Raw genomic sequence first — 72,089 nt, 5'->3', positions numbered from 1 at the left:
CATTGCCAGTTCTTCACGCATCTTGCGGTTACGTGCGTTCTGATGGAACGCGCTGATGATGGCGGCAAGGTGAACATCAGGGATATTGTACTGTACCCGGCTGAACCTCTGTATATACTTGCGTAGACTCTCGCCTCCCTTCTGGGGAATGACATGCAGGTCGCTTGCTTGGCCATGGGCTTGGTGACCTCCAGTAAAGGCGCCCACAAACTCATGGCACAAATCCGACCAGGAGGAAATAGAGTCCACCGGCAAGTGCATCAACCACGACATGGCGTTGGGTTTAAGAGCCAATGGAAAGTAATTCGCAAGCACCTTATCGTCGCGGGCTCTGGCGGCCTGCATCGCGATGGTGTAGATGCTGAGGAACTCAGACGGGTGAGTCTTGCCGTTGTACTTTTCGCCAACGTCAGGTTTGAAGGTGCGGTGAGTGGGCCACTAGAACTGCCGCAGCTCACGGGTAAAAGCCGGACAACCTACATCGTAAGGTAGGCCTCCAGGGCTCTCCGGGGCTGGGTGGTTCACAGCAGGCCCTGCTCGCCTGTTAGACTGGTGGCGTGCTCCGCGCCGGCGCTCGATAGTGGTTCGAGTGTCTTCATGGGCTCGTTCCCGAAGAACTTGGCGCTGGTCACAGTGGGTCCGTGGGTCAGACGATGTTATGGAGATATCGTTGCCCGCGACGTCGCGACGAGCCGGTGTCCGTGGTACCGGATGGGGAAGAGGCGAATGCACCGTGGTCGCGGCGCCGCCGGCTTTTCCGCCACTAGTCCATGGGACTCCATCGGAGCGTCGACCCGGGGGCCTCACCGGACTTGGTTCGTCTTTGTTGGCCACCGCAACAAGGCTTCGGATAGTGGCTCTCCATTCGTCGAGTTTCCCCGTAGTGGGAGGAAAATCGAGGAGCAACTACGCGCGTGACAGGGCCTCTGCTGGCATCGGCAGCAGCGAAACCTGCACGGATCGCGACGCGCTTCGACTTCTGACCATGTCAGAAGGAGCTCTATCACGACCCCGCGGTCGCATGCCGCTTTCACCAGCGCCTCGGTGAGTGGGCAGGTCTTCTACGTCCCGGGAGTGGCGCTCGGGGCTCTTCCCGCGGCGACGCCCGGGATCTTCGGCGCGATTACACCGTTCGTCACGCGCTGCCTGGGAGGAGCGCGTTGTTGGAGCCGGCGTGGGAGTCATGGAGACCCTTGCGTCGCCTTCGGGCGGGGCGGTGATGACCTTGGAAGGCCCCGCTCCACCCGCGAAGGGCTTGGCTCTGCCTTTGGATTTGGTGACGTGTGGCCCGTTACCAGGCACACAAACATCGCCGCCTCCCAAACTCCGGCTGCTGGGATGGTGTTGGTGTTCGCGAGCAGCGCCCCGGGTCCTTTCTGCGACTGGTCCGCTGCTCGCCCGCGTCGGGACGGGCTGTCCGGCTTCCGACTGGCCAACCGCCACCGTCGTCTTCTTCTTGGGTGCCATGACGATGAAGAAGCGCCGAACTAACTGCTAAAGCCGATTATCACAAGTTCTTCCCCTACCTGGCGCGCCAGAGATGTCAGTGGGAACGACACCTATGGGATCACAAGATTCCCTACTACGGTTGGCGGGGCGCGGGGTCGTGAGAAGAGCAGATCTAACAGGTAGCACACGGTTCGTTTATCCAGGTTCGGGCCGCGAGGATGCGTAAAACCCTACTCCTGCTTTGGTGGATTGTATATTTGTGTTCTTGAGCTAGCTATGGGGCGTGAGGAGCTCCAAAAAGCCGAATCCTTCTCCTGGTCGCCTCGGGCCTCCTTTTATAGGAAAAAGGGGTTGCCACAGTGGCACACAGGAGGTGGAAAGGGTACAGTGATGCGAGGTTATCCCTCGCATTACATGACAAGGCGCCTTTAATGCGTCTTGCTTAGGTGTCCTTGCTTTATCGGGGACGGGGGAGAAACCTGTCTCGTCCGTCGCCGCTCCTTCTTGTGTCGACACGCGCCCTGGCCAGCGACGCCTGAGATGCCACGTAGGTAGGCAGGCAGCTGAGGTGGCGCAATGGTGGGTCTTCATGAAGATCTGCATGCGGCCACGCAGGTGCCTGCCCAGCTGGTTGGGTCGGCAGCTGCATGCGAACGGCGGTGGAGGTTTAGTCGGTGTGGGCCTGATGGTGGCCCTGCGGGTGTCCTCGGTAAGGGCCTTGCCGGGGCCCCGGCAAGGGTCTTGCCGAGGCGCCTGCTGTCATCCCCGGCAAGGCGCTTGCCGGGGGCCTTGTGGTCTTCCTCGGCTGGGATCCCGCCAAGGGTTGTCGTCTCCTTAGTGCGTATCTGATCTTGAATGTCTTCACGAAGATCTGCATGCCGTCACGGGGATATCTCCCGAATCCTTGCCCTTTGGGGGCAGTGGACTCAAGGGTGATTTGCTCCGTAGGCGCGGGACGAGTCGCCGTGGCAAGGGTCTTGCCGGGGCTGCTAGAACTGTCTCCCGGCAAGGATCTTGCCGAGGGAGTCCGCTTCGTCCCCTTTGCTCTTCATTGTCTTGGCATTGGCGTCGTAGTTCTCTTGAGCTTCGGTCTTACCCTGGCTCACCTCCCTTGCCTTGCTTGGTGTGGTGGTGCCCGTGGCTCAGACTGCTCGTGCACAGTTATAGGGGTACAAAAAGTGTACCCCTCTTTTTGTACACCGACATCACCATATCCAGAGATTCGTCGACACAGCTTGTTGCCAGATAATCTTCAGTGTGTGAAAGGCATCAAGCTTCCATGCGATGGATGGCTTTTGTAAAACCGACATGCGGTGATGTGGTTCATGCCAACAGCAAATATGCACAACTTGATTCATGCTGATATCTAGACTGAGCCATGTATTCTGCTGTTGTAGCACGACCCTCTTTTGTTGGATATTATGTATTGTTGTTAGTTTGAAGCACCCCTCTGGTTTGAAGGATAGATACCTTCCTGGGATCAAGTGCATCCTAACTCACCTGCGTAGGATGTACTGATAATGATGATGGAGATGCTGTGCAGAAGCCATATATATATATATATATATATATATCAGTTAGGCTTCAAGTGCGTACTTGTTAGTTAAACCTATGTATAAATCGTGACACTAAATACGACTAGTAAGTAGTACAGTAGCAGTACTAGTATACGTCGGTCAAATTATTCATCATGTCCACACATTAAATTGACGTGACAACACGCTGCGCGTGAGGTGACACAAGAATCTCGGCGGCATGTTCGGGTATTCTGGACTTCAGATTTGGAGTACCACTTATCTGTCGAAATCTTTCATCATTCACTTAAAACAGTCGATTGATCATACATTGAGTACCATATAACTGGAGTTACCGATGCAAGTCGAAGAAGGATTGGCCCGTGCTGCCAGCTGGCGTCAAGTTCGATCCCACGGATCAGGAGCTGATCGAGCACCTTCAGGCCAAAGTGAGTGCTGACAGCGCGAGATTTCAGTCTCTCATCGATTTGTTCATACCAACCATCGACAGCGAGCACGGCATATGTTACACCCAACCTGAGAAACTTCCAGGGAAGACACCGATCGGCCGTCTACTTGCACAAACATATTCCTTTGTTTATAGCTCTATTTTTCGTTTTAGACGCAGACTTGGTGAAGCAATTACAATTTGACAGTTAATAAAAAGTGAAACAAGTGACTGCAACATGCCAAAGATGTTATGAAAATGCCAACTAGGTACACTAAAACCTGTATTCCACAATACTGCAGGTATCACACTGAGTGGCCTAAGGAAGCATTTCTTCCAGCGCAATTCCAGGGTGTTCAAAAGGGGCGGGTGGACGCGTCACAAGATACAGTCGGAGTGCGGAATGCACGCGATGTAGCACAAGACCGGCAATACCTTGCTGGTGATGGTCAACGGCCGGCAGACGGGCAGCAAAAAAGGTTCTGGTGCTGCACACCAACAAGAACTTCGACCAGCAGAGGACCAACTGGGTGATGCACCAGTACCACCTCGGGGACTTGGAGCAAGAGAAGGAGAGGGAGCTGGTCCTCTGCAAGATTTTCTACCAGACGAACACTAGGGCCAGGAGTAAAAAGATTATAAGTTAGTTTGGTATTGGTAGTTGTACTACCTTGTCGTTCGCAAGTTGGTATTGTTGTTAACGATCTTTTTATTTGATGGGTAGCATAAGCACCCGCCGTTCGAATTCCCAGTTCTCCAATTTTTTCGAAACAAGTGCATGCACTTATTATCATGATAAAAAACAATATCCATGCTGCATCCCAGTTATCAGTCTGTACTTGCAGAATTCTCTCGTTTATTGAGCACGTATATTGTTTTTTCAGGTCGAGCAAGTTTCAACTGCGTTGTAGATTGCCCAGGGTTGTTTTGTTTTTAACAGGCCCAGCCCATGACGACAACGGGGCACAAAGATCCAGCAGGTATCTACTGGCCTCTGGCCCGCCAGCGTTAGTTATATTTTGTCTTACAACATCCGCAGGCAGTTTTTTTACTGAATCAAACACACAGCCCACTTCTATTTTCCTCTTGAAAAGCATGTCCTACATCCGTTTTCTAATCTCTACCTATAGTTTTACTAGATCATATGCACGTATCATTATATTCAAAACACATAAAATTCCCTTTTCATATTTACATCCTTATTTTTGTTGTTTTTTCCCACCCAGCGCTGATTTTTTACCACTGGTTTTCCCTTAAACCAACTAAATTGTCACACGTCTTATTTGCTTACAAAAACAAAATGATTTTTTTGGCAAATCAATAAAATCTTAAAAAATGTTTATCATTTCAGGATTACAACAGTTCGGACTCCACCGAAATATGCAAAATAAGGTTGGACTTTCTGACCGTGGTCCTGGGCAGAAAATGGGATGTAATAAATTACTTAAGAATTAGCAAATGGGCTGCAAATTATAAAAATTAGCAAATGGACTTTATGTTGTCTGCCACAGATTTGGAGGCTGACTTGTGGGCCTACTAAGTTCATGCATACACAAGGTTTCTCAAAAAAGAAACTTAGTCAACAATTGACTCTACCAGCGTCAGACCGTTAGATGTCAATCTAACGGCAATCGTGCTTCTTCAGTCTCTGATCTTCCTGCCCCAGCCGCCCAAGCCAGCGCCGTCGGAACCGCCTGCTCCCGCCTCCCATGGCTGGCAGTGCTGCCGGGAAGGCCTCACGGCCCCATCATACTCGCATCCCTGGCCTGTCTATCCCTCTACTCACCTACACCTCCTGTTATTCTCCGGCGACGGCAGCCGAACCAGTCAACCCTCGTACTCTCCACCGCGTGGGCAGCCACTGCCGTGTCTTCCCCGGCTCCGTGTCGTTCCCTTCGTAGGCCTCGCTGTCGTCCACTGCCCTCGTGCTCTCGGCGCGGCGTGGTCAACGATGTCCATCCAACGGCCGTAGTGCTTCTTCAACCTCGGGTCTTCTTGCCCCAGCCGCCCGAAGCAGCGCCGGTCGTGCCGCATGCTCCTGCCTCCCGTGGCCGGCCGTGCTGCCGTGGAGGCCTCACCGTCCCCATACTACTCCCACCGCTGGCCAGGCCATCCCTCCACTCACCCACTCCCCCTATTATTCTACGGTGACGGCAGCCTCACACCGCAGCCAAACCAGTGAACCCTCGTACTCCTCTCCGCGTGGGCATCCACTGTCGCGTCTTCCCCGGCTCCGTGTCGTCCCCTTCCTAGGCCTCGCCGTCGTCCACCGCCGTGGTGCTCTCGGCGCGGCGTGGTCAATGTGGTCAACGACCGACTTCCATCGGAAGAGTACTGTACATGGAGAGGCTGACAGCTGGGTCCATGGCAGCCGCAAGGAAGTGCCTCCTTATTAAGCGCAAAATAATTATTCCTCCACCTGACAGCAGGGACCCACCGGACGGGCCACCAGTATTTCACAGAAAAAACGTTTCCCCCCTGACTGCTGGGACCCACCGGACGGGCCACCGTATTTCGCAAAAAAAACGTTTGCCCCTGACTGCAGGGACCCACCGGACGGACCACCGTATTTCGTGAAAAAAACGTTCCCCCTCCCCCGCTGTCAGCTCGGACCCACCGGAAGTGCCTCCTTATTACGCACAGAAAAATGAATACTCCCCCTGCTAGCTGGGACCCAACCTGGTGGGAGGCTGACTTGTGGGCCTACTAAGTTGACGAGGATGGAGGGCTTTGTCAACTTAGTCAATATGAACGATTCTAGCTCCAGTGACAGTACGATGTCCATCCAACGGCTGTAGTGCTTCTTCAACCTCTGGTCTTCTTGCTCCAGCTGCCCAAAGCTACGCCGGTCGTGCCGCGTGCTCCTGCCTCTCGTGGCCGGCTGTGATGCCGCGGAGGCCTCACCGCCCCCTACTACTCCCACCGTTGGCCCATGCTATCCTCTACTCACCCACACCCCCTGTTATTCTGCGGCGACGGCAGCCTCACGCCGCAGCCGAACCAGTGAACCCGCGTACTCCTCTCCGCGTGGGCATCCACTGCCGCGTCTTCCCCGGCTCCGTGTCGTCCCCTTCCTAGGCCTCGCCGTCATCCACCGCCTTGGTGCTCTCGGCGCGGCGTGGTCAATGTGGTCAACAACCGACTTTCATCGGAAGAGTACTGTACGTGGAGAGGCTGATAGCTGGGTCCATGGCCACAACCCAGTTTTTTTGTGATTTGCCAAGTAAGTCGCTTTGTCAGGCCTGTTGGGCTGCAAATCTTTCAAGACGAGGAGAGCTTCATTCGGCTGGCCGAGAAAATGGCCCATCAGTAATGAGAAATGGGATGTACATTTTTAAAACACATCAAACCGGCAATTAGTTTAAAATATCTTTTTTTTCATTTCGAGATTTTAAATTACATTAATTTTTATGAGTGGAGAATTTGTTGGTTTTTATATTGATATACATTTATTTTTAAAATCAGTTTGAATGTGAGTCGAAATTTCGGGATTAAAAACAGTTCGGACCGCACCGAAATATGCAAAATTTTGTTAATTTTTTAACCATGGCCACAATATGGGCTGTAATCCTAACAAAAAGAATATGGGCTCCAAAAAAACCTTAAGAATTAGCAAATGCGCTGTAAATTATTAGAAATAATGGCATATGGGATGTATGCTGTTTTCCACAGATTTGAGGCTTTCCTAAAAGAAAGGTTGACGCATAAGCAGTGACTGTTGGATGTCCATCGAACGGCCGTCGTGCTTCTTCAATCTCTGCTCTTCCTGCTCCAGCCGCTCAAACAAGCGCCAGCGGGGCTGCCTGCTCCCTCCTCCCCACGGCCGGCTGTGCTACCGCGCAGGCCTCACCGCCCCACCGTACTCCCATCGCTGGCCTAGCCATCCCTCTACTCACCCACACCTGCTGTTATTCTCCGGTGACGGCAGACGAACCAGTAAACCCTCGTACAGTCGTACTCCCCTCTGCGTGGGAAACAACTGCCGAGTCTTCCCTGCCTACATGTCGTTCCCTTCCTAGGCCTCGCCGTCGTCCACCACCCTGGTGCTCTCGGCGCAGCCTGGTCAACGTGGTCAACGACCGACATGCATCTGAAGTGGACTGTACGTGGAGAGGCCGACAGCTGGGTCCACGACCGCACGCAAGGAAATGCCTCCTTATTACGCGCAAAATAATGATTCCTTCACCTGACACCAGGGACCCACCGAAAGGGCCTCTGTATTTCGTGAAAAAAACGTTACCACCGCTGACAGCTCGGACCCACCAGCTATATCTTCGCACGCAAGGAAGTGCCTCCTTATTACGCTCAAAAAATGAATACCCCCCTGCTAGCTGGGACCCACCTTGGTGGGAGGCTGACTTGTGGGCCTACTAAGTTGACGGGGACGGAGGGCTTTGTCTACTTAGTCAATATGCACGATTCTAGCTCCAGTGACTGTACGATGTCCATCCAACGGCCGTAGTGACCTCTGGTCTTCTTGCTCCAGCCACCCAAACCAGCGCCGGTCGTGCCTCGTGCTCCTGCCTCCCGTGACCGGCTGCGATGCGGGGGAGGCCTCACCACCCCCTACTACTCCCACCGCTGGCCAGGCCATCCCTCTACTCACCCACACCCCCTGTTATTCTACGGCGACGGCAGCCTCACACCGCAGCGAACCAGTGAACCCTCGTACTCCTCTACGCGTGGGCATCCACTATCGCGTCTTCCCCGGCTCCGCCTCGTCCCCTTCCTAGGCCTCGCCGTCGTCCACCGCCCTGGTGCTCTCGGCGCGGTGTGGTCAACGTGGTCAAGGAACGGCTTCCATCGGACGTGGACTGTATGTGGAGAGGCTGATAGCTGGGTCCACGGCCGTAGCAAGGAAGTGCCTCCTTATTACGTGCAAAATAAGTATTCCTCCACCTGATAGTGGGGACCCACCGGACGGGCCACCGTATTTCGCCCCCCTGACTATTGGGACCCACCAGCTACATCTTCGCACACAAGGAAGTGCCTGACAGTTGGGACCCACCTGGTCGAAGCGTACATAGCGTTGTCATTCTGGTCGCGAACATGTACGTACATATATATTGGTCGATGTAGAGGCACGCACGTGTCGTAGTAGAGGCACGCACGTAGCATGTACACGTACGTACAGCGGCCAGGGTGCAAGAAAGAAAATACGGCCACGTATGTGTACATACGGGCAGGGTCTCGAACACCTACTCGCGCATACGTACGGCCAGGGCTCGTGTACATGGCTGGGTCGGAACGGAGAAACAGCGTCGTCGTCGTCGTGTTCATGGGGAGGCAACGGAATGTGTCGTGTTCATGGGGAGGCAACGGAATGCGTCGTGTTCATCGAGAGGGCTTGGACGGAACAGGCGATGGAAACGAGGCCTGGCGTACCGCAGAACGGAGGAAACGGCCTTGTGTTCGACCGGTCATGTTCGAAACAGGATCCTGTTCATCGGGAGGGGTCTGGCGTACCGCAAAACGGAGGAAACGGACCTCCTACGGTCGAAACAGGGGTCCTGTTGATCGGGATGGGTGTGGCGTACCGCAAAATGGAGGAAATGGACTTGTGTTGGAGCGCTACGGTCGAAACGGGGGTCCTTTTCATCGGGAGGGGTGTGGCGTACCGCACAACGGGACTCCACGGGATACTGTTCATCTCCACCGTCGACCTCCTCCAGCCTCCACGGGCTCCTGTTCATCCAGCCTCCATGGGCTCCTGTTCAGCCAGCCTCCACCACGCGCTACTCCATCGGCTACTGTTTAACCACCCCTCCACCGTCCACTGTTCATCCAACCCTCCACACCACGGGGTCCTGTTCAACCACCCCTCCACGGGCCCCCCTCCACCGTCTACTGTTCATCCATCCCTCCACACCACGGGGTCCTGTTCAACCACCCCTCCACCGTCTACTGTTCATCCAACCCTCCACACCATGGGGTCCTATTCATCCACCCCTCCATGGGCACCCTTGCACCGTCTACTGTTCATCCAGCCCTCCACCACACCACGGGGTCCTATTCATCCAGAGGCAACGCCACCGCTCACTGTTCATCACCCCCCCCCCCCCCCCGCAACGCTTCACTGTTCATCCCATCGATCGGCTTCAGTTAGCAGCAGTAGCGAAGGAATCGCTCGATCGGGTTCAGTTAACAGCCATCGATCGATCGCTCGGGTTCAGTAACGCGTAGCCTGCAGTGCAATCGCTCGTGTTCAGTTAGAGCCCAACGCCTCGCTCGGGTTCAATTAGGACAACGCCTCGCACATACGCGCGTACGTGTACGAGAGAAACGCGCATCGCTCGGCCCCCGGCCTCCCACCGTAACCGGGAACTCCCCAAAATTTTCCTCCCCCTCGCTTCTACCATGGTTTTTTCCGTCATGGACAGCCCAAAGAATGTCATGCAGCTGCGTCTCCGGCCCGCCCAGGACGAAAAGCCCATTTTCTGTCATGATTTTTTGTCATAGAAGTAGGAGCCCACCACATCTATGATGATACCAGGTTTTGTCACAATTATCGTCATAGAAGTGTCATATGTATGACAGAAAAAAATTCCGTTCGGCCCAAAATGTCACGGATGTGTCTTTTTTTTGTAGTGTCTCTATCCCGCCAGCCAAGTGGTGCTAAGACTAGCCACAATGGGTAGTAACATAGAGTAGTAACATGCATATGTTACTAGTCTATGTTACTACCTCTATAGTGGATAGTAACATATGTGTGGTAACATGCAACACTTCATTTATTAGACTATAGACTCATCTTGCCTTGATATGTGTGAAGTTACTCATACTACTAGTACTATGTCACCACTTTCCTGTCTATCTTCATTTATTGCTTGCCACATCATCCATTTTATCTAGATATGTGTGATGTTACTACCTATGTTACTCCCACTGTGGGTAGTCTAATTGGAGCTAGTTATCATGGGGCCCACTGAAAAATCACTTTTCTCTCTCCATCAAGTGCATTTATTGTCAATCTAACCCTGTCATCCAAACACCTCTTTGGCTACAGTTAGTTCAAGGTTAGTCATGAGTTAGTCTAACCTCTAGCTAAGTTAGAGTATCCAAACAGGAGCAGTATAGGACATGCAAGTTTCTCAAAGCATACCGTCAAATTCGTACGTGAAAGGATCTTCTTTTTGAAACGGAACGTGAAAGGATCTTCGAATGATATATTTTTCAAATTATATAAAATCTTATCAATAGTCAAAGGAAACCTCGAAGAATACATTAGGCCCTATATAAAATCTTATCGATAGTCAAAACCAAGTGTTACTACTACACAAAACAAGTTCGAAACGAGAAGCTGGACCCACTCATGGCACGCCACGTCTGTCTCGTTTGGTCCGTCAGTCAAAGCGCTTCCTCTTCTTGGCATAACAATAGAGTACAGTAAATTTTTTAGAATGCTCTTGGCATGTCACTAACATGTGATGAGTTAAGCGACCTCAATACTCCAACCGTCTAGGTGTATAAGTCACTTTACGAAAACCAAATAATCCCAAAACACGTAGGCGCGGTGCATTAAATCCCACCTTGTTTCTTGTTTCTTGTTTCTTGACATATCAACCAATAAGAGATGTGGGCGTGCATGTTTTCAATGACTCGAGACTACCAAAAACGACATGCAGTGGTTAGTTCATTGCATGCAATGCTATTAATTATCAAATAAACATTAAGTTCTCTTGTTTTTCCCTCCTTCTTGGTCGCGGTGCACAACCAAAGATGACTTATTCACATGGACGGAGGGAGTAGACGGCAAAAACACCAGCCCGCCGCACTTTGAGAGAGACGAGGAGCGAGAAGCAATACGGGCTGGTGGATTACTAGAGCTAGGTGTCGCACGGAGGCCAAGAAATATGGTGATAGAGTGGGTTGGCCATGTATGATGTAACTACACTGGGCTACCGTGTTTCGTACTCTTCCGGTCTACTATGGAGATGATTGGTTGATTTTATATCACTGAATAATATAAAATATTATGAGTGCAGACGCTCCACCCCGAGGTTCCTTGCTCCTTCTCGGTCGTCGGGAATCTATGTTCTTCCACTCTTTTTTTGATGTGAGCTTTGTTCATCCTTTTGCCAACACGCGAGACATCTAGCATCAAGGTGCATGTGTCATGCAAGAAAATGGAGATAAGCAGTGCGTAAGTGAGTCATGCACTATGATGGAACCTAGTACTACGCAATATTTTTCCTCCTAGATGGCACGTGAATAGTGCATGTACTCAATGACGGAGCACGAGATAGTAGTCATGGACATGGTCGGCCCTTTTTGGAGAGAGTACTAACTACGTATTAACTTTGATGTGTCCCGTCAACTCGTAGAACGACGAGAAGCACACACTGAATGACGGAGCAGGGGATGGTAGCCATGGACATGGTCAACCCTTTTTGGAGACTAATGCACTACTTTTGATGCGTCCCATCAAATCGCAAACGAGGAGAAGCTTTGCTTACTACTAGTACGACCTCTCCCTCGCTCACGCGCGCGCGGTGGCTCGCAGGACGAGGAGAAGCTTTTGTTTTATGATAGTGCGCTTAATACAGGTGGTGGACGTGTAGCAGTTCATTCGGTGTCAGATTGCCAGAAGTGTCTATACTATAGTACCATCATCATTGTTCGACTTTCGGAAGAGGCGAAGAGCCAAGCGCACGGTCACCTACTCACTGTATAACCGGTCGTGTTTGCACGAATTTTTTTAATGTAGTACAATCTGAGTGGATTGCTCCAGTGGTCATCACACATGAGCTAATTGATTTGCACCCTTCCACGCTCCATTTTGTCTTGCGTTCCTTCCTCCGTCCAGCACGCTGACAAGTGGGCCCCATGCTCATGTATGCCAACGTGGTAGTCAATTATTTTGCCAGAGTCAGCTATCACACCCTTTCGATGCCACGTCAATATACCCACTAGAAACAAGTTACTACCTCCGTCTAGGTGTATAAGTCACTTTACGAAAACCAAATAATCCCAAAACACTTAGGCGTGGTGCATTAACTCCCACCTCGTTTCTTGTTTCTTGACATATCAACCAATAAGAGGTGTGGGCGTGCATGTTTTCAATGACTCAAGACTACCAAACACGACATGCAGTGGTTAGTTCATTGCATGAATGCTATTAATTAGCAAATAAACATTAAGTCATCTTGTTTTTCCCTCCTTCTTGGTCACGGTGCACAACCAAAGATGAATTATTCACCTAGATGGAGGGAGTAGTACTTGCTCTAAATGATGTGCCACTGCAAGAGCCGCCTATATTAATTAACCATGCTCTAAAAAGGTGGATCAGCTTTGGCTATAGTAGTATACTGTACCAGGTTAGTAGGTGACCTTGCACTTGGCTCTTTGCCTCTTCCCGATGTCGAACTATAATGATGTAACTACAGTAGTACTTCTGGCAATCTGACACCAAATGAATTGCTGCACGTCCACCGCTTGTAAGCAAAAGTTTCTCCTCGTGCTGCGAGCCACCGCGCATGTGTTGGCGAGGGAGAAGGCATAGTAAGCAAGCTTCTCGTCATTCTACGAGTTGATGGGACAAATCAAAGTTATTTAGTATGTACTCTCTCCAAAAAAGGGATGACCATGTCATGGCTACCATCCCGTGCTCTGTCGTTGAGTACGTGCACTATTCATGTGCCATTGAGGAGAAAAAATATTGCATAGTAGGTGCCATCGAAGTGCACGACTCACTTACGCACTGCTTATCTGATTATCTCCATTTTGTTGCATGACACGTGCACCTTGATGCTATATGTCTTGCATGTTGGCAAAAGGATGAACAAAGCTCACGTCAAAAAAGAGAGTGGAAGAACATAGATTCCCAATGACCGAGAAGGAGCAAGGAACCTCGCGGTGGAGCGTCTACAATGAACTCACGCATTTTCCCCTATTTTTTGCCGCCTGCCCACCTATAAAACCGCCTCGCACTGGCCAATTCCTCCCCAAACACCTAGGGAGGCGGTTGAACCGAACATGTCTACTCCCTCCATCCAGGTGAATAAGTCATATTTGGTTGTGCACCATGACCAAGAAGGAGGGAAGAAGAAGAGAACTTAATGTTTATTTGCTAATTAATAGCATTGCATGCAATGAACTAACCACTTCATGTCATGTTTGGTAGTCTCGAGTCATTGAAAACATGCACATTCCCGGCCCACATCTCTTATTGGTTGATATGTCAAGAAACAAGAAACGAGGTGGGAGTTAATGCACCGTGCCTAAGTGTTTTGGGATTATTTGGTTTTCGTAAAGTGACTTATACACCTAGACAGAGGGAGTACTCTCTTCGTAGGAACTTAAAACGCAGGAATAGGAAAATTATGAGGGGGTGTCTCCAACAGTGTTCCTCGGCTCGCACCTAGCATCACGGTGGTCGAACTTTAAGTCATTAATCTAGTACACTGGCATCTCAGATCTGGACACAAGGTGACGTACATCGTTAAGGTCCACGGTCAAGCGGGTCAGGGCGGACGCGACCTCTCACTGCATCTGCCATTTGAAGTGGCACGCCAGCCCAGAGCACTGCCCGCTGCACTCCCAGCTGTACCCGCCTCCTCGTCGCATTCAAAAACCTACATTTAAACCCGCGTGGAATGCGAAAAACCAACTCCGTCCACACACGTCCGTTCAGGAGCAGGATATCGGCCAAGCTCCCCCTTCCACCATTTTGTCCACTCTTTGAGCGACATCCGACGAGCAGGAAGAGTAGTTCTCTGACATAAAATCCATCTAGGTGGCCCGTCGAGCCCGACAATTACGAGCGAGGCAACTCGCTGCTCCACCTACCTCGCCTAGCCCGTCAGAGGCAGTTGCCGCACTAAGCCAGCGCATGGTTCCGCAGCTGGCCTCTCCAATACAACTCGAGGAAGAGTGCCGACTTGTTCCATGCTGGCTTGTCGGGGAGCACTGCGGCATGAGCATCGTCGTTGCCCTCGACGGCGCCGTGTCGTACAGCGCCTCCAGTGTCTGCGACTGCGCCATCCGCCGTCGATGCACGCGTAGCCGCGACATGCAGGCAGAGAAAGAAGCCGCTGTGGATGTCGACGAGGTGACGCCACTACGCGGATGTCAACGAGATGACGGCCAGCACGTCCCCACCCGCCGCCATCATCGAGGAGAAGTAGAACACCGGAGGCCGCCGCCGATTGTATCCCATGAAGGCCACCGCCGAGGTGACGCCAAAAAATACAGTCGGTGTCTTGCACGATTCTTATTTTTCCGGATGCTGGAGGAGGACAAAGAGATCGGACGACGACCATTTAGATTAGGTATATTAATTCTACCAGGCTGGTTGTAATGGGAGTATTATAAGTAGTATCATGCATGCCAACTAGTACGCAAATTTGATGAGGCGGCGTAGAATTAAATGAAGAAAGAGAGGGTTGAGGATCATATTATGATATTGTATGGAATTAAGTTACTCCCACTGTGATTAGTCTTAGGCCTTGTTCGGTTCAACCTCCTCTCAAGGGGTTTGAAGAGGAATGGTGGGGAATTTGTCTTGCACATGATTTATTCCCCCACAATCCTTGTTAATCTATGTATATTGTGGGCATGTTATTTGACCCCTCATTTTACCGCGCTACGACCAGTGTGAGTGTCTGCATGCAGTACACCATCCTCTAATTTGGTGGATTCCAAGCCAGCCCAGAAAGGAGCTATAAATTTTTTTCAAAGTTGAAAAATGTTACTGATGAGGATCCATAATTAAGATGGAGGCGTCTCTTATTTTCTTTCGAATGGTCAATAAGCTGGAGAGCTGGAGAGTGTCTCTAATGGGTTGCCTCTAGTGTTAAGGCCCTCCAGTACGAAACACAGGCAGCCGACTGAGCCGATACAAAAGCCTATCCATCTTAAAGCCATTTTGTTTTTGTTTTTTGCAAGGAGAAGCCCATATTTCTTGAAGAGGGGGTGATCCTAGAAAAACCTTCCTTCCTCCTCGCTTCCACTTATACTGTAGCTTGCTGGACTCTCCCGCTTCTATCGCCCCCCAATTCCCCCCGCCCACCTTCTTCCTCACTCGTACAGAAAACGCATGCTCCTCTTCTTCCACTCCTACAGAAAACCCTAGCCCTCCTTCTTCCACACTCGCACTGCCACTAGGCTCGTCTGTGGCTACTCTGCTCAAACCCGTGAGCTCGGCACGACGCCCGCAAGGAAAATGGAGTCGGCTGACCCCAGCACCAAGAAGATGAGGCTCCCGCCAGCGGCGACGCCAGTTGTAGATCCCACACCCGGCAGTGCGGGGAGAAGCGGCGACCCCCCCCCCCCACCCGGATCTGAGGAACCCGTAGAATCTCCGGTGGACCGCATCAACGATCTCCCGGACAACATCCTTTGGGAGATCATCTCGCTTCTCCCCACCAAGGATTGATGCCGCACACAATTCCTCTCAACTCGGTGGTGCCCGATATGGCGCACCGCGCCCCTCAATCTCGACTGTCATCAGATTCTGTCCTTCCTGAATTTTATCTCCTCGGAGCCATCGTCTCCTCTCACCAGCAGGGCCCCGTTCGATGCCTCTGCATCCCGATACGCCACCTGCTGTCCATACCCGGCAGGGTGGATGCTTGGCTGACATCCCCTAAATTCAAAAAACTCCAGCAGTTTGAGTTATACCATTACGATGAAAGTTTCATACCACGAACCAAACACCAAGAATTTGTGCCCACACCGCCGTTGTCCATCTCGTGGTTTTCCTCCTCTCTCCACACCGCCACCTTCACCTAGTGCCATCTACCAGACAATCTGGTACAAATGCTTCGACTCTCACTACTAAAAAAACTTTCGCTTGTGGAGGTTTATCTGTCGGAGGCCTCACTGCACAACATCATCCACTCGAGTTTCCCCGCCCTGGAGCACTTGCTGATTGTTTTGGGAGTAGAAATCTGTATCAGTTGTCTCCAAATAAAGTCGCCTCACCTTAAAAGCATTGTAATTTGTTTTCAAGGACAACAGCTCATCATCGAAGATGCCCCTTCACTTTAAAGGTTGCTCCTTCATTATTGTTATAAACCTTGGCAAATAGCTGTCGTCTTTGCGCCCAAACTGGAGACCTTGGGTGTAATTCATGATCCATTTAATGATCACAAGAAGTTGGTGTTTGGCTCCTCACCTTTTTAGGTACCGTATATTATCATCTACACATTTGTAATCGTAAGCTGCATTTTTCATTTGTGCGCATAAGTTTTATATCATCTTGGAGTACACTTTGGGTACTAATATTATGTTATATGCTCAATGAAGAGTTCGTCCATGGATAGCTTATCAATGCTGCTGGATTCTGTCAAGATCTTATATATTGGAATGTTTAGTTATGATTTGAACATAATTATTGGCTTAATGTGATGCTTTCGATCTCTGGGGAATTTATATATAAAGGTGATGATTTCATGCACATTGAAAGACTGTATATATTGTACTAGAATTAACCGTTCAGTTGTTGCTCTTTCAAGATACTCTTTTTTTAGACCTTAACTGTTTTCAATCTTCACGTCTACTTAGGCGGTAACACATGGAGAAAAATGTATAACCAATCGGTGGCGTAATAAGCACTAGGATTTTCTCAGTTCTCATGACATTCGTTTGAGGAAATAACGATGGAAGGATATGCATCCAACCAGGCAAACAGAAGCTTTGTCACATTCTTCCTATTGAATGCGAGGTTACTATTGTCCATGAGGCTTAAGTTTTTCAGCAACAGATTTCTCATGGACGGACATGTTGAACAGCAAAAAAAGAAGTTTCAGGTGGATAAATGGGCTTCTGAACATGCTCGACTTCTATTTACAACAACTTGTAGTCATCCTCCAATAATTTTTTTTGCAAAGGATGTTGATTTTATGGATCAGACCAATCCATTTGTTTGTGACTGCGAAAAAGAGTGGTTGGGTTAGATGTTATTGCCATATTCAATCTGGGTTTTGTCTAAATTTGATGAACAATTAATCCTTGGGCTTTTGTACTATTTGTAAGATTGAGTTACATGTTGTTGCCCTCGTATTCCCCTCCGCCTGCCACTACACTGGTGCACCTTCCATGGCTCTTGTTCGTTCCAGTCTGAGGCCTCGCCTTCGTTGTCCGCCTTGGTTCCCTCGTTGTGCCCACCGCTGTCTAGCATTGTCAACATGGTCAACAACCGAGAGGAATCAGGAGATGACTATACGCGGAGAGGCTGACAGTAGGGACCCATCAGGGTCATTGCATTACGCAAGCAGGTGCCTCGTTATTACAAGCAAAAAATACTTTCTCCTAATTGTTTTACAACTAGGTCCCACGTCATTGTCAATGTAGTCAATAAACGAGAAAATTACACAACGAGCAGATAACACCAGGGATGCAGCAGCTCGCCCAGTTGTTTTTTAGTTTTAGAGATGGAGCTCAACTACGCGCTATGCGGGGGCTGTGGCGCGTCTAGCCCACGCTTACGCTTTTATTTAAGCACATGACGAGCCTAGTTGATATTTTTTTCTTTCTGAAAATCGCTAGCCCAGTTCTTTTTTTTGAAGAATACCCAACCGAGGCCTACTTGCTTTTCTCATCCCTGTTGGGATGCAAATCTTTCAAGCCGAGGAGGGATATAAGTAGTAAGAAATGGGCTTCTCAAAAAATGGGCTATAAGTTGTAAGAAATGGGCTGTAAATTTTTAAACCAAAGCCAACCGGCAATACATTAAAATATCATTTTTCTGGATTTCTCTACTCTTATAAAAAGGAGAGTTGGTGATGATGGTGTGCCTACCATTCTACAATATAGGCCATCCGATCTATATCTATCGGATAGGAAGGAAACTATGACAATTTACCCGCACTTCTCTCCATATTTGCCGATACGGCCTTCCCTCGTTCATCCTTTTCTCCCACAAGATAAACTACTCATACAAATGCATCTTCATGTTCCGTCCAACGCATGGGCATCTTGCTAGTAAATATTTTAAATTTCATTCATTTTTCCCGAGAATTTTTTTGAATTTTATTTTGATATAATTTTTAAAAAAATATTTTTAACGTGACTCGAAATTTCGTGATTAAAAGAGTTTGGACCCCATCGAAATATGCAAAGTTTCATTTAATTTTTTAGCAGTGCCCAGAATATGTGGTCTGTAATACTAATAAAAAGAATATGGGCTTCAAAATATCCTTAAGAATTAGCAAATGGGTTGTAAATTATTGAAAATAATGGCTAATGGGTTGTATGATGTTTTCCATAGATTTGGAGGCTGACTCTGGGCCTACTAGGTTGATGATGACGCTGTCCTAAAACAATTGACGCGTACGCAAGGCTTTGTCAACTTAGTCAACATAGAGCAATGACTATTGGATGTCCATCCAACGGCCGTCGTGCTTCTTCAATCTTTGATCTTCCTACTCCAGCCGCCCAAACTAGCGCCGACGGGACTGCCTGCTCCCTCCTCCTGTAGTTGGTTGTGCCGCCGCCCGGCCATCCCTCTACCCACCCGCAGATCCTGTTATTTTCCGGCAATGTCAGCCTCACCCCGCAGCGGACCAGTCAGCGCTCGTACTCCCCTCAGCATGGGCATCCACTATCGTGTCTTCCCTGGCTTTGCGTAGTCCCCTTCCTAGGCCTCGCCGTCGTCCACCGCCCTGGTGCTCTCAGCGCAGCGTGATCAACGTGGTCAACGAACGACATCCATCGGAAGTGGATTGTATGTGGAGAGGCTGACAGTTGGGTCCACGGTCGCACACAAGGAAATGCCTCCTTATTATGCGCAAAATAATGATTCCTCCACTAACAGCTGGGACCCACCGGAAGGGCCTCTGTATTTCGCTAAAAACGTCCACCCCCCCCCCTGCTGACAGCTTGGACCCACCAGCTATATCTCCGCACGCAAGCAAATACCTCCTTATTACCCACAAAAAAGTGAATACTCCCCATGCTAGCTGGGACCCACCATAGTGGGAGGCTGACTTGTGGGCCTACTAAGTTGACGCGGATGGAGGGCTTTGTCAACTTAGTAAATATGAATGATTCTAGCTCTAGTGACCGTACTAGAGGCGCGCACGCAGCATGTACATGCACGTACAGCTAGGGTGCAAGAAAGTAAATACGGCCATGTACGTACATACAAACGGGGTCTCGAACGCCTACTCGCGCATATGTACGGTCAGGGCTCGTGTACATGGCTGGGTCGGAACGGAGAAATTGCATCATCGTGTTCATCGGGAGGCAACAGAACGCGTGTTATTCATTGGGAGCCAACCGGCTTGGACGGGACAGCCGATCGAAACGATGCCTGCGTACCGCAGAACGGAGGAAACGGCCTTGTGTTCGACCGCTTACGGTCGAAACGGGATCCTGTTCACCAGGAGGGGTGTGGCGTGCCGCAAAATGGAGGAAACAGACTTCTCTCCGACCTCCTATGGTTGAAACGGGATCCTGTTGACCGGGAGGGGTGTGGCGTACCACAAAACGGAGGAAACGGACTTGTGTTGGAGCGCCACGGTCGAAACGTGGGTCCTGTTCATCGGGAGGGGTGTGGCATACCACAAAACGGGACTCCGCAGGCTATTGTTCATCTCCACCGTCGACCTCCTCCAACCTCCACGGGCTACTGTTCATCTACCATTGACCTCCTCCAACCTCCACCTGCGACTGTTCATCCATGGGCTCCTGTTCATCCAGCCTCCACCGCTCCTCCACCGACTACTATTCAACCAGTCCTCTCCACGGGGTCCTGTTAAATGATGTCTACTACACAACCTTCTTCTTGTAGACGTTGTTGGGCCTCCAAGTGCAGAGGTTTGTAGGACAGTAGCAAATTTCCCTCAAGTGGATGACCTAAGGTTTATCAATCCGTAGGAGGTGTAGGATGAAGATGGTCTCTCTCAAGCAACCCTCCAACCAAATAACAAAGAGTCTCTTGTGTCCCCAACACACCCAATACAATGGTAAATTGTATAGGTGCACTAGTTCGGTGAAGAGATGGTGATACAAGTGGTATATGGATAGTAGACAAAGGTATTTGTAATCTGAAATTATAAAAACAGCAAGGTAACTAATGATAAAAGTGAGCGTAAATGGTATTGCAATGCTAGGAAACAAGGCCTAGGGTTCATACTTTCACTAGTGCAAGTCCTCTCAACAATAATAACATAATTGGATCATATAACTATCCCTCAACATGCAACAAAGAGTCACTCCAAAGTCACTAATAGCGGAGAACGAACGAAGAGATTATGGTAGGGTACGAAACCACCTCAAAGTTATTCTTTCCAATCAATCCGTTGGGCTATTCCTATAAGTGTCACAAACATCCCTAGAGTTCGTACTAGAATAACACCTTAAGACACAAATCAACCAAAACCCTAATGTCACCTAGATACTCCAATGTCACCTCAAGTATCCGTGGGTATGATTATATGGTATGCATCACACAATCTGAGATTCATCTATTCAACCAACACATAGGACCTCAAAGAGTGCCCCAAAGTTTCTACCGGAGAATCACGACAAAAACGTGTGCCAACCCCTATGCATAGGTTCATGGGCGGAACCCGCAAGTTGGTCACCAACCCATACATCAAGTGAATCATGTGATATCCCATTGTCACCACAGATATCCACGACAAGACATACATCAAGTGTTCTCAAATCTTTAAAGACTCAATCTGATAATATAACTTCAAAGGGGAAACTCAATTCATTACAAGAGAGTAGAGGGGGGAAGAAACATCATAGGATCCAAATATAATAGCAAAGATCACGATACATCAAGATCGTATCATCTCAAAAACACGAGAGAGAGAGAGAGAGAGAGAGAGAGAGAGAGAGAGACCAAACACATAGCTACTGGTACATACCCTCAGCCCCGAGGGAGAACTACTCCCTCCTCATCATGGAGAGCACCGGGATGATGAAGATGCCCACCGGAGAAGGATTCCCCCTCCAGCAGGGTGTCGGAACGGGTCTAGATTGGTTTTCGGTGGCTACGGAGGCTTTTGGCGGTGGAACTCCCGATCTATTGTGTTCCTCGGAAGGGTATATGGAGATATATAGGCGGAAGAAGTACGTCAGGGGGGCCACGAGGGGCCCATGAGGGTGGAGGGCGCGCCCAGGGGGTGGGCGCGCCCCCCTGCCTCGTGGCCTCCGCGTAGATCCCCTGACGTGCACTCCAAGTCTTCTGGGCTTCTTATGATCCAAAAATAAGTTCCCTGAGGTTTCAGGTCATTTGGACCCCGTTTGATTTTCCTTTTCTTCGAAACCCTAAAACAAGGTAAAAACAGAAACTGGCCCTGGGCTCTGGGTTAATAGGTTAGTCCCAAAAATAATATAAAAGTGTATAATAAAGCCCATAAACATCCAAAACAGTAGATAATATAGCGTGGAGCAATCAAAAATTATAGATACGTTGGAGACGTATCAGCATCCCCAAGCTTAATTCCTTCTCGTCCTCGAGTAGGTAAATGATAAAAACAGAATTTTTGATGCGAGTGCTACTTGGCATAATTTCAATGTAATTCTTCTTAATTGTGGCATGAATATTTAGATCCAAAATATTTAAGATAAAAGTTCATATTGACATAAAAATAATAATACTTCAAGCATACTAACTAAGCAATTATGTCTTCTCAAAATAACATGGCCAAAGGAAGTTCATCCCTACAAAATCATATAGTTTAGTCATGCTCCATTTTCGTCACACAAGAATGCTCTCATCATGCACAACCCCGATGACAAGCCAAGCAATTGTTTCATACTTTAGTAATCTCAAACTCATAAACCTTCACGCAATATATGAGCGCGAGCCATGGACATAGCACTATAGGTGGAATAGAATATAATGAGGGGGTTATGTGGAGAAGACAAAAAGGAGAAAGTCTCACATCAACGAGGCTAATCAATGAGCTATGGAGATGCCCATCGATCGATGTTAATGTAAGGAGTAGGGATTGCCATGCAACGGATGCACTAGAGCTATAAATGTATGAAAGCTCAACAAAAGAAACTAAGTGGGTGTGCATCCAACTTGCTTGCTCACAAAGACCTAGGGCACTTGAGGAGGCCCATTGTTGGAATATACAAGCCAAGTTCTATAATGAAAATTTCCCAGTAGTATATGAAAGTGACAAAACAAGAGACTCTCTATCATGAAGATCATGGTGCTATTTTGAAGCACAAGTGTGGCAAAGGATGGTAGCATTGTCCCTTCTCTCTTTTTCTCTCATTTTCATTTTTTGGGCCTTCTCTTTTTTATGGCCTTTTTCTTTTCTTTTTTTGGGGCCTTCTCTTTTTTATGGCCTTTCTTTTTTTATTCCTCGCTTGGGACAATGCTCTAGAAAATGATGATCATCACAGTTCTATTTATTTACAACTCAATGATTACAAATCGACACTAGAACAAAGTATGATTCTATATGAATGCCTCCGGCGGTGTACCAGGATATGAAATGGACCAAGAGTGACATGTATGAAAGAATTATGAATGGTGGCTTTGCCACAAATACTATGTCAACTACATGACCATGCTAAGGAATATGACAATGATGAATGTGTCATGATGAACGGAATGATGGAAAGTTGCATGGAAATATATCTCGGAATGGCTATGGAAATGCCATAATAGGTAGGTATGGTGGCTGTTTTGAGGAAGATATACGGAGGTTTATGTGTGACAGAGCGTATCATATCACGGGGTTTGGACGCACTGGCGAAGTTTGCACCAACTCTCAATGTGAGAAAGGGCAATGCACGGTACCGAAGAGGCTACCAAGGATGGAAGGGTGAGAGTGCATATAATCCATGGACTCAACATTAGTCATAAAGAACTCACATACTTATTGCAAAAATCTACAAGTCATCAAAAACCTCGGTACTACGTGCATGCTCCTAGGGGGATAGATTGGTAGGAAAAGACCATCGCTCGTCCCCGACCGCCACTCATAAGGAAGATAATCAAATAACACCTCATGTTTCAAATTTGTTACATAACGCTTACCATACATGCATGCTACGGGACATGCAAACTTCAACACAAGCATTTCTCAAATTCACAACTACTCAACTAGCACAACTTTGATATTATTACCTCCATATCTCAAAACAATCATCAAGCATCAAACTTCTCTTAGTATTCAAAACACTCATAAGAAAATTTTACTAATCTTGAATACCTAGCATATTAGGATTTTAAGAAAATTACCATGCTATTTAAGACTCTCAAAATAATCTAAGTGAAGCATGAGATTTCATCTATTTATTCAAAATAAAACTACCATCATGCTCTAAAAGATATAAGTGAAGCACTAGAGCAAATGACAAACTACTCTGAAAGATATAAGTGAAGATCAATGAGTAGTCGAATAATTATGCAACTATGTGAAGACTCTCTAACATTTAAGAATTTCAGATCTTGATACTTTATTCAAACATCAAGAAAAACTAAATAAAATGACGTCTAAGAATAGCAAACATCATGTGGAGAAGCAAAAACTTAGAATCAACCGATACTAACTGATAGTTGTTGAAGAAGAAAGGTGGGATGCCAACCGGGGCATCCCCAAGCTTAGACGCTTGACACTTCTTGAAATATTATCTTGGGGTGCCTTGGGCATCCCCAAGCTTGAGCTTTTGTGTCTCCTTAATTCCTCTCATATCACGGTCTCCCTAAATCTCAAAAGCTTCATCCACACAAAACTCAACAAGGACTCGTGAGATAAGTTAGTATAAATCATTGCAAAAACCTTATCATACTCTATTGTAGCAAATCACTAAAATTATTATTAAACATTGCATACTAAATGCCTCCGCATATTTAATAGTCCTATCCTCAAATAGAATCATTAAAGAAGCAAACATATGCAAACAATGGAAACATAACAGCAATCTGCTTAAACGGGACAGTCTGTAAAGAAAGCAGCAACATCCATACTTCCCTAGCTCCAAAAATTATGAAAGAAAATTCCCACTGTAGTAAATTTATCAGAGCTTAATATTCAAAAGGTTTCAACATTTTATCACATTCTTACTTTTCTAGGGAATTATTGCAACAGCGTTAAACTTTCTGTTTTCAAACAGCAACACGTGGACTTCTAAAATAGGCATAGTAAAGGCTATCAATGCCACTTTTATTGAAATACAAGATGCAAAACATTGTTCTAGATAACAAAAAGCAAATCCTAACAAAATAAATTGACGCTACAAGCAAAACACATATCATGTGGTGAATAAAAATATAGCTCCAAGTAAAGTTACCGATGAAAGAAGACGAAAGAGGGGATGCCTTCCGGGGCATCCCCAAGCTTAGGCTCTTGGCTATATTTGAATATTAACTTGGGGTTCCTGGGGAATCCTCAAGCTTAGGATCTTGCCACTCCTTATTTCATATTCCATCGAATCCTTACCCAAAACTTGAAAACTTCACAACACAAAACTTAACAGAAAACTCGTAAGCTCCGTTAGTATAAGAAAATAAATCACCACTTCAAGGTACTGTAATTAACTCATTCTTTATTTATATTGGTGTTAAACCTACTGTCTTCCAACTTCTCTATGGTTTATAAACTATTTTACTAGCCATAGATTCATCAAAATAAGTAAACAACACATGAAAAACAGAATCTGTCAAAAACATAATTGTCTGTATTAATCTGGATCAAACGTATACTTCTGGAACTCATAAAATTCTCAAATAAATTTATGGACCTGAGGAATTTATCTATTAATCATCTGAAAAAATAATTAACTAAATATCACTCTCCAAATAAAAATGGCAGCAATTCTCGTGAGCGCTAAAGTTTCTGTTTTTTACAGCATGATCACAAAGACTTCCCCCAAATCTTCCCAAAGGTTCTACTTGGCACAAAAACTAATTAAAAGCATAAAACCACATCTAAACAGAGGCTAGATGAATTATTTATTACTAAAAAGGAACAAGAAGCAAGGAACAAAAATAAAGTTGGGTTGTGTAACACCCCGGATATGATTTACCCAATATGTAATCCAACTCTTACCGTTTCCGGCGTTAAGTTATTTTATTTTCTCGGGTTTGAGTTTTTGTCTCCGTGTGTTGTTATCATTGTCATGCATCTCATATCATGTCATCATGTGCATTGCATTTGCATACGTGTTCGTCTCATGCATCCGAGCATTTTCCCTGTTGTCTGTTTTGCATTCCGGCGCTCCGTTCTCCTCCGGTGGTCATTTCTACCTTTCTTTCATGTGTGGGGATTAAACATTTCCGGATTTTACCGAGGCTTGCCAAGCAGCCTTGGTTTACCACCGATAGACCGCCTGTCAAGTTTCGTACCATTTGGACTTCGTTTGATGCTCCAACGGTTAACCGAGGGACCAAAAAGGCCTCGTGTGTGTTGCAGCCCAACACCCCTCCATTTTGGCCCAAAAACCCACCAAAACCCTCTCCATCATCTAGAGCGTTCGATCACGATCGCGTGGCCGAAAACCGCACCTCATTTGGACACTCCTAGCTCCCTCTACCTCTATATAAAGACCACCCTCCGAAATTCGCGGTTCCACTCTCCCCTAACCCTAGATCCATTCGTCTCCGCCGCCACCGGACACATCCGGACGGCGCCGGACGCGTCCGCCCGCCGCTGCCGTCCAACGAGCAGTTGCCATGTGGCGCCCCCGTGACCACATCGCCGCCTCCCGCGCCGCGGGCCCGCCAGGCCCGCTCGGGGCCCCCGAGGCCCACTTCGCCCCGCCGCCTCCACCTTGCGGCGCGCCGCCCCTTCCCCGAGGCCGGCCACCTCGCCGGCCGCTCCTCCGCCGCACCGCCCGTACCCCGGCGAGGCTCGGCGCCGCGCTCCGGCAGGGCTCCGCCGCCAAGCTCGCCGCCACCCGGCCGCCGAGCGCCGCCCCCAAGACTGGCAAGTCCGGCCGGCGTGCCTCCTTCGAGCTCTGGCGTCCTCCAAGTCCCCTCCGGCGAACCTCATTTGGCGTGCTCCGGCGAGATCCGATCCAGATCTGAAAAACCCTAGGGTTTGACCTTTTTTCACTAAGTTCCCATATTATTTTGCATACTTTGACCTGCTACATCTCCGCATCTGTAGCTTCGTTTTGGGCATATAGCATATCAAAATATTCGCCTCAGAGAGCACATCATTTCATCTCATTGCATAATTTTCATTTGAGTTCATCTTGATGCCCGAAATTCTGTTGGAAGAGTGCTATTTGAGATAATTGTCAGATCTGCTGCTCCATTTAGATATTTGTCATTTTTGCCATGATTATTGTGTGCATGATATGCCCCTGAGCTCTACATGAGTTTTGTTATATGTTTTGCCATCTATCCAGAGGTGCAATCCATGTAATTTTGTGATGTGTGTGGTGACTAGAACAAGCTTGCAAAGTGGTGCATTCGCTAATGCTAATTTCAGGGACTTAGCAATTCCACTAAGTTCTTGATCTGTTTATCTTAATATGCCATATGTTCATGTTGTTTCCTAGTGATCCGTGCCTCTTTTGAGGATGATTAGTAAGGATGTTTTGTTAATCTTGTAGTGCTCTATCCATACATGTCTTTGTTTGCAATTATGGAGCATCCTAGCTTGAGTCAATCGAGCTCTACTTTTGTCATTTCATGAATCTGAGCAGATTGTCTACTTGTTAGCGATTTTGCCGAGGATATTGTAGTTGATCCGTGCATGCTATGCTATTGTTCTTGCCATGTCTAGCTTGTATAATGTGTATTCTTGATGGGTGTATTCTTAGATTGTCATGACTTGCTCTGTAGTGAGTGCATCGAGCTCGTAAACATGCCTACTTGATATCTGATTTTGCATGCTCCAGTTTTTCACTAAGTCTGAGAACTGATTATGTTTTTGCCATGTTCACATGCTTGCAATTGTATTTTCTGGTCCCTTTTGACTCAAGGTCACTAAGGGACTTTTGTTAAGATCTTTGAGTAGCTCCATTCCATGCTTTACTTTGCCATGTTCAGGTCCTGTAGCATATATTTTTCATGCTCCAAAGTGTGCTACCTGATCTGAAATTCCAGGCAAGTGTTAATTTCACTAAGTCTGAAATCTGTTTACCAAATGCATTTTTGCCATGCTTGTTTGAACCTGTTAATGGATGATTTGGCCGTAGCTTAGTGTTCATCTTTTGTTAAGCTTCATGAATGGATCCCTGCCATGTATTTTGTTGCCATGTTTGAGTGCCGTAGCATGTTCATCTTGTTGCATTTAGATGGCTACTTGCTGTATATCGCAGACCAGTGCCATATTTGAATTGCTTGCCATTTCCAAACCGTGACTCCGATTCCGGAGTTCTTTATATCGTTTTCAAGTGATTTCATCTCACCTTTCTAGTGGCACACTTGGATTTCCAAGTTGAGGCCAGGTTCATTCATCCCTTGTCAAATCTTGCATATGCATCACATGTCGCATCCCGCATAGCATACCATGTTTGCATCATGTTGTTTGAGTTTGCACGTGGTCGATTGTGTCCTTGTTGCTTTTTTGTCTTGTTTGGGTAGAGCCGAGAAACGAGGAGCCCGTTGAGTTTGCTTTCAAGGATCCAGTCAACTCTGACAACTTTGCAGGCAAGATGATCATACCCTCGAAATCACTACTATCTTTGCTTTGCTAGATGCTCGCTCTTTTGCTATGCCTATGCTACGATGCCTACCACTTGCTTATCATGCCTCCCAAATTGCCATGTCAAGCCTCTAACCCACCATGTCCTAGCAAACCGTTGATTGGCTATGTTACCGCTCTGCTCAGCCCCTCTTATAGCGTTGCAGTTGCAGGTGAAGATTGGAGACCGTTCCTTGTTGGAACATTATTTACTTGTTGGGATATCATTATATTATCTTGTTATCTTAAGGAATCTATATACTTGGTAAAGGGTGGAAGGCTCGTCCTCTCGCCTAGTGTTTTGTTCCACTCTTGCCGCCCTAGTTTCCGTCATATCAGTGTTATGTTCCCGGATTTTGCGTTCCTTACGCGGTTGGGTGATAATGGGAACCCCTTGATAGTTCGCCTTGATTAAAGCTTTTCCAACAATGCCCAACCTTGGTTTTACCATTTGCCACCTAGCCTCTTTTTCCCTTGGGTTTCCGGAGCCCGAGGGTCATCTTATTTAAACCCCCCCGGGCCAGTGCTCCTCTGAGTGTTGGTCCAAACTAGAGTCCTGTGCAGCGCCCCCTCGGGGAAACTCGAGGTTTGGTTTTAGTTGTATGGAGCACTCATCTGAGTGTGCCCTGAGAACAAGATATGTGCAGCTCCTATCGGGATTTGTCGGCACATTCGGGTGGTGTTGCTGGATTTGTTTTAACTTGTCGAAGTGTCTTGTAGAACCAGGATACCGAGTCTGATCGGAATGTCTCGGGAGAAGGTCTATTCCTTCGTTGACCATGAGAGCTTGTCATGGGCTAAGTTGGGACTCCCCTGCAGGGATTTGAACTTTCGAAAGCCGTGCCCACGGTTATGGGCAGATGGGAATTTGTTAATGTCCGGTTGTAGATAACTTGAACCTTAACTTAATTAAAATGAATCACGGTGTGAGTTACCGTGATGGTCTCTTCTTGGCGGAGTCCGGGAAGTGAACACGGTGTTGGAGTAATGCTTGCCGCAGGTTGTTCTCTAGTTATTCGTTCGCGCTTTGCCTTCTCTTCTCGCTCTCTTTTGTGAACAGGTTAGCCACCATATATGCTAGTCGCTTGCTGCAGCTCCACATATTTACCTTGCCTTACCTATAAGCTTAAATAGTCTTGATCGCGAGGGTGTGAGATTGCTGAGTCCCTGTGGCTCACAGATTACTTCCAAACCAGATGCAGGGCCCGATGATTCCGTTCCAGATGACGCACTTGAGCTCAAGTGGGAGTTTGATGAGGACTCACGCCGTTACTATGTGTCTTTCCCTGATGATCAGTAGTGGTGCCCAGTTGGGACGATCGGGACCGTGTCGCATGTTGGGTTGATCTTTTATTTTGGCGCCGTAGTCGAGCCATGAGTGTTTGATTGATGTAATGCTATTTATGTACTCTGATTGACATGGCGAGTGTAAGCCAACTATGTATCTCCCCTTTTATTATATATATATATATATATTACATGGGATGTTGTAAAGATTGCCTAACTTGCGACATTGCTTTCAATGCGGTTATGCCTCTAAGTCGTGCCTCGAGGCGTGGGAGATATAGCCGCATCGGGGGCGTTACAGGTTGCCTCCCAACAAGCGCTATCGTTTAACGCCCCTAGCTAGGCATGATGATTTCAATGATGCTCACGTAAAAGATAAGAATTGAAACATAAAGAGAGCATCATGAAGAATATGACTAGCACATTTAATGTTGGGTTTCGTAGTAATTTCAAAAAAATTCCTACGCACACGCAAGATCATGGTGATGCATAGCAATGAGAGGGGAGAGTGTGATCTACGTACCCTTGTAGATCGACAACGGAAGCGTTAGGTTGATGTAGTCGTACGTCTCCACGGCCCGACCGATCAAGCACCGAAACTACGGCACCTCCGAGTTCTAGCACACGTTCAGCTCGATGACGATCCCCGGACTCCGATCCAGCAGAGTGTCGGGGAAGAGTTCCGTCAGCACGACGGCGTGGTGACGATCTTGATGTACTACCGTCGCAGGGCTTTGCCTAAGCACCGCTATAATATTATCGAGGACTATGGTGGAAGGGGGCACCGCACACGGCTAAGAATATGATCACGTGGATCAACTTGTGTCTCAAGGGGTGCCCTCTGCCTCCGTATATAAAGGATCAAAAGGGGGGGCGGCCATCATAGGGCGCGCCAGGAGGAGTCCTACTCCCTCCGAGAGTAGGATTCCCCCCTTTCCAAGTTGGAATAGGATTCGTTAAGTGGGAAAGAGGAGAGAGAGAAGGAAGGGGGGCGTCGGCCCCCTCTCTCCTTGTCCTATTCGGACTAGGGGGGAGGGGCGCGCGGCCCAGCCCTGGCCACCTCTCCTCTCTTACACTAAGGCCCATTAAGGCCCATATACCTCCCGGGGGGTTCCGGTAACCTCCCGGTAATCCGGTAAAATCCCGATTTCACCCGGAACACTTCCGATATCCAAATATAGGCTTCCAATATATCAATCTTTATGTCTCGACCATTTCGAGACTCCTCTTCATGTCCGTGATCACATCTGGGACTCCGAACAAACTTCAGTACATCAAAATGCATAAACTCATAATATAACTGTCATCGAAACCTTAAGCGTGCGGACCCTACGGGTTCGAGAACAATGTAGACATGACCGAGACACGTCTCCGGTCAATAACCAATAGCGGAACCTGGATGCTCATATTGGCTCCTACATATTCTACGAAGATCTTTTATCGGTCAGACCGCATAACAACATACGTTGTTCCCTTTGTCATCGGTGTGTTACTTGCCCGAGATTCGATCGTCGGTATCCAAAACCTAGTTCAATCTCGTTACCGGCAAGTCTCTTTACTCGTTCCGTAATCCATCATCCCGCAACTAACTCATTAGTCGCAATGCTTGCAAGGCTTTATGTGATGTGCATTACCGAGAGGGCCCAGAGATACCTCTCCGACAATCGAAGTGACAAATCCTAATCTCGAAATACGCCAACCCAACATGTACCTTTGGAGACACCTGTAGAGCACCTTTATAATCACCCAGTTATGTTGTGACGTTTGGTTGCAGACAAAGTGTTCCTCCGGTAAGCGGGAGTTGCATAATCTCATAGTCATAGGAACATGTATAAGTCATGAAGAAAGCAATAGCAACATACTAAACGATCGGGTGATAAGCTAATGGAATGGGTCATGTCAATCAGATCATTCACCTAATGATGTGATCTCGTTAATCAAATAACAACTCTTTGTCCATGGTTAGGAAACATAACCATCTTTGATTAACGAGCTAGTCTAGTAGAGGCATACTAGTGACACTCTGTTTGTCTATGTATTCACACATGTATTATGTTTCTGGTTAATACAATTCTAGCATGAATAATAAACATTTATCATGATATAAGGAAATAAATAATAACTTTATTATTGCCTCTAGGGCATATTTCCTTCAGTCTCCCACTTGCACTAGAGTCAATAATCTAGATTACACAGTAATGATTCTAACACCCATGGAGCCTTGGTGTTGATCATGTTTTGCTCGTGGAAGAGGCTTAGTCAATGGTCTGCAACATTCAGATCGTATCTTGCAAATCTCTATGTCTCCCACCTGGACTAGATCCTGGATGGAATTGAAGCGTCTTTTGATGTGCTTGGTTCTCTTGTGAAATCTGGATTCCTTCGCCAAGGCAATTGCACCAGTATTGTCACAAAAGATTTTCATTGGACCCGATGCACTAGGTATAACACCTAGATCGGATATGAACTCCTTCATCCAGACTCCTTCATTCGCTGATTCCGAAGCAGCTATGTATTCCGCTTCACACGTAGATCCCGCCACGACGCTCTTTTTAGAACTGCACCAACTGACAGCTCCACCGTTTAATGTAAACACGTATCCGGTTTGCGATTTAGAATCGTCCGGATCAGTGTCAAAGCTTGCATCAACGTAACCGTTTACGATGAGCTCTTTGTCACCTCCATATACGAGAAACATATCCTTAGTCCTTTTCAGGTACTTCAGGATGTTCTTGACCGCTGTCCAGTGATCCACTCCTGGATTACTTTGGTACCTCCCTGCTAGACTTATAGCAAGGCACACATCAGGTCTGGTACACAGCATTGCATACATGATAGAGCCTATGGCTGAAGCATAGGGAACATCTTTCATTTTCTCTCTATCTTCTGCAGTGGTCGGGCATTGAGTCTGACTCAACTTCACACCTTGTAACACAGGCAAGAACCCTTACTTTGCTTGATCCATTTTGAACTTCTTCAAAATCTTGTCAAGGTATGTGCTTTGTGAAAGTCCAATTAAGCGTCTTGATCTATCTCTATAGATCTTTATGCCTAATATGTAAGCAGCTTCACCGAGGTCTTTCATTGAAAAACTCTTATTCAACTATCCCTTTATGCTATCCAGAAATTCTATGTCATTTCCAATCAGTAATATGTCATCCACATATAATATCAGAAATGCTACAGAGCTCCCACTCACTTTCTTGTAAATACAGGCTTCTCCAAAAGTCTCTATAAAACCAAATGCTTTGATCACACTATCAAAGCGTTTATTCCAACTCCGAGAGGCTTGCACCAGTCCATAAATGGATCGCTGGAGCTTGCACACTTTGTTAGCTCCCTTTGGATCGACAAAACCTTCCGGTTGCATAATATACAACTCTTCTTCCAGAAATCCATTCAGGAATGAAGTTTTGACATCCATCTGCCAAATTTCATAATCATAAAATGCGGCAATTGCTAACATGATTCGGACAGACTTAAGCATCGCTACGGGTGAGAAGGTCTCATCGTAGTTAACCCCTTGAACTTGTCGAAAACCTTTTGCGACAAGTCGAGCTTTGTAGACAGTAATATTACCGTCAGCGTCAGTCTTCTTCTTGAAGATCCATTTATTCTCAATTGCTTGCCGATCATCGGGCAAGTCAACCAAAGTCCATACTTTGTTCTCATACATGGATCCCATCTCAGATTTCATGGCTTCAAGCCATTTTGCGGAATTTGGGCTCACCATCGCTTCTTCATAGTTCGTAGGTTCATCATGATCTAGTAGCATGACTTCCAGAACAGGATTACCGTACCACTCTGGCGCGGATCTTACTCTGGTTGATCTACGAGGTTCAGTAGTGTCTTGTTCTGAAGTTTCATGATCATTATCATTAGCTTCCTCACTAATTGGTGTAGGTGTCGCAGAAACAGGTTTCTGTGATGTACTACCTTCCAATAAGGGAGCAGGTACAGTTACCTCGTCAATTTCTACTTTCCTCCCACTCATATCTTTCGAGAGAAACTCCTCCAGAAAGTTTCCGAATTTAGCAACAAAAGTCTTGCCTTCGGATCTGTGATGGAAGGTGTATCCAATAGTTTCCTTTGGATATCCTATGAAGAAACATTTCTCCGATTTGGGTTTGAGCTTATCAGGTTGAAGCTTTTTCACATAAGCATCGCAGCCCCAAACTTTCAGAAATGACAACTTTGGTTTCTTGCCAAACCACAGTTCATAAGGCGTCGTCTCAACGGATTTTGATGGTGCCCTATTTAACGTGAATGCGGCCGTCTCTAAAGCATATCCCCAAAACGATAGCGGTAAATCAGTAAGACACATCATAGATCGTACCATATCTAGTAAAGTACGATTACGACGTTTGGACACACCATTACGCTGTGGTGTTCCGGGTGGCGTGAGTTGCGAAACTATTCCACATTGTTTCAAATGTACACCAAACTCGTAACTCAAATATTCTCCTCCACGATCAGATCGTAGGAATTTTATTTTCTTGTTATGATGATTTTCCACTTCACTCTGAAATTCTTTGAACTTTTCAAACGTTTCAGACTTGTGTTTCATTAAGTAGATATACCCATATCTGCTTAAGTCATCTGTGAAGGTGAGAAAATAACGATATCTGCCACGAGCCTCAATATTCATCGGACCACATACATCTGTATGTATGATTTCCAACAAATCTGTTGCTCTCTCCATAGTTCCGGAGAACGGCATTTTAGTCATCTTGCCCATGAGGCACGGTTCGCAAGTACCAAGTGATTCATATTCAAGTGGTTCCAAAAGTCCATCAGCATGGAGTTTCTTCATGCGCTTTATACCGATATGACCTAAAACGGCAGTGCCACAAATAAGTTGCACCATCATTATCAACTCTGCATCTTTTTGGTTTCAACATTATGAATATGTGTGTCACTACTATCGAGATTCAATAAGAATAGACCATTCTTCAAGGGTGCATGACCATAAAAGATATTACTCATATAAATAGAACAACCATTATTCTCTGATTTAAATGAATAACCGTCTCGCATCAAACAAGATCCAGATATAATGTTTATGCTTAACGCTGGCACCAAATAACAATTATTTAGGTCTAATATTAATCCCGAAGGTAGATGTAGAGGTAGCGTGCCGACCGCGATCACATCGACTTTGGAACCGTTTCCCACGGGCATCGTCACCTCGTCCTTAGCCAATCTTCGCTTAATCCATAGTCCCTGTTTCGAGTTGCAAATATTAGCAACAGAACCAGTATCAAATACCCAGGTGCTACTGCGAGCATCAGTAAGGTACACATCAATAACATGTATATCACATATACCTTTGTTCACCTTGCCATCCTTCTTATCCGCCAAATACTTGGGGCAGTTCCGCTTCCAGTGACGGGTCTGCTTGCAGTAGAAGCACTCAGTTTTAGGCTTAGGTCCAGACTTGGGTTTCTTTTCTCGAGCAGCAACTTGCTTGCTGTTCTTCTTGAAGTTCCCCTTCTTCTTCCCTTTGCCCTTTTTCTTGAAACTAGTGGTCTTATTGACCATCAACACTTGATGCTCCTTCTTGATTTCTACCTCCGTAGCCTTTAGCATTGCGAAGAGCTCGGGAATTGTCTTATCCATCCCTTGCATATTATAGTTCATCACGAAGCTATTGTAGCTTGGTGGAAGTGATTGGAGAATTCTGTCAATGACGCTATCATCCGGAAGATTAACTCCCAGTTGAATCAAGTGATTACAATACCCAGACATCTTGAGTATATGCTCACTGACAGAACTATTCTCCTCCATCTTGCAACTATAGAACTTATTGGAGACTTCATATCTCTCAATCCGGGCATATGCTTGAAATATTAACTTCAACTCCTGGAACATCTCATATGCCCCATGACGTTCAAAACGTCGTTGAAGTCTCGGTTCTAAGCCGTAAAGCATGGCACATTGAACTATCGAGTAGTCATCAGCTTTGCTCTGCCAAACGTTCATAACATCTGGTGTTGCTCCAGTAGTAGGCCTGGCACCCAGCGGTGCTTCCAGGACGTAATTCTTCTGTGCAGCAATGAGGATAATCCTCAAGTTACGGACCCAGTCCGTGTAATTGCTACCATCATCTTTCAACTTTGCTTTCTCAAGGAACGCATTAAAATTTAACGGAACAACAGCACGGGCCATTTATCTACAATCATACATAAACAAGCAAGATACTATCAGGTACTAAGTTCATGATAAATTTAGGTTCAATTAATCATATTACTTAAAGAACTCCCACTTAGATAGACATCCCTCTAATCCTCTAAGTGATTACGTGATCCAAATCAACTAAACCATGTCCGATCATCACGTGAGATGGAGTAGTTTCATTGGTGAACATCACTATGTTGATCATATCTACTATATGATTCACGCTCGACCTTTCGGTCTCCGTGTTCTGAGGCCATATCTGTATATGCTTGGCTCGTCAAGTATAACCTGAGTATTCCGCGTGTGCAACTGTTTTGCACCCGTTGTATTTGAACGTAGAGCCTATCACACCCGATCATCACGTGGTGTCTCAGCATGAAGAACTTTCGCAATGGTGCATACTCAGGGAGAACACTTCTTGATAATTAGTGAGAGATCATCTTATAATGCTACCGTCAATCAAAGCAAGATAAGATGCATAAAAGATAAACATCACATGCAATCAATATAAGTGATATGATATGGCCATCATCATCTTGTGCTTGTGATCTCCATCTCTGAAGCACCGTCATGATCACCATCGTCACCGGCGCGACACCTTGATCTCCATCGTAGCATCGTTGTCGTCTCGCTAATCTTATGCTTCCACGACTATCGCTACCGCTTAGTGATAAAGTAAAGCATTACAGCGCGATTGCATTGCATACAATAAAGCGACAACCATATGGCTCCTGCCAGTTGCCGATAACTCGGTTACAAAACATGATAATCTCATACAATAAAATTTAGCATCATGTCCTGACCATATCACATCACAACATGCCCTGCAAAAACAAGTTAGACGTCCTCTACTTTGTTGTTGCAAGTTTTACGTGGCTGCTACGGGCTTAAGCAAGAACCAATCTTACCTACGTATCAAAACCACAACGATAGTTTGTCAAGTTGGTGTTGTTTTAACCTTCACAAGGACCGGGCGTAGCCACACTCGGTTCAACTAAAGTTGGAGAAACTGTCACCCGCAAGCCACCTATGTGCAAAGCACGTCGGGAGAACCGGTCTCGCGTAAGCGTACGCGTAATGTCGGTCCGGGCCGCTTCGTCCAACAATACCGCCGAACCAAAGTATGACATGCTGGTAAGCAGTATGACTTATATCGCCCACAACTCACTTGTGTTCTACTCGTGCATATAACATCAACATATAAAACCTAGGCTCTGATACCACTGTTGGGTTTCGTAGTAATTTCAAAAAAATTCCTACGCACACGCAAGATCATGGTGATGCATAGCAACGAGAGGGGAGAGTGTGATCTACGTACCCTTGTAGATCGACAACAGAAGCGTTAGGTTGATGTAGTCGTACGTCTCCACGGCCCGACCGATCAAGCACCGAAACTACGGCACCTCCGAGTTCTAGCACACGTTCAGCTCGATGATGATCCCCGGACTACGATCCAGCAGAGTGTCGGGGAAGAGTTCCGTCAGCATGACGGCGTGGTGACGATCTTGATGTACTACCGTCGCAGGGCTTCGCCTAAGCACCGCTATAATATTATCGAGGACTATGGTGGAAGGGGGCACTGCACACGGCTAAGAATATGATCACGTGGATCAACTTGTGTCTCAAGGGGTGCCCTCTGCCTCCGTATATAAAGGATCAAAAGGGGAGGCGGCCATCATAGGGCGCGCCAGGAGGAGTCCTACTCCCTCCGGGAGTAGGATTCCCCCCCTTTCCTAGTTGGAATAGGATTCGTTAAGTGGGAAAGAGGAGAGAGAGAAGGAAGGGGGGCGCCGGCCCCCTCTCTCCTTGTCCTATTCGGACTAGGGGGGAGGGGCGCGCGGCCCAGCCCTGGCCACCTCTCCTCTCTTCCACTAAGGCCCATTAAGGCCCATATACCTCCCGGGGGGTTCCGGTAACCTCCCGGTAATCCGGTAAAATCCCGATTTCACCCGGAACACTTCCGATATCCAAATATAGGCTTCCAATATATCAATCTTTATGTCTCGACCATTCGAGACTCCTCGTCATGTCCGTGATCACATCCGAGACTCCGAACAAACTTCGGTACATCAAAATGCATAAACTCATAATATAACTGTCATCGAAACCTTAAGCGTGCGGACCCTACGGGTTCGAGAACAATGTAGACATGACCGAGACACGTCTCCGGTCAATAACCAATAGCGGAACCTGGATGCTCATATTGGCTCCTACATATTCTACGAAGATCTTTTATTGGTCAGACCGCATAACAACATACGTTGTTCCCTTTGTCATCGGTGTGTTACTTGCCCGAGATCCGATCGTTGGTATCCAATACCTAGTTCAATCTCGTTACCGGCAAGTCTCTTTACTCGTTCCGTAATCCATCATCCCGCAACTAACTCATTAGTCGCAATGCTTGCAAGGCTTTATGTGATGTGCATTACCGAGAGGGCCCAGAGATACCTCTCCGACAATCGGAGTGACAAATCCTAATCTCGAAATACGCCAACCCAACATGTACCTTTGGAGACACCTGTAGAGCACCTTTATAATCACCCAGTTACGTTGTGACGTTTGGTTGCACACAAAGTGTTCCTCCGGTAAACGGGAGTTGCATAATCTCATAGTCATAGGAACATGTATAAGTCATGAAGAAAGCAATAGCAACATACTAAACGATCGGGTGCTAAGCTAATGGAATGGGTCATGTCAATCAGATCATTCACCTAATGATGTGATCCCGTTAATCAAATAACAACTCTTTGTCCATGGTTAGGAAACATAACCATCTTTGATTAACGAGCTAGTCTAGTAGAGGCATACTAGTGACACTCTGTTTGTCTATGTATTCACACATGTATTATGTTTCCGGTTAATACAATTCTAGCATGAATAATAAACATTTATCATGATATAAGGAAATAAATAATAACTTTATTATTGCCTCTAGGGCATATTTCCTTCATTTAAGTCTAACCCAATTCCTATGCATAGGGATTTTGTGAGCAAACAACTTGTGGGAACAAGGATCAACTTGCATAGGAAGGTAAAACAAGCATAACTTCAAAACTTTAAGCACATAGAGAGGAAACTTGATATTATTGCAATTCCTACAAGCATATATTCCTCCCTCATAATAATTTTCAGTAGCATCATGAATGAATTCAACAATATAACCAGCACCTAAAGCTTTCTTTTCATGGTGCATAAGCATAGAAATTTTATTACTCTCCACATAAGCAAAATTCTTCTCATTCGGAATAGTGGGAGTATCATAAGAAACTCGAATACTATAAATTGTTTCCACATTAAAAGAGTAATGTTTAGAGAAGGGGTAATCATAATCATGACAAGTTTTATAAATATAATCACTACTTTTTATAGCATAAGTATCATCAAAATAATCATCATAGGTAGGAGGCATGCTATCAAAACTTGGGAGACTTGGGAGACTAAAAATATTATCTTCATTAAACGTAGCATCCCCAAGCTTGGGACAAACATTAATTGCAGCAAATATATTCTCAAAAACATCATCTTCATCAAACATAGCATCCCCAAGCTTGGGCCTTTTCATATCATAAGCATAATCACTCTCATCATTAACAGTATGGATAGCACCAATAGTATAGCAATTATAATATTCTTCCAAGCAAGTGCCAAAAAGATTTTCAAGATCATAAGAAGTATCATTATCTTCCACAATTATATTTTCATGAGGCACAATAGTAATAGGAGCAGCATTATTTGGGAGAGATATCTTTTTACCTCTATTCCTTTTTCTTTTCTTCTTCTTCACCACATCATGTGTGGGTTCAATCCTCTTTTTGGAGCTCCTTATTAATGAGATTGGTTGAATAAGAGGCTCCTCCTCGTTACCTGATTCATCATAAGAAATAATAGGAGGGTATTGGGAAGTCTCTTCCCTTTCATTAGTATTCTCTTTATCTTCTATTTCTTTTCTTTTCTTTATGTAGTTGGCAATATAAGGATTTTCAATACAATTCACCGCACAATACATATAAATTTCCTCTAGATCAAAGCCAAGAAGTTTGTAACGGGCAATTTCTGGAAGATGATTAGTTAAACATTTCATTTCTTCATAACCCATAAGAAAACTAAGTTCATTATAATGTGCAAGGGAAATCAAGTCATCACAATTTTTGGACACGATTAGATCATGGAACAATTTGCACCGCATAGCTAAGTGACCTTGTTCATTGCAAAGTCCACAAGTACGGCCAAGAAAATTTAAATTTTCAGCACAATCATCTAGTATTTCTTACAACAATTTAGTTTCTAAGTACTTATGCTTCTTGCAATATCTATCTTCCCTTTTTGGTGTCTACTTACAAACCCAATGCACTCCACAAAAATTGACATGTTTATAGGAGACATTTCATCATAACTAGTGCAATCATCATTAGTATCATGGATATTCAAAGAATTCGTACTAACAACATTGCAATCATGCTCATCATTCAAATATTTAGTGCCAAACATTTTATAGATTTTTTCTTCTAGCACCTGAGCACAATTATCCTTTCCATCATACTCATGAAAGATATTAAAAAGATGAAGCGTATGAGGCAAACTTAATTCCATTTTTTTGTAGTTTTCTTTTATAAACTAAACTAGTGACAAAACAAGAAACTAAAAGAATCGATTGCAAGATCTAAAAATTACCTTCAAGCGCTAACCTCCCCGGCAACGGCGCCAGAAAAGAGCTTGATGTCTACTACACAATCTTCTTCTTGTAGACGTTGTTGGGCCTCCAAGTGCAGAGGTTTGTAGGACAGTAGCAAATTTCCCTCAAGTGGATGACCTAAGGTTTATCAATCCGTAGGAGGCGTAGGATGAAGATGGTCTCTCTCAAGCAACACTCCAACCAAATAAAAAAGAGTCTCTTGTGTCCCCAACACACCCAATACAATGGTAAATTGTATAAGTGCACTAGTTCGGCAAAGAGATGGTGATACAAGTGGTATATGGATAGTAGATAAAGGTATTTGTAATCTGAAATTATAAAAACAGAAAGGTAACTAATGATAAAAGTGAGCGTAAACGGTATTGCAATGCTAGGAAACAAGGCCTAGGGTTCATACTTTCACTAGTGCAAGTCCTCTCAACAATAATAACATAATTGGATCATATAACTATCCCTCAACATGCAACAAAGAGTCACTCCAAAGTCACTAATAGCGGAGAACGAACAAAGAGATTATGGTAGGGTACGAAACCACCTCAAAGTTATTCTTTCCAATCAATCTGTTGGGCTATTCCTATAAGTGTCACAAACAGCCCTAGAGTTCGTACTAGAATAACACCTTAAGACACAAATCAACCAAAACCCTAATGTCACCTAGATACTCCAATGTCACCTCAAGTATCCGTGGGTATGATTATACGATATGCATCACACAATCTCAGATTCATCTATTCAACCAACACATATGACCTCAAAGAGTGCCCCAAAATTTCTACCGGAGAATCACGACAAAAACGTGTGCCAACCCCTATGCATAGGTTCATGGGCGGAACCCGCAAGTTGGTCACCAAAACATACATCAAGTGAATCACGTGATATCCCATTGTCACCACAGATATCCACGGCAAGACATACATCAAGTGTTCTCAAATCTTTAAAGACTCAATCCGATAAGATAACTTTAAAGGGGAAACTCAATTCATTACAAGAGAGTAGAGGGGGGAAGAAACATCATAGGATCCAAATATAATAGCAAAGCTCGCGATACATCAAGATCGTATCATCTCAAGAACACGAGAGAGAGATTAAACACATAGCTACTGGTACATACCCTCAGCCCCGGGGGAGAACTACTCCCTCCTCGTCATGGAGAGCACCAGGATGATGAAGATGGCCACCGGAGAAGGATTCCCCCTCCGGCGGGGTGCCGGAACGGGTCTAGATTGGTTTTCAGTGGCTACGGAGGCTTCTGGCGGCGGAACTCCCGATCTATTGTGTTCCTCGGAAGTTTTAGGGTATATGGAGATATATAGGCGGAAGAAGTACGTCAGGGGGGCCACGAGGGGCCCACGAGGGTGGAGGGCGCTCCCAGGGGGTGGGCTCGCCCCCCTGCCTCGTGGCCTCCTCGTAGACCCCCTGACGTGCACGCCAAGTCTTCTGGGCTTCTTCTGATCCAAAAATAAGTTCCGTGAGGTTTCAGGTCATTTGGAATCCGTTTGATTTTTCTTTTCTTTGAAACCCTAAAACAAGGTAAAAACAGAAGCTGGCACTGGGCTCTGGGTTAATAGGTTAGTCCCAAAAATAATATAAAAGTGTATAATAAAGCCCATAAACATCCAAAACAGTAGATAATATAGCATGGAGCAATCAAAAATTATAGATACGTTGGAGACGTATCATTAAACCACCCCTCCACGGGCTACTGTTCATCTAGCCCTCCACCAACTACTGTTCAACCAGTCCTCCACGGGGTCCTGTTCATCCAGCCCTCCACGGGATCCTGTTCATCCACCCCAACCGGCTCGATCGACCGGGGTCCTGTTCATCCAGCGGCAACGACCTCTACTACCACGGGGCCCTGTTCATCCAACCCCCACTGGGAACTATTCATCCGACCTCCCACAACGCTCACTGTTCATCAAGAGGCAGCAGGTTCGATCGGGTTCAGTTAGCAGCAGTAGCGAAGGAATCGCTCGATCGGGTTCAGTTAACAGCCAGATCGATCGATCGCTCGGGTTCAGTAACGTATAGCCTGCAGTGTAATCGCTCGGGTTCAGTAGGCGAACGACTCGCTCGAGTTTAGTTAGAGCCCAATGCCTCGCACCCGTATGCGTATGTGTACGAGAGAAACGTGCATCGCTCGGCCCCCGACCATCCACCATAACCGGGAACTCCCTGATATTTTCCTCGCCCTCGCTTCTACCACAGTTTTTTCCGTCATGGATAGCCCAAAGAATGTCATGCAACTGCGTCTCCGGTCCGCCCAGGACAAAGAGCCCATTTTCTGTCATGATTTTTTGTCATAGAATTAGGAGCCCACCACATCTATGATGATACCGGGTTTTGTCACAACTATCGTCATAGAAGTGTCATAAGCATGCCATTTTTTCGTTCGGCCCAGAATGTCACGGCTCGAAGAGAATGAGGGCCCATCGGCCCATCCGAGGACTACGGGCCGGATAGGTTAGTGCCACCATATCCAGGACACCATCACTGAAGCTCCAAGGCGGTGCATGGTTCAGCTCACCGAGCGGCAAGTTGCTCCAGGCCAGCTCGCAGACGCTAAAGCTCCAAGCCGGCGCGTGGTTCAACTCGCCGAGGAACGACAAGTTGCTCCAGGCCGACACTTGGGGAGGGGAGCACGGCGGCACATGCATCGTGGCTGCCGTGGTCGACGCCGTGTCATACCGCGTCTCCCGTGCCTGCAACCGCGCCATCCCCGTCAACGCGCGCGTAACCGTGCCCTGTCGGTAGAGAAAGAAGCCGGCTACATGGACATCGACGAGGCAGCAGCCAGCACGTCCACGCCCGCCGCAATCATCAAGAAGTAGAACACGGGAGGCCGCTGTCGGTTGGGTCCCATGAAGGCCACCACCGAGGCGACATCGGCATACACAGCCGGCGTTTTGTCTGGTCGCAGGCCACCGTCGACCCCTGCCCAAAAACCAACCCTGATCCGTGCAGCTTAGGGCACCCTTCCCCTTCGGCTGAAGCATTAGCCGACAGTTCCACTCCAATGAGTGGTGCGGAAGCGAGCCGCCTATGCGCTGAAGCATATACCTCTGCGTCTCGCAGTTGCCGGACATGGGGAAGACAATGGAGATCCCCGCGGCCGGCCGTAGACTAGTCAAAGGTATCCATGTCGTCGAAATGGATATCCACAGGCACCGGCCGTGGACTAATTTTATCTTAGTCCGGTATCATTTTTAGTTAAATAAATATTGAAAATGTAATGAATTTCGTTTGGTTTATATGAAATATGTCGTGTTTGTATGTATTTCGTCTGGTTAGTTCAAAAAGTATTGAAATGCATGTGAGCAACATTGAATAACAGCGTTCAACATCCATATCCGTGTATTGGTCCCTGTATACTGACGGATGCGAAAAACAAGCATTGAAGATGCCCTTTAAGCAATATATAGGCCGAATGCGAACAAAAACCATAGGTACATCCGTTCGCGAGCACCGCTAGTCAAACAAGCGAGCGAAAACGGATGTCCTCGGGTCAAACCAAATGTGCAGTCAAAGCAATATCTCAGTGCTCAACTGGTCAAAAAGCTAACGTACATCACGGTCTTGGCCATTTAAGGTGTTTGTTCCGAAGTCGCTTCAGTATTTACTTCTGGATTTGACAAAAGCGACCTCGCTCAACCATGATCTCACGGAAATCACTGCACATACGATACTTTCCTTTCGACGTTCGTACGACCTGGAATCCGACGGCGTGCTGCATTTTGCTGCCATCGTGTGGATGATGTTGAACATCGTCGGATGAAAGTTGTCGTATGTATAGCAACGTTGTCACCTAATCATGGCTAGAAACATGATTATGTTTCCAGATCATAGGCGGTAGTATGGTATGGAGAAACGGGAAAATGTCTCAGTCCAACGCCAATTAATGACCATGAGTGTAAAAGAAATCAGGGTGGATGTCGAAATTCTTATAGAACTGCTCCCTCCGTTTTAAATTATTTAGGTCGGAGTAGTTTTTTCTCCACTGGCAATTACTCCCTCCGTTTGGAAATATTTGTCCTTAAAATAGTTGTATCTAAACTTATTTTAGTTATAGATATATCAATTTTATCAATTTTGAAGACAAGTATTTCCGGACGGAGGAAGTACAAACATACTCCCTCCGTTTTAAATTATAAGATGTTTTAACATTTTTAAAAATTTGAATGTATATAGATGTCTATTAGTATGTTTGTTCATTCATTTTAGCCTATATATAGTTTATATTGAAATATCTAAACCATCATATAATTCGGAACGGAGTAGTATTTCTTTTGGCAAGCTACTTTGGTTTCCCATTTTGTCGGTAAACTGCCTGTGTTGAGTATATATAGCTTGCTTGTGTTCGGAGGACGTGAGCTAATGCATTCACTTGCTTGCGTACACATGGAGACGTCGGGTGGCGGCACAGCGCAGCACCACTTCGTGTGCCCCATCTCACTGCAGCCCATGCAGGACCCGGTCACGGCGCCCACCGGCATCTCCTACGACCGACGCGCCATCGAGCGGTGGCTCGCCAACGGCCACGCCACCTGCCCCGTCACCGGCCGGCAGCTCTCCCTCACCGACCTCACCCCAAACCACACCCTCCGCCGCCTCATACTCTCCTGGCATCCCGCGTCGAAGGTGGCACCTGACGTGGCGCCGACGTTGGAGCCCGATGATCCGGAGGTCGTTGTGCTCGTCGCGAAGGTGATGTCCCCGACTTCTTGCCCAACGGCCGATGTTCTCTGCGAAGCGGCGGCGTCTGCCGCTGTGAGCATCACGGCGCGGCGGTGCATGGTGCGCGCCGGCGTTCAGTGGCGCGTGCTCCGTCTGTTCTCGTCGTGCGGTAAGACGAGCTCGCGCGCTGTGATGCCCACCGTTCAAGCGTGCCTGGCTCTCCTTGACGCGCTCGACGTCTCCGCCGACGAGCTCCGGCCTCTCCTTTCCGGCAACCACGACCTCGTCGACGCGCTGACGCACGTGCTGGTGATGCTCGAGAATGGAACCTACTCCGGCGGCGGCGGGAACACGACCAGAGACAGCGCGGTGCGGCTCCTAGACTCCGTGATCGAGTCGGCTGACGTCGTGCTGCTCGAGCGGCTGCGTCCGGAGCTCTTCCGCGCCGTCACGGCGGTAGTGCGCGACCGTACCGTATCCCCTGGCGCGACGCGCGCGGCGCTGCGTGCCCTCCTCAACGCGTGCCCCAGCGGCGACGGCAAGAACCGCGTCCTCATCGCCGAGGCCGGGGCGGCGCACGAGGCCATCGAGCTGGAGCTGTCCTCCTGGCCCTCGTCGCCGAGCGCCGGCAAGAGCAGGCGCGTCACGGAACTTGTCATGGCGCTGCTGGCCCGGCTGTGCTCATGCGCGGAGGGGCGGGCGGCTGTGGTGGCGCACCCCGCGGGGATCGCACTGGTGGCAAAGCGCGCGCTGCGCGTGTCCGCGGCGACCGACACGTCCGCTGTGCGGGTGCTGGCGGCGGTCTGCGGCAGGGCGGCGTCGCCGGAGGTGGTGCGGGAGATGGCCCGCGTGGGCGCAGTAGGGAAGCTCTGCTGCGTGCTGCAGGCGGACTGCGACCGAGACGTGAAGGAGACGGCGAAGGCCGTGCTGAGGATGCACTCCGGCGTGTGGTGCGGGTCGCCCTGCGTCAGCGCCTACCTGCTCTCTAGGTACCTCTAGTTAGCTGCCATGTCACACTTGCATTGGTGCATGGTGGAACTGGAACATGCTCGTTGCGACATCCTGTTGGTTAATTGGATTTGTTGGTTCCTTGATCAATTCTTGCTGGTTTGTAAGATAAACTGAAGTTGAAATCCCGAATTTGACACTTGAGGTATCACTGACATGTGGGGCAGTGGGGGGCAAGAGATGTCATTTTCATGACTCGTGACTCGGGAGTTGTGAGATCTTTACAAACGCTAACCGCACATTACCATGGTTCATCAAATAGTTCAAATAAGGCGGACCAGGAGTCGACGGGTACATCACTGTGGAATAAATACAGTATGAACCATGCATGCATGCGTGCATGCACCACGTGTTGTAATGGGCAAGAGTCAGCAGACTTGGAGCTCCTTGACTGAGACACAACACACATACTACCCCACATCCGTTTCATATCAAATCTTGTTTTGGTTACGCTTACGCAGCTTTCAATCATCGTGTCGGCATATTGATGTAGTGTTCAAATCAAACTTTGTAAAATTTGATCAAATTTATATTTAAAAAATAGCACTCATCATGATATCAAATCGATATCCTCAAATCGGTCATGGAATATATTTTATATTATATTTCATTTTGTATTTAGATGCTATTTTTAAAAATAAATTTGATTAAACTTCACAAAGTTTGACCGAAGCAAAACTAATGTGCCAAGTAATATGAAAGGTAAATCATCGTATTCAACATATGCTACCGTCGGTCATGTCCCTACATGTTAGTTGCATGAAAGTAAAAATGAGACATCGATATCCATCACACATGTGGCATAAAAGGCATCCGCTTATATACTATGTGTGGCATGAGCAGGGGGACAGCCCACACGAGCTGTGTGTGGACGAACAATAAAATTGCCCACACATGTAGACGCAGCTACTTCGTGCCACACATCCAACAAGTACTACTCATCCTCACTCGGCGCGTGTGGCACGAAGCAAATATGCTCACACGTCCTGGCACAGCTACACTAGGTACCTGCGGAATGACGATTTAGTTGTCATCCTGAATGGCGGATGTAGTTATCCGGGGTGACAAATATGGTTGTAAAAGTATGGCAACTCTCTCTATTTTGGTTAACTATAGTTGCCATGTCTAATTTATGATAGTTGTCGCGTGCAAACAAACCATAGTTGTCGTGTGTGATTAACTACTTGCCACATGTATAATAGTTGACATGTGTGTTTACCTAGTTGCCACGTGTGGTTAATCACAGTTCCCATGTATGTTTATCTGATTGCCATGTACGCGCAACTGCAGTTGCCGTCTAGCAAACGATTCATAGTTGCCACGTGTGTTTGCCTAGTTGCCATATACGCGCAATTGCAGTTGAACATACGACTGTCATATGAGCGAAAAGCAGTTCGTCCACACGCGCGTGGACTAGGTGATGGTTGTGTGGGCAGAAACTAGTTCGTCCACACAGCGTAGCTGGCAACCGCGTGCCGTGGGGCGTGTTAGCGACCTGTCCAACGCCCACACACCGGCCTTGTCCTACGTGATACGCAAAAACTGCCTTGGTATATCAAGATTCGTGCAAATTTAACTAGACGATAATCCAGACGTGCAGGCAAGTTGCAATGTTGTCATACGTATGAACGTTAATGTTTCGTAAAAATAAGGGACGTCGGCCTCTATACTGGTCATTCAAGTCGCCAATTACATGCACTAGCTAAATACACCCGTGTTACTACAGGGCGAAATGACAGGATATCCAATTCCGCTTTTGGGAGCATATACTTTTGCCCATCAAAAATGTATTTTTAATATAATTTTCTTTTTTAAAAATAGATGTGATTATTGTCACACTAAAATGCTACCTGCCAATTTTTAGAAGGAAAGCTTGAGTATTTTGATATGTGCAAAATAAATAAATAGTAAGTCGAGCCACAAATGTTACCTCCAAATGTTACACTTATTTTGGTTTTTCACCGACGAAACATTGTCATCCCGTTTCACACTAACAAAAACATCTATGTAAAAATTCAGAATTTTTAAATTTTATTTACTATTTATTTTGAATTTACTATTCATTATGAAGCATATACACCCAAGAGCCAAAATGGCCCTCTCGTGAAATAATATCTAAAGAATTGTGGCATGTGAACGATTGTACTCGGGCGTGGTGGTGTCGACTGCGTTGTGATTGATTGCATGCAAAATTAACTAGTACCTAGCTACTCCCTCGGTCCACCAAAGAGCGTGCGTCTGGCTCCTGAATTTTTCCCAAAATAAGTATACGTCTGGCTTTGCTGTTGGTAATTTTGCATTCACCCCCTGGTCTATGCCTCGACGTCACCACAACGAACGATGACCTGCCAAATTGAAGCCAATCTTCTTCCTCTCCCCCAAACTCTCTCCCTCCCGATCCAATTCCAGATTGTTGAGAGTCAATCATCCAATCCAAGGCCATCGCCGGTCATGCAAAGATTAATGGCGGCCGGTCCATATAAGTTGCCGGTAGGGTGTGCATCACACTGGATCCATGGAAGGCGACAGAGGAGCGGTAGGCAGTGGAGCGGGCGAAGGAGCAGAAGTCGGCGATGGCCAGCGAGGCAAGGTCGTCGCCACGGCCGGTGGCGTGTGACGCCCCGAGACCGACACGCCAGGTGTCTTCCAGTTATTCGCCGACGTTGCCATGTCATTTGCTTGCGTGTTGCATCTTATCATGTCATCATGGGCATTGCATCATCATGTTTTAAAACTTACATCTGTCCCGGTCTCCCAGTTCCTTTCGTTGTCCGTTCTGAATCCAGACACACTTGCACGCGCCCGCGACACGTCCGAAATAGTATTTTTATAAGTGGCCGGAAAATGTTCTCGGAATGGATTGAAAGTTGGCATGCGGTGTTGTTATGTTGTAGGTAGGCCGCCTGCCAAGTTCCATCGCATTCGGAGTTCGTTTGATAGCCCAACCGTTAAAATATAGCGGCAATAGTAGCCGGTCTATCGTCGGACGTTTTCGGTCTCCGGAACCTGTTGCCGGGCTTTCCCTCTCTTTTCTCCCTAGACCATCTACACTGCCCACTACCAACCGCGAGGCCCCAAAACCCCCTCCTTGCACAGTGCATCGGCCCCTCGCGCGCGTCCGAAAGTTGTCCCGAACCTGACCCGGGCAGTCGTCACTGTTGGGTCCGGATCATCCCCAAACGTCTATAAAACATCACCATTTCCTTGTTTGGTCTTTCTAACCTATAAATTCTCAACCGTCTCATTCTAATCGGATGATCCAACTTCCCTCTTTTCCCGTATATATAGTCTACCCCTAGTCTATTTTGGACCTAACCCTATTTCCTAGGGATCCTCCCCAGCCGCCGGCACCACACTCCATCCCATCACCCAGATCCGTCGCCATCCACCTCCTCTGTTTCTGTGCCTGACCAACCCTCGCGCCTCCTCTCGATCTCCATGAATGTTGCTTCCCCTGCCTGAGCACCTCGCCACACCAGCACCCGCGGGACCTCAAGCCCGTGCTCGACGCCCAACCATCGAGCTACTGCACCGGCGCCTCAATCCCGTCGCCTCTCCCTCAACCGGACGCCGCCGCCGGCGACCAGCACCCCCAGGCCGGCCTCGCCTCCCTTCTCCTCATGTCCCCTTCCTCCCTGTTTCCTCTTCTCGTTCTCACGCAAGTATCTCCCGCCCTCTCTATTCTTCGCAGGAGAACGCCATGGAATTGCAGGAGCTCAAGCCTGTCGTTGTCCGCCCGCGACCCCCGCCTCCCGTCAGACTCCACTGTGCCGACAAGCTCCAGCAGGTCCCCAGCGCCGCTCCACCTTGTCTCCAACTCCAGTCACGGCCTCGCCCCGCTTGCTGCTTCTCCTTCCCGTCTGCTTCCTCTACATCAGGCCAGCGCCTCGACGAGAACCCCGCCCTTGCCTCGTCTTGGCCGGTGGATCCGAACGCCCAAGACCGTGCCGCCCCGGATCTCCTCCGTCCTCACCCATCCTGTGCTGTCGTCGCCGTCAGCAAGCTCGAAGACGAAGTCATTGACTCCCCGCGTTCGAAGCCCTGCCGCACCGCGGTTGGACCAGCCTCGCCAGGAGCCGTTCACTCGTTGTCTCGCTGCTCGCGTCGACCCGTCCCCTGCTTCGGTCGTGCGAGCACACGAGGACGAGGCCAACGCCAAGTCTCGCTCCTTTCCCTGCCTCGCTCGATCTCCTCGAACGAGACGACGAACGCCGCGCTGTGCGTTGACCTCTCCAGCGAGGCCCAGCAGTGTCCTCCGTCCCCTGGGCTGGCCCTTCTACTCCCTCTCCACCGCCTTGGGCCAAAGCCCATGGGTGAGAAGCTCCCAGCGCCTCCTGTTTTTTTCATTTCCCTGCTGTCGGGCCAGCAGATTCGGCCATGTAAGTTTTTTTGCATCTGCGATTTTTGCTAAATTTTCCAGAGACAGCGGTTTTACAGAAAAACCCCTAGTCTTCATGCATATAATAACTTATGAATAATGCATCATATGTAAAGACTTTATATGTGAAATATGACTAGAATTTCATCTAGTTTCATAATATCCAACTTTCATGCATGTCTAAAATGTTTAAACTTGTTGTTTGCTTTATTTGCTTAATTGCCATGCTAAAATGATTTATTTCATAACTTAATAACCGTAGCTCCATTTTAAATAAACTTGATATGTAAATGGGGTAGAAAAATGCCTAGTTTAACACGGTGTACTTGTTTTGCATGTTTAACAACTCTAAAATATGGTTTAGTTCAGAACAGTACCAAATCCATAAATATGCATATGGGGATTTTCTGGAATTGTTGTTTGTTGTTTCCGGCCTCATTTAAACTTGACTAGATAGTTAGTTTACTTATGCTTCACCCTCTTGCCATGTTTAGCAACATTTAATATTGTTGGGTACATAACCGAGAGAGAACTAAATAAGTCATGTGGTGTTCCGTCAATATGCAACTCGTTGCATATTGAGCTCCACTTAATTTGTAGGATTGTCTGTGCATTTTGCCATGCCATGCCTCATTAAACCGGACATGCATCATAGTTGGTTGTGCATGATGCCATGTTTATGTGATGGTTGTTTACCATGTTGTTTGCTTCTTTCCGGTGTTGCTTCTTCGGGTTGGTTCCGATAACGTCGCGTTTGTGAGGATTCGTTCGACTACGTCCGTGTGTCTTATTCATGGACTCGTTCTTCTTCCTTGCGCGATCGCAGGCAAGATGACCATACCCTCGAAATCACTTCTATCTTTGCTTGCTAGTTGCTCGCTCTATTGCTATGCCAAAATACCTACCACTTGCTTTATCATGCCTCCCATATTTGCCATGTCAAGCCTCTAACCCACCTTCCTAGCAAACCGTTGTTTGGCTATGTTACCGCTCTGCTCAGCCCCTCTTATAGCGTTGCTAGTTGCAGGTGAAGATGAAGTTTGTTCCATGTTGGAACATGGATTTATTGGGATATCACAATATCTCTTATTTTAATTAATGCATCTATATACTTGGTAAAGGGTGGAAGGATCGTCCTTATGGCTGGTGTTTTGTTTCACTCTTGCCGCCCTAGTTTCCGTCATACCGGTATTATGTTCCTTGATTTTGCGTTCCTTACATGGTTGGGTGTTATGGGGACCCCTTGACAGTTCGCCTTGAATAAAACTCCTCCAGCAAGGCCCAACCTTGGTTTTACCATTTGCCTCACCACCACCTACTTTTCCCTTGGGAGTCGCTCTCTCGAGGGTCATCTTTATTTAACCCCCCCGGGCCAGTGCTTCTCTAAGTGTTGGTCCGGAACAGAGCCACTTGCAGCGCCACCTCGGGGAAACTTGAGGGTTGGTTTTAGTTGTACGTAGTGTTCATCCGGTGTTGCCCTGAGAACGAGATATGTGCAGCTCCTATCGGGATGTCGGCGCACCGGGCGGTCTTGCTGGTCTTGTTTTACCATTGTCGAAATGTCTTGTAACTGGGATTCCGAGTCTGATCGGGTCTTCTCAGGAGAAGGAATATCCTTCGTTGACCGTGAGAGCTTGTGATGGGCTAAGTTAGGACACTCCTGCAGGGTTTGAACTTTCGAAAGCCGTGCCCGTGGTTATGGGCAGATGGGAATTTGTTAATGTCCGATTGTAGAAAACTTGAAACTTAACTTAATTAAGATGCGTCAACCGCGTGTGTAGCCGTGATGGTCTCTTTCCGGCGGAGTCCGGGAAGTGAACACGGTTCTTGTGTTATGCTTGGACGTAAGTAGCTTCAGGATCACTTCTAGTTCACGACCATTGCTTTGCTTCTCTTCTCGATCTTATTTGCGCATGTTAGCCACCGCATATGCTAGTGCTTCCTGCAGCTCCACCTCATTACCCCTTTCTTACCCATAAGCTTAAATAGTCTTGATCGCGAGGGTGTGAGATTGCCGAGTCCCCGTGACTCAAAGATTACTTCGAAAACTAGATGCAGGTGCCGATGATGCCAGTGCAGGGGACACGACCGAACTCAAGTGGGAGTTCGACGAGGATTCAGGACGTTATTATGTTTCCTTTCCGGTCGATCAGTAGTGGAACCCAGTTGGGGCGACCGGGGATCTTTTGCATTAGGGGTTGTCTTTCTCTATTTGGTTCCGTAGTCGGACCTTGATTGTATTCTGGATGATGTAATGTTATTTTTATGTATTGTGTGAAGTGGCGATTGTAAGCCAACTCTTTATCTCTTTCTTATTCAGTACATGGGATGTGTAAAGATTACCCCTCTTGCGACATGCCTACTATGCGTTTATGCCTCTAAGTCGTGCTCCAACACGTGGGAGATATAGCCGCATCGTGGGTGTTACAAGTTGGTAATCAGAGCCATCCCCGACTTAGGAGCCCCCTGCTTGATCGAATCGCTGACGTTGTTGAGTCTAGAAGAAAAATGTTTTGAGTCTTAGGATTATATATATCGGTGAGTAGGATTCGTTTTACTCCTCAGTCCCTTCGTCGCTCTGGTGAGGCCTTCTGATGTAGAAGTTTTGACTCTTCTCTCCTAAAATTTCATGAATTTTTTTAGGATCACGCGGGTATCTTGGAATCGTTCCGATAGTCTTGTGACGAGAACATTGTTCTTGGTGCCTCCTAACATTTAGGGGTTGTGGCAGTGTCCCGGGGAGTTGAGCTCCGAGGTGTTGTCGTCACAATTTTATCTTTGCAGTTCTGGAATACCTGAGTTCACCGACATCGAAAATCTCTTTTATGCAGTTGTTGGTGAGATAACCTCGACGCCACCCAGTACTGGGGCGGGAGTTCGGGGGTATTGCCATAACTCGTATAACGGATGCTTTTCGAAAGTTGAGGTAAATGATTTCTGAAGGTTTCTTGGTTATGTGTTGAAGGATGGATACAGCTAGATGTAGGATTTGTTAGTTTTGGGTGAGATATTATGCTTCCCCTGTATCCCCAACACCTGATTGCATAACCAGAAAGTTTCGGGAGTTTATAAGTGGGAATTCAAGTAGCTCCTAGGATATCTTTCCGATAGATGTATGATATGAAATTGGGGTTCGACGTCTAGTGGTCCGCCTATCCACAGTTGGTTTTACAGTGGCCTCGTTGTGTCTTAAAGAGTCCTTGGCTATGCTGACTCGGGGACGCTTCGTATGTCATGTGCACTGCCTTGTACATGATGGTGTTGGACGATCGAGCCCGTGTGGGCCCCACCACGAAAACTTCGGACGAAATCTCTATCATATGTTTGTTCCAATCCTTTGTTTTGTTTTGAGCTGTGGTATTCGAGTTGCTTCGAATCCATAGTTTTTCCTAAATGGTGTTCTCATATTTCTATGGGAATGCTAATCCTTTTCGATCATCGAGATGGTCATGCCAATTCTTTTTCAACCGGCGTTTTCCTCTTCAAGTGGATCCGATCATTTCAACACCCGCAAGATCACCTCTCGGTTTTCCCAACGTTGTTCATTTCATTCGTCCCCAAGTTGCCTTTGTTTTTCCACCCTCCCATCCTTTTTCTTTAAGGCCTCAGGTTCCTTAATCAAGTATCCATCTTATTGATGGGAAGCCTCTCCATTATTTTCCGTCAATGTTCTTATCCGATGATTCTCAGGAAGATTCTAACGGAGCTTCAAGTTCATCATTCTTCGTTCTATTTCTTCTCCGGTGGATTCAATTCAAGCTTTGTTGATCATATCTTTTTCCTCGTTTCAAATGTTTTCTCATGCCGGTGCACCCCTGAATCATCCACTTCTCGCTATTCAATTGTTCCGGAGTGCTCAAGATATCTCGAAGATTCGTGTTTCCACTCTGCTTTCATTCAAGCTCTTTCGAGGATGTTACCTCATACAAGCTATTTAATTCAACCGGTGCAATCTATCTTTTAAATCATTCCTACGGTGTTTCTTTTGAGTGGGCCCTAACCCACAGATCTTTTCCCAGGATCTTACCTGACTCTTCTAATTTATCCGGAGTGATTCCCAAGTTCTTTTCAGAAGTATGACGTAAGTGTGAATTGTCATCAGTCATATGTCTTTCTTTAAGATCTCTCAAATTTTTTCCATCGTTGGCTCAACCTATTCGCTTTTGATTCTCCCAGAGTGTCTAAACAATTCATGGTGGGGTTTCTCATCATCATTCTCAACATTTGAAGACCGAAGAAGAGTTTTCCTCCAAATTTTACCCGTTCTTTCAAAGATTCATGGTTCTAGCATTATGCCATCCTCTCATAATTGTTTTCGATTGTGAGAATTATTTTCACCTATCCGGAGCAATTCAGGAGCCTTTTTAGTTCGATTCTCCGGAGCCCATCATCTCAGAATTATTCATTCCAGCTTTCAGCTCTCGTTCTCCAAATCATACTGGTGCATCATTCAAGTATTATCTAATCAGCTCGTGATCTGTTCATTCTCTTGTGTCTAAATTTCCCCAAGTATCTTTGCTCGTTTTCAAATTCTTACCGATGATTCATCCCTTTACTTCATTCGTTTTTCAATTCTTACGGTGGTTCGTTCAAGAGTTCTCTTCCTTGGTTATCATATCAATTCATTCGTTCTTTCCAATCCTACCGGCGGTTCGTAGAAGACCTCCCCAAGTTTGCGCTATCTCTCTCTTAATCCTTTCTACAAGAATAAGTAGTATGCAAAATCCATTGTGGATCATCAATTTAATTGGTGAAGGATAAGCATAATGTAATTCTTATTCTTGTTTCATCGAGTAAATTCAATTACTTATTCCAGAGGTTCATCAAAATTCTTGGTTTCAATTGCTCATCTTTTGTCCCGGAGTTCCAAGATCTCGCAATTATATCACCACGGAGATCCATCTAAATCATTACAAGGCTTCACCTTGTGTTTTCAACTTCTCTTTATTTTTATCATCATTTTGTTATCGGAGTTCTTCATGGAGGCTCTACATGGTGGTTCGTCAAGGATTCCTTTCATTCTTCAATTGTCCTCAAGATTTCTCTCGAAGTTAAGATCCGCCAAGCTATACTCTCAAATAAACATGGTGTTCAACACATGTCTTGTTTTGAGGAGTTCAAGCATTCTTCTTCTTGCATTCCGAAGTGCAATTCTTTCTACCTTATCTTTTGAGGTGGTGTTATGTCATTCTTGACAATTTCTTTCGTGTCTCATGATTCAACAGTTGTCAAGAATGAGGTAGTTAAACCCATCTATTTCTTCGAGCATGAGCTTTTCTCAATCCATCAATCTCTTCATTCGAGTTATGTTGGTATAGATTTCACCTAAAGCCTTCCATTGGGAATGTTGCTATTGTGGTGCTTATCAATGTTCCAAGTTATCTTTTTTATCATCTTGGTGGAAAAAAATTCATCTCTTTGGTGCTCTCAATCAAATCAATTGTTTAAGTTAGTGGCAGAATTTCACCTCAAGTTTTGAGATGTTTTCCATAAGCCCACATCAAGTTTATTCTTTTCGTTGTTGATTCTTCCAACAACTCTGTTCAATCCATCTTTGTAAGGATGCTCTTTCTAATTCAATTATGGGAGAAGTTGTCATTTTCTTCTCCGTTCATTTTCTTTCATTGATCTATATTCCATTCTTTCATCGGAGGCTTTGTCACATTGCTCTCTTCGAACCGTCATTTTGTCATATCATGATCATATTCTTTTCCTTTCTGGTCCTTTTAACCGGAGTGTCGTGCCCTCTTTTCAAGTTCTTCCCATTCTATCAAGTCTTGCATCTCTTCTCAACCGGAGTGCTGTATGAAATCTTTCTTACCCTTGTGCCATTATTTCAATCATTCCGGAGGCAGTGTGTTGTTGATTTCATCAAGTATCTTCTCATCTTGTAAAGCTCATCTTCAATTCCTTCCATTTACGGTCGGGGTGCTGTCCAAATCATATCATTCTTATTCCTTCTCTATCTTGTTTAACCGGAGTGTTGTGTCTATCATTCCTCTTCTAACCGGACTCTCATCCAAGTGCTTTCATTTTGCCAAGCTCATATTCTTTACCTTCCATTTCCAACCGGAGTGTTGTCGTAATTGACCTTTAATGTTCCTTGTTCCTCTTTCCTAACAGAGTGTTTTCAACTTCATTCATCTTAGTTGTATTCTTTATTTCAATTTGTTCAACCTCGCATGGTTCTTTGGTTTCACTCATTTGTCAAAGAAGAAACTTAGTTTTACCTTTTATCTTCCTCTTCCGTTTTTTCTCCGGTGCCATCCTAGATCTCGGGACAAGATCCTCTCGTAGTGGTGGAGTGTTTTGACGCCCCGAGACCGACGCGCCAGGTGTCTTCCAGTTATTCGTCGACGTTGCCATGTCATTTGCTTGCGTGTTGCATCTTATCATGTCATCATGGGCATTGCATCATCATGTTTTAAAACTTGCATCTGTCCCGGTCTCCCAATTCCTTTCGTTGTCTGTTCTAAGCCCAGACACACTTGCACGCGCCCGCGGCACGTCCGAAATAGTATTTTTATAAGTGGCTAGAAAATGTTCTCGGAATGGGTTGAAAGTTGGCATGCGGTGTTGTTATGTTGTAGGTAGGCCGCGTGCCAAGTTTCATCGCATTCGGAGTTCGTTTGATAGCCCAACCGTTAAACTATAGCCGCAATAGTAGTCGGTCTATCATCGGACGTTTTCAATCTCCGGAACCTGTTGCCGGGCTTTCCCTCTCTTTCCTCCCTAGACCATCTACACGGCCCACTACCAACCGCCAGGCCCCGAAACCCCCTCCTTGCGCAGTGCATCGGCCCCTCGCGCACGTCTAAAAGTTGTCCCGAACCCGACCCGGGCAGTCGTCACCGTTGGGTCCGGATCATCCCCAAACGTCTATAAAACATCACTGTTTCCTTGTTTGGTCTTTCTAACCTATAGATTCTGAACCGCCCTATTCTAATCGAATGATCCAACTTCCCTCTTTTCCCGTATATATAGTCTACCCCTAGTCTATTTTGGACCTAACCCTATTTCCTTGGGATCCTCCCAGCCGCCGCCACCACACTCCATCCCATCACCCAGATCCATCGCCACCCACCTCCTAAGTTTCTGTGCCTGACCAACCCCCGCGCCTCCTCCCGATCCCCATGGATGTTGCTTCTCCTGCCTGAGCACCTCACCGCACCAGCACCCGCGGGACCTCAAGCCCGTGCTCAACACCCAACCATCGAGCTACTGCGCCCGCGCCTCAATCCCGTCGCCTCTCTCTCAACCGGACGTCGCCGCCGGCGACCAGCACCGCCAGGCCGGCCTCGCCTCCCTTCTCCTCATGTCCCCTTCCTCCCTGTATCCTCTTTTCGTTCTCACTCAAGTATCTCCCGCCCTCTCTGTTCTTCGTAGGAGAACGCCATGGAATTGCAGGAGCTCAAGCCTGTCGTCGTCCGCCCGAGACCTCCGCCTCCCGCTAGACTCCATTGTGCCGACAAGCTCCAGCAGGTCCCCAGCGCCGCTCCACCTTGTCTCCAACTCCAGTCACGGCCTCGCCCTGCTTGCAGCTTCTCCTTCCCGTCTGCTTCCTGTACATCAGGCCAGCGCCTCGACGAGAACCCCGCCCTTGCCTCGTCTTGGCCGGTGGATCCGAACGCCCAAGACCGTGCCGCCCCGGATCTCCTCCGTCCTCACACATCCTGTGCTGTCATCGCCGTCAGCGAGCTCGAAGATGACGCCGTTGGCTCCCCGCGTTCAAAGCCCTGCCGAACTGCGGTTGGACCAGCATCGCCAGGAGCCGTTCACTCGTTGTCTCACTGCTCGCGTCGACCCGTCCCCTGCTTCGGTCGTGCGAGCACACGAGGACGAGGCCATCGCCAAGTCTCGCTCCTTTCCCTGCCTTGCTCGATCTCCTGGAACGAGACGATGAACGCTGCGCTGTGCATTGACCTCTCCAGTGAGGCCCAACAGCGTTCTCCGTCCCCTGGGCTGGCCCTTCTACTCCCTCTCCACCGCCTTGGGCCAAAGCCCATGGGTGAGAAGCTCCCAGCGCCTCCTATTTTTTTCTTTTCCCTGCTGTCGGGCCAGCAGATTCATCCCATGTAAGTTTTTTTTGCATATGCGATTTTTGCTAAATTTTCCAGAGACATCGGTTTTACAGAAAACCCCCTAGTCTTCATGCATATAATAACTTATGAATAATGCATCATATGTAAAGACTTTATATATGAAATATGACTAAAATTTCATCTAGTTTCATAATATCCAACTTTCATGCATGTCTAAAATGTTTAAACTTATTGTTTGCTTTATTTGCTTAATTGCCATGCTAAAATGATTTATTTCATAACTTAATAACCGTAGCTCCATTTTAAATAAACTTGATATGTAAATGGGGTAGAAAAATGCCTAGTTTAACATGGTGTACTTGTTTTGCATGTTTAACAACTCTAAAATATGGTTTAGTTCAGAACAGTACAAAATCCATAAATATGCGTATGGGGATTTTCCGGAATTGTTGTTTGTTGTTTCTGGCCTCATTTAAACTTGACTAGATAGTTAGTTTACTTATGCTTCACCCTCTTGCCATGTTTAACAACATTTAATATTGTTTGGTACATAACTAAGAGAGAACTAAATAAGTCATGTGGTGTTCCGTCAATATGCAACTCGTTCTTCATGGACTCGTTTAGGATTCGTTTAGGATTCGTTTAGGATTCGTTTGACTACGTCCGTGTGTCTTATTCATGGACTCGTTCTTCTTCCTTGCGCCATGTTTAGGATTCGTTTGACTACGTCCGTGTGTCTTATTCATGGACTCGTTCTTCTTCCTTGCGCGATCCCAGGCAAGATGACCATACCCTCGAAATCACTTCTATCTTTGCTTGCTAGTTGCTCGCTCTATTGCTATGCCAAAATACCTACCACTTGCTTTATCATGCCTCCCATATTGCCATGTCAAGCCTCTAACCCACCTTTCCTAGCAAACCGTTGTTTGGCTATGTTACCGCTTTGCTCAGCCCCTCTTATAGCGTTGCTAGTTGCAGGTGAAGATGAAGTTTGTTCCATGTTGGAACATGGATTTGTTGGGATATCACGATATCTCTTATTTTAATTAATGCATCTATATACTTGGTAAAGGGTGGAAGGATCGGCCTTATGCCTGGTGTTTTGTTCCACTCATGTCGCCCTAGTTTCCGTCATACCGGTATTATGTTCCTTGATTTTGCGTTCCTTACATGGTTGGGTGTTATGGGGACCCCTTGACAGTTCGCCTTGAATAAAACTCCTCCAGCAAGGCCCAACCTTGGTTTTACCATTTGCCTCACCACCACCTACTTTTCCCTTGGGAGTCGCTCTCTCGAGGGTCATCTTTATTTAACCCCCCCAGGCCAGTGCTTCTCTAAGTGTTGGTCCGAAACAGAGCCACTTGCAGCGCCACCTCGGGGAAACTTGAGGGTTGGTTTTAGTTGTACGTAGTGTTCATCTGGTGTTGCCCTGAGAACGAGATATGTGCAGCTCCTATCGGGATGTTGACGCATCAGGCGGTCTTGCTGGTCTTGTTTTACCATTGTCGAAGTGTCTTGTAACCGGGATTCTGAGTCTGATCGGGTCTTCTCGGGAGAAGGAATATCCTTCGTTGACCGTGAGAGCTTGTGATGGGCTAAGTTGGGACACTCCTACAGGGTTTGAACTTTCAAAAGCCGTGCCCGCGGTTATGGGAAGATGGGAATTTGTTAATGTCCGGTTGTAGAAAACTTGAAACTTAACTTAATTAAAATGCATCAACCGCATGTGTAGCCGTGATGGTCTCTTTCCGGCGGAGTCCGGGAAGTGAACACGGTTCTTGTGTTATGCTTGGACGTAAGTAGCTTCAGGATCACTTCTTGATCACTTCTAGTTCACGACCGTTGCTTTGCTTCTCTTCTCGCTCTTATTTGTGTATGTTAGCCACCGTATATGCTAGTGCTTACTGCAGCTCCACCTCATTACCCCTTTCCTACCCATAAGCTTAAATAGTTTTGATCGTGAGGGTGTGAGATTGTTGAGTCCCCATGACTCAAAGATTACTTCCAAAACTAGATGCAGGTGCCGACAATGCTAGTGCAGGGGACGCGACCGAACTCAAGTGGGAGTTCGACGAGGATTTAGGACGTTATTATGTTTTCTTTCCGGCCGATCAGTAGTGGAGCCCAATTGGGGCGATCGGGGATCTTTTGCATTAGGGGTTGTCTTTCTCTATTTGGTTCCGTAGTCGGACCTCGATTGTATTCTGGATGATGTAATGTTATTTTTATGTATTGTGTGAAGTGGCGATTGTAAGCCAACTCTTTATCTCTTTCTTATTCAGTACATGGGATGTGTAAAGATTACCCCTCTTGCGACATGCCTACTATGCGGTTATGCCTCTAAGTCGTGCTCCGACACATGGGAGATATAGCCGCATCGTGGGTGTTACATGGCGCAACACGCGACCAAGACAGATCTTGTTCTGGAGTCCCTCACCGTGCTCAGGCAACCAGGTTCTGCCCTCGTCCTCCCTCGTACGTCCTTCGGTGTCGGCGGAGCGGTGTCGAAGCCAAAATTTCCAGGTTCCTTGAGCTGGACAAGGGAGCAGGGGATGGCGGTGAAGCCGGTGTTGGGCACATAGCCGCTGTACCTACGGTGGAACGGCTGGGCAGGACGGCGTGGCGGCAAGTGCTGGGCAAAACGGAGTGACGGTAGGTGCTGTGCAAGCTGGTCTTGGGGCCGACCAGGACACCATGGAGAAGACTAGCAAGTCTACTACTCCGTGAGTACGAGTAGCTCTCTAAATTTGGCGATGCAAGCTGTACCGTGAATGAACAATTGGATAAATAATTTTAACCCAAAGTCCAGCATTGCACCACATCTAATATTACAACTTCTAGTCGGCTAAGGCATGCATGACACTCTCATATAGTTCGTGATCAGAGTCTAAAACATTAGGAAGATTTCCTGCTCGTTCTAGGCCATCCTTGTACATGTGAGGGATCTTGTAGTCACTGTCTCCACCTCTCTTCATGACCTCAATTAAGAAACTTTGTAGTGTTAGGAAAATTTTGTTTATCTTATCGGCATCATATGCATCATATTCATGTTGCACACTGTTCATTAGCTCATCTAAACTGTTAGACACCAGCATATCAAACATGGAATGTAGTGAAGGGAATAGGCCAAGGTCTAGGATATTCATATCTAGTGAGTTCGAGGGTTGTTGCATGAGGCGAATATCAAGCCCAATTTGGGCAACAACATTAAGGAAACCTAGGTCATTACCTGGGACATGTGTAGGCACATTGTCTTGCTGGATCCATATGGTCTCACCTGCGAGCTCTTGAGGCCAAACTGCTTGAATAGCTGGTAGTAACTTTTGAATCAAAAACTCCCTCGACGTTTCTCTCTTAACAGAGATTGTTTTTGTGATTAGTGTCCCTCTTGGACGGTAATCACTTTTCCGAGGGACACTAATCAGTTTTCCTTGGCACTGAGACTCAAGTTAGATTAAGTACTGATGTGCATAATAAATAAAATAAGTAAAGGTTGAAATTCACCTTCTTGATAAAGGGCCAAATGCCTATCTTATGCAAATACCTTCTGCATTGTATCTAGGCCTGGCTATAGCAACCAAAAATATGATTTTTCCAATGAAGTTCTACTTTTGCATAGTCCTATGTGGGTCTTCGTCTGATGGTAGCTTGTAGAATTTCATGGTCTTCTGAGTGGTGTTAAACCACTTTTCATCTATATGGATTATGTTCTGCATATCCCTGAACATGGACCTATTTTGCAAGCTTTGCAGGTCAAATATAGAGAGACAAAACTACAACCTATCCTTTTTGTTTTCCTCCTTCAACTATGGTTTGAGTGTGCTTGATTGTAGTGTGGTCTTCTTCACACCCAAAGCTCTTGCGAGGCTATGTATAGTTCTCCTTTGCCTCCGAGGAATCTCAGCAACCATACTGAGGTCAAGTACAATCCTTTTGGGCCCATAGTTTTTTGGCTTCCTTGATCTTACATCAATGGGTACGTCCTGTCGAAGACACTCCTCCACTCTCCTCCAAACAAGTCTGACCTTGTGCACTGAAACATGGAACATGTTTTCAACTTCTCTAGTTGTGGTCTTCTTTAATTTCCGATTGACACTTCTTGCTAGCAATTATTCATAAATACCAGTCCTTTGCAAATCTATTAAATTATTGTATTTGTCTTCATCATGAACTTGCTCATTATCTTGTTGCTCTTGCTCCACATCCATGTCTTCTTCCAGTGTTGAATCATACATGGCTTCATCAGACTCTGAATAATCAAGCTCTTCTTCCTCAAACTGAATCTCTATATCACCTACATACACACCATAGTCCTCCTCGTCTACTTGAAGGTTCTGTAGAGCCTCATCCATTGCTTGCACTTCCTCTTCCATGCTCTGGAAAACACCACCTTGGTCTTCAAGTTCATCATCTACAAGATGAGGTCATGTGAGTAGTTGAATAAGATTATAATTAAACATAAATTTATCTTACTAACCTGATTCATTGATTCATGCAAGTGCTCTTCTCCACGGACAACATCAGCCTCATGTTCATCTTCTACCTGAAGAGATCGACCCATGTTTAGATTGAAGTGACGTGCGGGTTGGAGTTCTTCATACACGACTTTGAAAATCAAAAGTCATAACACAGGTCAAGCTTTCTTTTTGACAAATTCAAATCTGAATAGTACCAAATTTATTATTTTTAGTTTTTCGAATTATGTTGTGAATTTCTGCCCATAAAAGATTCCAACTTAACTTCTAAAATAGAAATAATGAATTGTTTCATTTAGGAATATTAGTTGCATCTATAAGTAAATCTTCATGAGGCAATGATATAAATAATATTTTCTTTGGCTTGGCTTTGCATAACATGCTCTTTGAAAATTATTTGTCTTGTCGCTTGTACATTGTTAATGTAGTTTCAACATAAATTTATTTTACTAATCTGATTCATCTGGTTCATGCAGGCCCTCTTCTCCATGGGCAACACTAGCCTCGTGTTCATCTTCTACCTCAAGAAACATGTTTAGATCAAAGTGAACAAGAAGAAGGATTGAACAAGAAGAATTGAAATATTAGCAAGGAGTACATGGGTCCATGTTTAGATCGAAGTGATGTTCGGGCTGGAGTTCTTCATGCAAGGCAGCTCTAGCTTTTTCCTATACAGGATGCTAATCCAAGGCAGCTCCATCTTCTTCCTGTACATGCTGCTCATCCAAGGCAGCTTCATCTTCTTCCTTTATAGGTTGGCAATTGAGAACATGGTGCCAGTTCAGATCAGGAAACCTGCTAGCTTCTTCCTCTCCCTCATCTGGTGCTGCTAAGTTCAAGTCGATGGCCATGGATAGTGTGTGTGTGTGTGTGTCTGGTCTACTGTTTGGTCCATGTAAGCTATCTTTGTAGCTAGGATTAGACGCTTGGTCTTCTAATATTTGTGGTGCCAAGTACCTTTGTTGTTTTACTAGTATAACTGGCGGGAACAGTGAAAGTTGGAGGTAAACTTGCTGGCGGGAAGTCATTTCTAGTGGTTGGATTGCTTTTTTCTTGTTTGCGTTAACTGTACACTTCAATCGAAGCAACACAGCCGTTGCTGGCTTCTTAAATGAGGAGAGGAAGGGGTTTTATGCAAAAATCCTTAATTTGTCTTGAAGTAGCCAGATGCGCACCCTTTGGTAGACGGAGGGAGTACACATGTAGCTCGGTGCAAGGCATGGATTTGACAAGAGAAAATCAGAACAGTTTTTAAGCATTAATGGTGGCATGCTAAATCGATGTTCAGTTTCTGAATTTTTGAAGGCAACGCCTCATGACACTTTACTAACTCAGTGGCAACGTTACATCAAGTAGTATAGGAGATAGCAAGAAACTAGGTGCAACATCTACCCACTCATACTTAGTCTGATGATCATAGCTATACCTAGCAAGAAAGTGTGCCAAGCCATTGGCTTCCCTAGAACAGAACGGATAGGAGATAGAAGGAATGACGTGAGTTAAGTGGAACCAATCAGCCAACACCGACACGTAGGGGCTCAAAATATCTAAATTTCTGTTGCAAGCCTTAATGAGCTCCAGACAATCTAATTCCACCTGAACTTTGGTACAAGTCGCATCGTACAACATCTTCAGGCCCCGTCGTAATGTGAACGCTTCTTCAATAGGTGCGTTCATAATATGCATAATTGCTCCGGAACCCTAGCTACAACCTTCTCAGAGAGTTTTGAAGGATAACTGTGACCACTCCACTTCCATCCTTGAAGAAGGATGCATCTATATTTAGCTTCTAATAACTGTCTAATGTTTCTACCATCTTACTTCGACAACGAAGCAGTGGTGCGAACTGCATGATTCACTTTGCTTGCCTGAATAGCGAACATTGATCTTGGTGCAGTTTTAACTCAATATCCTCTCACTAGTTGTCTATCTTCCCACCGGATATATGATATACCCACAACCATCATTTTCTGTAGCCCAAGTTGTCCAAGTACTAACAATTTCCTCGTCACACTCCGTAGAATTTCCTCGAGAACAACAGAGCCAGATTGATCAACACATAGAGCCTTATCAATAGTATCCACAAATCCTAAGGACTTTCAAACTTCTCTGGCTCGATGGCAAGTGAATAACATATGGAGAATAACTTCAGGCCCAGCTCAATAAATTGGACACCGAGGGAAACTTTGATGTGTCTATTACTACGCACACAACCCAGGAACTATCCCATTGATGAGTCCGATTTATGTGATGCTTTTGATCGCTATTTTGTGCCTACATGGCAGGCTTTGTGGAATTTTACTGCGTTCATGCACCTCTTTTTGTTGATATTCCTCAGGTAATGCTTTTTGGACCAAATAGTACTTTTATGGAAGAAAACCCAGGAAATGGTAGTGAAATCACGTATTCAATGTGATAATCAACTACCATAAAAGAATAAGCCAAAGGGCCAAAGGAGGAGCTGCTGCGGAGCATATAGAGCAGAAGACGACGCATCATACGAGCGCGATCGCTCGTATGGGCGGTCGTATGGAGTGCCAGCGCCGCCACCTCGTCAACTATTTTCACCCTGTGAAATCGGATCAAGAATCAGATGCCCAGAAAGACCAGAAACTCGTCCAGAAGGGAGAACCCTATCCTCCGGAGATCATCCGAAAGAGGAGATCGTCATCTTCTCCACCAAGCACAAGGGGGCTACAACATCATCATCACCGTCATCATCATCATCATATCCACCATCGTCATGATCATCATCATCATCCACATCCATCTCATTGTAACATCAAGAACCCTAGTGGATTGTCTTGTGTGCTACATTTTTTACTGATCCATGTTCACCACCGCTATTATTATGATGTTAGTTGTCTCCAAGTATGAGTAGACCCCTAGTTCTCAGGGATATGGATGAACCATGGTATGTACAGGATGTGAATCGTTATTTTGGGATATGACATCCTCTCTTGAATGGTTAATTTAATAACTTCGTGAATGTTGTGAAGGACACCCACTCAGCATTACCGCCTCATGGCCATGAAGTATATCACTGTCGTTGTAAAGAATAGGATGTGAACGCAATTCAAGGTGACGGTAAAAGCCTTTACTCCTAGCTTTTGCAATTGATAGGGTAATTGTGGATAACCCTTAGAGAGGTCGTGTCCACAGGGTAAACATTAATTATCAAAGTTATAACCCTCTAGGGAGACTATGGTGGTGGCATGCGTTGCACAAAGTCTACCTCGAGTAGAACGTGTTCTGTACCCAACTCTGCCCAGCATAATCATCAAGAGTGGCTCAAGTATCCTTACCATACTATGTCCACGTATAGGTTGTGTTATAAACATACCAATGGGGATTCCGGATTCCCTAAGAGCGCTTTACTCCTGTGCTAGTTCATCAGTTATTCAAGCTATTGTTTTATTATTACTTTTATGTTATTTACTTTAAAGTTAGCTCCGCACAACAACAACAATTTATTTCCGTCCTCACTTTTCTAGAGTCTACAATCACTTGCAGGAACAAATCCATAATTAGCTACAAGAGGTATCATCTGATTCTTGTGCTCCTTGTGGGATCGATACTCTTACTTCAAAAAGGGTACAACTAAACCCTGTGCACATGTAGGCCATCACCCATGCAACACCGCTGTCGGGGATATACCCCGCGGTATGACCAAGCCGGAAATATGACCCGGCCGGACTTGGCGGTTTACTTGAGATCCGGTTTACACTTGGCGATTCACTGGCGACCCGCCCTGACCAGACGGTTTACAAGCAACCTGCCTGAACATTATGACTCACTGGTAACCTGGCAGGCGGGGCAGACGGATGACAAGGCCCAAGACCCAGAAGGCTGGTTTATGTTAATGGTGGGTCGGTTTAAGAGGAAAGGCGCGAGGAATATTTACCTTACAAGGAGTTAAGACCAGGACCTGTATCCGGTTTGTATTAGAAGGTAGACTAGTCCTAATCCTAATAGGACTCCACATGTAACCCGCCCCTCTAACTTATATACGGAGGGGCAGGGCACCCCAAGAGGAGAGGTTTTTGACAAGTTAGGTTTAGACAAACAACTCAATAGCTCTCGAGATAGAGCTCCCTTGTAATCGTTATCATCATCATCAATATCAATGAAGCAGGACGTAGGCTTTTACCTCCATCGTGAGGGGCCGAACTTGGGTAAAACCTCGCGTCTCTCGTCCCGTTCAACCCCTCTCAAGCTACCACATAGATGCGTTGGCCTCGCGACTAAGTCCTGACACTAAGGACATCTGCCGTGACAATTCCACGACAGTTGGCGCCCATCGTGGGGCTTGACGCACGGTGGTGATGAGTTCTTGGAGGGATCTGTCCCAGGGTTTCGAGAAGTTCATAATCTTTTAGATGAAGAAAAGCCGATTGTTGGAAGGATCTATATCAATGTTGAGTTCACCAGATCAAAATTAGAAAATTTTATCGATGACGTTCATCAGTTTGTTTGGCAAGATGATCCAAGAAGATCCCGAAGGGTGAAAGTTTTCGTTTGATTCAGCAAGGATTCATCGAGTCCAGTAGGTGCAAGTCGCCAACACGGACAAGGCAAAGTCCCGGTCGAGTTATCTGATCAGACGAGGGTTTGGATACGGTATAGGAATTGATTATACGTCTGATGGATCGAAACAAAACAAAAGGCAACCACGTCCATGACCAGGACTAAGACGTCCACGACCCGTGGCTGGTCTGGACTTCGTCTCCTGTCCGAGTGATGGCTGTGCCTCCCCTCCCCTAAGTCGCCATCACCGACCCGTTCCCGTCGCCGATGAGCTTCTGTCATGGTTCATATCAATCCGCCTCCACGGCGCTTGCCTGAACGAGCCGTTTACTCCGCTGTGGCCGGCCCTGAGCTGCCCTCGCTGCGTGTGGGCTGTCCCGCTTTGAGCCGCTATCGGAGAGCCTCCCCGTGTTGAACCGCCACCCCGCTTCGCCGGATTTGCTGCCACCACAAACAGCCGCTCAGGCGTCACACCCACTGTGAGCTGCCGTCGTGGTCCCTCGCCGAGCTGCCCGCGCCTTGACTGGCCCCGTCTTCGTGTCAATCCGCTGCCACTGTTGTGCTTCACCGACACACCTTCGTCGCCAGCTCATCTCTCTATGTCAAGCCGCCCCTGAAGCCGTCCTAAGCCAGGTCGATTTTGGGTGAGTCGCTGTAGAAGCTGAGATCGCTCATCGCCAACAAGATTTCTGCCGCGTTTATCTTGTTGTTTCTGCCGAGTCGCCGTGGTGCTCCAAGAACAGTTGTTCGAGTCAGAGGCAATGAAAACAAAGAGATCAAATGTCAGTCAAAATCATCAGTCAAGACTACATTATGGCGGCTGATAGTACTACGGAGGTGTTTGGTTTTAGGGACTTTTTTGTGTTGGGACTAGAAAAAGTCCCTAGCAAACCAAACAGGGTGGGGCTTTTTTGAGACTTTTTGCTAAAAGTCCTTAGAAGCACCTCCTCGAGAGTCTTTTTCAAAAAGTCCTAGGGACTAGAAAAAGTCCTAGGACTAGAGAAACAAACACCACCTACTACTAGTAGTACGGTAGTTATGGCAAGGCTCCAATTAGTATGACACGTGCCCCAAGGCATGATTATGAAAGAAAATGTGAAGCATCCAACCTGGCCACGTGATTGCCAGAAACAAGATGATTGCCTCTGCTTCCTGGTTGTTTTTTTCAAGCTGGTGAGGCATCCAGAAGCAGTCAGAATCACTGTTCGCAAGCTAAAGATGCATTTGTTGGTCTTACACGGCTGCAACTGCAGAATATGAGGGATCATTTTTCCATAAGACGATTAGTGCTGGTACTTCGTATTGAGTTAATTTTTTGGGAGATCAGTTTGCGTAAGTTGGATGAAACATACATATGTGGACACCAGCTGCGTGCTAATGGCCGCGCCCACATGCCCGAGCCACCACTGTCCGCCGAGCCGCCTCCACCATTCGCTCCCTACTATCTTCAAGTAGTTTGCCTCGGCCACCACTGTCTGCCGAGCCGCCTCCACCGTTCACTCCCTGCTATCTTCAAGGTTGTGGTTGTCCTGAGCCGCTTCTATTGTGTTGAAACAGATCATCCGTCGTCCGAACAAATCAGGTGACCTTCATTTAAATTTATCTTATTAGCATATATTGTTTTTGTCAAAGAACAATTACTTCGGTCTTTGTATTTTATATGCAGGGCAATTGGTCACTGCAAAGACGATGGACGGATCATGGATATATAAATCGCACAATTATTGTCATGTGCTAGCATATGACCGTGCCATAATGATCAAAGAATATGTGCACAAGACGCCGCCCTTGCGGCCCGGACTACTTCAACTTACCGGGACCATCCCTGTGGCCAACTCACCCGTCCGTGTCGGTTTACAATGCTACGGCCGACTCTCCCGTCCGCACCGGCTTACAATGCCGCGACCGACTTATCTGTCTGAGCCGCCTCTGATGCCGCGGTCGTCTTTGTCGTCGGTCTCTCGCGGCCTGGTCTACATCAACATACCGGGCCGCACCTGTCTGCATGAGCTGTTTATTGAGTATGAGCAAGTCACAGCTTGAGTAGCCCGGTTTTCTTTCAACAAAATGGAGGCAAATAATCATATACTATCAACCGCCGTCTGCACTGGGTGGCCCAATGGGCAGGCGCACAAGTCGCCGCCATTACAGTTTGGTTAACTTCAAATAGCCAGTTCGAAGGAACCATTGGCCGAGTTGCTGACACGGCTCATATGGGATCATTTATAACCCACCGCAGTCACCTCAACCTTCTGTGGATTCACATCGTGCTATCAACACCAATGATATACAACTTATGCCAATTTATATCACGGTCAAATATGGAGAATCTCAAGCCAACTCCTCGAGTCACCTTGAGACCTGGGGGCTACAATGATATGACTCAACAAACGTTGCCGGTTTTCAAAATAGTTTAAGAACCCCAAGATGTTGGAGGGAAAGATAACCCGGTCCCAGAGGCTACTACCATATTGATGAAAATTTAAAGGCCGTCAAAAAATTTCCGGTTCAAAATGAAGAATGTCGGTTTAAAATCCGGTTCAAGGGAAATTTGTTCTCCCACAAGGCTCTAAAGCTATCAATTCCGGTTTAAGAATTTCTGGTTCCAAAAGAGTTAATTTCTCGCAAGTTCGAGTTTAAAGGCCATCAGAAAATTTCCTGCTGAAAATGAAGATTCCGTTTTAAAAACCAGTTCAAGGGAAAGATGTGTCCCACAAAGCTTTGAAGCTCTCAAGATCCGGTTTAACATCCGGTTCAAGAAGAAATATCTCTCGCAAAGTTCGAGTTCTCATAAAAATCACTTGGGGGCTTGGTCGTATTCGAACCGTAGCTACACCTCTTGATCGGCGTAAGGCCACCAGGGAAATCACTTGGGGGCTTGGTCGTATTCGAACCATAGCTACACCTCTTGATCGGTGTAAGGCCACCAGGGACATAGTCCTACTTTTTGCTTATCGCACTATCTGTATCATTCTGCTTTAACGCACCTTTTTGAATAAACAATGCATAACATTACGAGTATCATTGCATTCTTGTTTTATATATATGTGTTCATTAATGACGCCTTGCAACCGTAAACTTTGGTATGGCCAATACACCAGGGGCTTCAGTACCCCACATTATGGTGTGAGAAGTCCGAACACTTTCACAAGTGCGGCACCCCGAACTTATAGCATTATATGCATCAGCTCCAAATCATGTCTTTGGTCAAATGTTGGGTTTGCCCGGCTCCTATGTTTTGGTACCTTACGTTTCGCTCTATCGGCTAAGGTAGCGCTAGGAGAACTACTGCGATTGTGCCCCGGTTCTGCTGGGCTAAGCACCTCAGTAGAGAAAGCTAAAACTGACTGTCATGATAAGGCGAGAGACTGGTTGCTGTTCGGTGAGGTTTCGAGTCCCTAAAGACCTATGCCGCTTAGAGCGAGGAACCAGTCCTGTCCGATTTACAGGCGTGTATTGCGCCCCGAATTCAGCCTTCCGAATACCAGGGGCTTCGCCAAAATTTAAAATTATAGAATTCTGTGGCTAAGTGAGAGTGCTAAAGCATTATTAGTCCGGTTGCCTTGTTCGTTGTGCTGAGCACCTCCCTCGAAGGACCCAAAAATGGGAACAAGAGTGCTCAGGTTTATCCCGAACACCCCAGCACTAGCGGCATGGGGGCAGAAGCCGAGGACTAGCCATCTCTCAGATTTTATAAACGGACGAACAGAAGGTAATATTTTAAATTCAAACAAGCGTTGCATAGCGCCTATGAAACAGGTTTTCAGCATACAGCATCACACGAGCAAATTCATTCAAATATTACATCTTTCGTACACTTGTTCGCTACAAGACGGGCACCCTTCAGGACACCCTCATAATAAATTTCAGGGGTGCGATGCTCCTTGCCCTGCGGCGGTCCTTCCTTGATCAGCTTCACGGCGTCTAGCTTGGCCCATTGCACCTTCACACGGGCGAAAGCCCGGCGTGCACCTTCGATGCAGACGGACCGCTTGACGACTTCCAGCCGTGGGCAGGCATCTACAAGCCGCCTCACCAGGCCAAAGTAGCTGTTCGGAAGGGCGTTGCCAGGCCACAGCCGGACTATAAAGCCCTTCATGGCCTGTTCGGCCACCTTGTGTAGCTCGACCAGCTGCTTCAGCTGGTCGCTCATAGGCACCGGGTGTTCGGTCCCAGTATACTAAGACCAGAACAGCTTCTCCGTTGAGCTTCCCTCCTCGGCCTGGTAAAACCGTGCGGCATCCGACACGCTGCGGGGCAAATCTGCGAATGCTCCTAGAGAGCTCCGGATTCGGGTAAGTAATAGGTAATTTACTTTCACATGCTTGCTTTGCATATAGAATGCCTTACCCGCCGCTATTTTCTTCATCGCGTCAATCTCCTGAAGGGCCTTTTGGGCTTCGGCCTTGGCACTCTTTGCGCTCTCGAGGGCCGCGGCAAGCTCAGACTCTCGCGTCTTCGAGTCAAGCTCCAACGCCTCGTGCTTCGTCACGAGAGCCTGGAGCTCTTGCTGCACCTCGCCCACCCGAGCCTCTTGACTTTCCCGCTCGGTGCGCTCCTTGGCCGCTTTATCTTTGGCCTCGGACAACACTTGCTTTAGGGTCGCCACTTCGGTCATGGCCCCTGGCAAATTCATGATGATCCTGTCATTTTGCAATCGCATTCTTTTTATACATATCCATAGACTAGGTACTACTTACCTTTGTTCTCCTCAAGCTGCCTCTTGGCAAGGCTGAGCTCGTCCTTGGACCCTTTAAGGTCCTGCTTCAGTGCGGCGACCTACACAGTCAGTGCGGAAGATGCCAGCAGTGAAGCCTGCATACGCATAATTGACATACTTATATTAGACTCCGGCGATAT

At 46.6% G+C, this 72,089-nt stretch overlaps 2 protein-coding genes and 1 long non-coding RNA gene across 3 annotated transcripts; all 3 read left to right on the top strand.

Moving 5' to 3' along the window:
- The first annotated feature begins 44,481 nt into the window (after positions 1-44,481).
- LOC125515831 (E3 ubiquitin-protein ligase PUB23-like) lies at positions 44,482-46,104 on the top strand. Its single transcript, XM_048681330.1, has one exon. It carries the CDS (start codon positions 44,500-44,502, stop codon positions 45,796-45,798), a length of 1,299 nt encoding a protein of 432 aa, XP_048537287.1. The 5' UTR covers positions 44,482-44,499; the 3' UTR covers positions 45,799-46,104.
- Positions 46,105-48,380: 2,276 nt separating this feature from the next.
- On the top strand, positions 48,381-50,345 carry LOC125516695 (serine/arginine repetitive matrix protein 1-like). The gene is made up of 3 exons (XM_048682040.1): positions 48,381-48,420; positions 49,271-49,403; positions 49,499-50,345. Exons 1-3 carry the CDS (start codon positions 48,381-48,383, stop codon positions 50,283-50,285), a joined length of 960 nt encoding a protein of 319 aa, XP_048537997.1. The 3' UTR covers positions 50,286-50,345.
- Positions 50,346-60,515: 10,170 nt separating this feature from the next.
- On the top strand, positions 60,516-63,754 carry LOC125515829. Its single transcript, XR_007287141.1, has 3 exons — positions 60,516-62,655; positions 62,727-62,859; positions 63,179-63,754. It is a non-coding gene; the product is annotated as an uncharacterized LOC125515829 (long non-coding RNA).
- Positions 63,755-72,089: the final 8,335 nt, after the last annotated feature.

This window comes from Triticum urartu, chromosome 6, assembly GCF_003073215.2.
Source record: "Triticum urartu cultivar G1812 chromosome 6, Tu2.1, whole genome shotgun sequence".
In the NCBI taxonomy this organism is placed as follows: Eukaryota; Viridiplantae; Streptophyta; class Magnoliopsida; order Poales; family Poaceae; genus Triticum; species Triticum urartu.
The sequence above is the reverse complement of the archived record's forward strand: the minus strand, read 5'-3'. Positions and strand labels throughout refer to the sequence as shown.

Bases quoted from the DNA above. Each gene is read 5' to 3' on its own strand.
- LOC125515831 (XM_048681330.1), top strand. From the start codon at position 44,500: ATGCATTCACTTGCTTGCGTACACATGGAGACGTCGGGTGGCGGCACA.
- LOC125516695 (XM_048682040.1), top strand. From the start codon at position 48,381: ATGGCCAGCGAGGCAAGGTCGTCGCCACGGCCGGTGGCGT. The intron at 48,421-49,270 runs GTGACGCCCCGA...CCCCTGCCTGAG, and splicing joins GTCGCCACGGCCGGTGGCGT to CACCTCGCCACACCAGCACC. The intron at 49,404-49,498 runs GCCGGCCTCGCC...TATTCTTCGCAG, and splicing joins CCGGCGACCAGCACCCCCAG to GAGAACGCCATGGAATTGCA.